The 72,089-nt window shown below is 43.8% G+C and overlaps 1 protein-coding gene and 1 long non-coding RNA gene across 6 annotated transcripts; one reads left to right on the top strand and one right to left on the bottom strand.

Annotated features, from left to right (window-relative positions):
- Positions 1-16,079: 16,079 nt before the first annotated feature.
- Positions 16,080-54,373, bottom strand: KATNAL1 (katanin catalytic subunit A1 like 1). 4 transcript variants are annotated; one of them, XR_014563605.1, is made up of 12 exons: positions 54,047-54,373; positions 49,386-49,561; positions 46,460-46,620; positions 45,482-45,647; positions 40,545-40,672; positions 38,823-38,928; positions 27,344-27,502; positions 25,333-25,459; positions 23,559-23,693; positions 20,031-20,157; positions 16,911-18,654; positions 16,080-16,843 (listed from the first exon to the last, which is right to left on the bottom strand). XR_014563605.1 is itself a non-coding variant. In XM_083736791.1 (12 exons), the coding sequence occupies exons 2-12, from the start codon at positions 52,980-52,982 to the stop codon at positions 18,456-18,458; spliced, it is 1,521 nt and encodes a 506-aa protein (XP_083592917.1). In that variant the 5' UTR covers positions 52,983-53,078; positions 54,047-54,154; the 3' UTR covers positions 16,080-18,455. The 4 variants fall into 4 exon arrangements, 3 of the variants coding, with proteins under 3 accessions (XP_083592917.1, XP_083592918.1, XP_083592916.1); XM_083736791.1 differs by adding an exon at positions 52,946-53,078 and having other exon boundaries at positions 16,080-18,654; positions 54,047-54,154; XM_083736792.1 differs by adding an exon at positions 52,974-53,078 and having other exon boundaries at positions 16,080-18,654; positions 54,047-54,154.
- LOC310843939 lies at positions 53,739-69,636 on the top strand. Of its 2 annotated transcripts, XR_014563801.1 has the most exons (5): positions 53,739-54,140; positions 55,536-56,986; positions 57,606-59,196; positions 59,374-60,494; positions 69,331-69,636. It is a non-coding gene; the product is annotated as an uncharacterized lncRNA (long non-coding RNA). The 2 variants fall into 2 exon arrangements; XR_014563802.1 differs by lacking the exons at positions 59,374-60,494; positions 69,331-69,636 and having other exon boundaries at positions 54,019-54,140; positions 55,536-56,165; positions 58,501-59,199.
- Positions 69,637-72,089: the final 2,453 nt, after the last annotated feature.

The following is a 72,089-nucleotide window of genomic DNA, read 5'->3' as shown; positions in this document are numbered from 1 at the left end:
TCTACTTGCACTGGCGTTCTTTCAAACTGCTTAGTTGGCAGGAGCTGGGACAGAGCAACGGGAGCTCACCCCATCGCAGGGATTCGAACCGCCAACCTGATCGGCAGGCCCTAGAGGCTTGGTGATTTAGACCACAGCACCACCCACATCCGTAATGGACTGGAATGAAGGCTTGTAACAAGGGTAACTGGAAACAAAATGATCCATGTATTTCCAGGTGCAAAGCCACTGGAACTTAGAGGATATTTTTGTAGAGCATAGCTCACCTGACGTCAGCACAAATGTCAAAACCACACAGACATATAAAAGCACTACAGGATGAAATATAATAGCACTCTGAAACAACCACAATGGTGAACGTTGCACCACAGTCATGGGGGGAAATACAACATGGATTTTACCCACTGAGAAAATGTATGGAAATTTAATGAGGTGTAATGGGAGGGTTACAGGGTGTGGGTTAGATCATCCAGACACTCAAAAGAGAGATATACTAATTCCAATTCACATGCCATGTCTGGAACTTCTGATCAGCAGTAGCTAAGTACCAGTAAAAACACTTCAGCTATGTAGCCTGATCTACTTTTCAATAAATCTTTAAAATTATCACTCAAGTACGTACAGTGGTACCTCTGGTTACGGACTTAATTCGTTCCAGAGATCCATTCTTAACCTGACACTGTTCTTAACCTGAGGTACGACTTTAGCTAATGGGGCCTCCCTCTGCTGCTGCTGCAACACTGCCATGTGATTTCTGTTCTCATCCTGAGGTAAAGTTCTTAATCCAAAGTACTACTTCTGGGTTAGTGGAGTCTGTAACCTGAAGTGTTTGTAGCCCAAGGAGTATGTAACCCAAGGTACCATTGTACATGAAAAGGAGTTTAACCTAATATTCTAACTACTTGTAATTTAACTATTTGTTACCATCACTCATTACCACATCATATGAAAATTTTCAAAACTAGCCTTATCTCTAACCAGGCATTCTTAATATTCTCATGTAAGAAGGCTATTTCTGAAAAAGAGATGGATCCAGGCATTGTCATGCTTAGTGAAGATCCACTTAAATGAATAGGACTTAAATTAGTTGTGACTTAAGTCCCATACTTCAGGTCTGGCTCCATCCCAAAAATCTCTTTGTCACACATACAAACACATAAGTGAAATGGCAAACTCACCAAGTTTAGGCTGACACATTTATTTTGAAGAGGTGGTGATCAGCCTTATAGACTTTTAAAAATCCAATCTTTCAGTGGGAATTTGATTTAGAGAATATCATCAAGCAGAATAGCTGGAACCTTATTAACAATACATTCAAATAACCAGTAACAGTTTCTCAAAGTAGCATGCTGGGAGAATTTTTAATTAAATATATGATAACTGTGATTAAATCTAGCTAGGTTTAGATAAAATGTTTCCCATTAAAATATTTTCATTTTATACTTTCCACAAAACAAAGCCAAACACTGCTGTCCTTGGGAACTGAAGTGGGAAACAGTCTCAGAGTGGTTTACATATCTATTTACGCTTTTCAATAACTGTGAGCAATTTGGCAGACGGGGGCAACAGAAAATTCCCACATTTCCCTGAAATTACAGCAAGCTATTTGCACAAATTGCTGTTGTCCTGTACAATTATCATCAATCAGAGGAAAATTAAAAGGGAAACAAATAAAGCAAAAAACCCCAATACCACCCTGACGGCGCTACATTATCCCTGCATCGAACAATTTCTGTTTCCAACAGAGCAATGAAAGAAGTGCCTTGGTTATTTCGCTCTGGCTCCCCCAGATTGATTGATGGCAGAGGCTTCAAAGTGCTGGGTCTTCCTCTGCCAAATTCAGGGCAGTGATGATGTCCTGCTACAGGGTATGCGATACATGCATTGAGCTTTTACTGAAACTGAACCTGATGTATTTTGCAAGCTCTAAACACATTTGTGCCATTCAATCTAAGCACAGTGACTTGCACAGTGGTATTCAGTGTAAAGATACAAAAAAGGGTGTCTGAATATAATCCATAATCAATCTGTACCAAGATAACGGGGCTGAAATATAAGGGAAATATGTTGACCTTCTCTAAATGCATAAGGTAAAGGGACCCCTGCCTATTAGGTCCAGTCGTGGCTGACTCTTGGGTTGCGACGCTCATCTCGCTTTATTGACCAAGGGAGCCGGCGTACAGCTTCTGGGTCATGTGGCCAGCATGACTAAGCCACTTCTGGTGAAACAGAGCAGTGCACAGAAACCTTCGTGCCAGCACGGTACCTATTTATCTACTTGCACTTTGACGAGCTTTCGAACTGCTAGGTTGGCAGGAGCAGGGACCAAGCAATGGGAGTTCAGCCCATTGTGGGGATTCGAACCACCAACCTTCTGATTGGCAAGTCCTAGGCTCTGTGGTTTAACCCACAGTGCCACCCGCATCCCTTCTCTAAGTGCATACCAAAGAGCTAAAACAGGCTTGGGGGTGGGGAAATGCTCTGCTGATTTCAATGAGAAAAAAATTGTCTCTAGGTGGCCACTGGCCAGACAGGGAAACTGAAGAAAATTGGGGAGGTGTTGATTCTCAATAACCTTTCAGCCACCAACATGACATAAATGACTAACATCTGTTGCTGCTTGCCCACCCACATCCAAATCAGCCGCATCAATAGCCTGAGAGAATATCCAGCACTCCAGAATCTTCCCTGCCTGGTCCGCTCAGGAGACATGTGAATAGGAGGGGTTTTAGAAGAAACCTGTCTACAGATGTTGCTGGAACACAGTTTCCATCATCCCTGACCAATGGCCACACTGACTGAGGTTGATGTGAGCTGGAGTTCAGAGTGGTGGTGTGGTTCAAATCCTCAGTTAGACAGTATGCTCGCTGGGTGACCTGGGGCCAGTCTCTGTCTCTTAGCCTAACCAACTTCACTGTAAGATGGAAGAAAAGACCCTTAAAGTTGCCCATCACTGGCTAGCATCCGGGCAGCAGTCAGAGCAGACACACAAGGCACCTGGTCCACAGCCTGTATTTCTATGGAAATTATAAGAATTGTTTTCACATTTGCAGCTAGACGGAAAAACTAGCATATGCACATTCAATTGGTGATGGGTTTGTTTGTTTGTGTGAATCATAAATGGCCAGCCTAGAAATGGAATTAATCAGCAAGATTTTAATGCTGATTGTAGGACAACGGAAGGAGAAACAAGGCATTTGCTTAAAAGAAACTTACATAAACAAAAGCAGATCTCAAATTGTGTTAAGCATTTAATATTTGGACTGCACAAGTACATTTCATGGAAGTGGAGCTTATTGTCCATAGTTAACCAACATTTGAAATGGTTGTTTCATTGCTTTTTCTCTGAATTGTTTTCTGTCCCAGTCAGTTTTTCCTTGCATGCTAAAACTTTCTTTTTAAGAATGATGGTGATCCATGTCTTCTGTCTTTCTTCAAATCCATTCAGCTAACCATGCCATTCCATTCAACACTCTGTGGTCTCAAAGCAGGAGATATCAGAGAAGATATAGGAAACTGTTTTTCTTGAATAAGTGATGGACAACCCATCATTTAACCTTGGTAAGACTATCTTAAATGCAGTGCTTGAATCATAAACACAGATTGTTGAAATGCATGCTGTTGGCACTGAACTCCCTGTGACCAGAGCAGCTCGAATTAAAATCTGTCTTTTATAATTCATGATTTGTGAATTAATTTTTATTGATTAGCTGACATGCGCTTTCACCTCCACTTGGTATGTTATTTCCCCCCACATCCTGGGATATAGCCTGAAGGCTAGTTAAGGAAGTGTTTTACATAAAAATAACTTTTTTATTTTGGCAACTCATTTCCTGACTTTCTTGTTCATGCAGTTCCTACATCTTCCCTTCCTCTTCTCTGAAGCTCTTACAAAAGGCAGATACATCTCACATTATGAAAAGAGACAAGTGACAGGCAGCTGCCCCAAAACATCTCAGTTCAGTTTCTCCTGTCCCCACCTTGGGTTTGGGATGGGGCAATCAGCATCAAACACACAGCTTTGTCTTAAGCCAGCCTCCCCCAATTTAGTCCTCCCCAGATGTTTTTGCTGGGGGGTGGTTGTAATTGTAGTCCAAAAACATCTGCAGAGGACTAGATAAGGAAAGGTTGTCTTAAATCACAAGCATTTGTTAATGTATGTATATAACACCCTCTGGCATAAAATCAGGGCTGCGCATAGCAATATGGTGGTATTTTATTAATGCACAATGTTTTACCAGCACTCCCTGGGAAGAGGGATTGATTGTTAAACCATGCTGGGAATTGTAGCTCCGTGAGGGGAACTCTCAGCACCCTTAACAAACTACAATTCCCAGGATTCTTAGAGGGAAGCCATAACTGTTTAAAGTGATATCATAGTGTTTTAAATGTATGGTGTGAATGTGGCCTCTGGCTACAACTGGTGAGGGGTGGGTAGAAATTCAAATCCGTTCATGTTTAAAGCCGAATCTACCAAATTTTCAGCTTATGAAAAGATGTGTGAACAGGAACACAGCCGTCGTTTGAAATTCGCACTGCTCCAGATTTTGCAAAGCACTTGTCCTGTCAACTAATATGTACAAAAAATAAATAAAAATCATACCCTGAAATAAATTGTCTAGCGTACAAGGCTAGATTGCCCACTAGGTAGCCTAAGCACGGTGCTTAGGGCAGTAGCAAAGCAGGGGAACCCAAAGGAGAGAGAGGGAGAGAAAGCGAGAAAGAGATGTGAAAACTTTTTTAAAAGAAAAAAATGGGATTTGATATTTCAAAAAAAGAAAAAATCACCAAAGTAGCCATCAGGGGGGAAATCAGAACCTTGTTACACTTCACACTCTTCCCCAGTTTTTTTGTTCTCTTTTTATTACTTAATCTCCACTCTTTATTACTTATCCCCACCTAAACTAGGGGGCATCCTACTGACATAGGTCAAAATAATGCAAGGAAATCAGATCCCGACATGTTGCACATGACACACATGCCCATATGTTTCATCATACATTTAAGTTTTGTGTCATTTTGGAATTTTTTAATTTTATAGTTTAACTTGGTTTTTATTTTGAACTACATGGGGGAAGGGCACCCTAATTTTTCCAGTGCTTAGGGCCCTTAAGGGCCTTAATCCAACCTTGCTGGCACGCATGTGGCTCCCAGGTCTGATTCCGGCATCTCTCTTACATCTCTTGCAGGTACCAGGGATGGGAGAGAGACCTATATATGACTTCGCTTCAAGGCAAGAATGAACATAACCGCAACTAGCTGGTCCATTGATCTGATTCAGTATTAGAGGATGGTGGCAGCTGTGAAAAATGATGCAGATAGTTTCTGAAACAATAAACAATTGCATAGTCTTACATAACCAGAACAGTAGAGGGCAGCTCCACCCAAAGAATAATTGTTTATGGAACAGCAGCTGCTTGCAGCAGATCCAGAGACCTGTTAACCGGGCAAGATTCAGTTTCAGGCTCTTTAATCCTACTGCAATCAATGGGACCAAACAGATCTAGTTTATCAGGACTCATCCAGAGATACTGTGATGGCCTGGGAATCTGATTCAGAGCCTGCACAGGAGTCCCCGCCTCCAGGGCCGGCTGATCCAGGGCAGGGGTTTGAATCTGAAGGGCCCTCACCTGTGCCGGATCCTCAGGAGCAGACACCAGCTGAATCCGCTCTGGCTCTGGAGGTGATCGAGGACCCATTGCCTGCAGGTGCTCCTCTCCCAGCCCTGTCAGGGGAAGGTGAGGTTGCCTCTGGGTCCAGTAACCCTCCAGCCTCTCCTGAGCTGCAGAGGCTCAGGGGCAGAGAGGCAGAGGGAACTTCTCTCAGGATGAGTGTTTGCCTCCAGGCCAGGGGAGGCGAGGCACTTGTTGACCGGGGCCACCCTATGCCTTGGAGGAGATAAAGGCCAGCCCGCCCAGTCCCAGGTTGCCAGAGCAACATCGTTGGTACCCTGTTCCTGCCGGCACCCTGACCTGCTCTCCCAAGTTCCTGACCACGCCCAACTCCTTGCTTTGGACCTCGCTTCGCCCCTGACAGACAGCCTCCTTACCCTCGACCTAGGACCAGACTTAGACCACGCCGCACGGTAAACCCCCCCCCCCCCTCTGGGACCAGCACAGCTACTAACAGCCAACAGTCAACATTTCACATTCATTTTTTTACATACATAAAGCGCAATAGGAAAAACTTCCAAACAACCACCGTGATTCTCATTGCCAGCCCCTTTCCCAGTGCTGTGGTTTACATAGACAGTAAAGAGTATTGTTGGCGCAATCGCATTGTGTTACAGTCTCTGCATTGCCCCAGAAGGAGACCTAGGACTCAGCTATACAGCTGCAATGAGAACGTTTCAAATGTGCAATATACAAATGTGACACTAGATGGCGACAGTGAGCTATGCCAAATTCAATGTATTTTTTTAAAACTTTTTTTTTTTAAAGCATTTTCACAGCATTTATAAATATGTGTGTAGATTATACCCTGTACTGCTGGAGGTGAAGCTTGTGAAGTTTCCTCAGCTACTATATATTTCAGAAAGTCTATTTCAGAGCCCTGTTGGAGAAGAGGTGGTGTGATCCAACTGAGTCTAGGAATCTAACTCTGTGGTCTTATCCCCTTCATGAACTAACTAGTACTCATGAATATTTATGATTGACTGCAGTTCCCCACAGATATATAGTCATTCTTATATAGTCAGATATAGAGTCATTCTTAAGACTGCCAGGTGGTCATGGAACCCACTAAATTTCTCTGTAAAGAGCATGGATGTAGTTTGGGGGTGCTCCTAGATCCATTGCTGTCACTAGAGGCCCAGGTGAGCTCAGTGGCTCAGAGCATCCATTATCAGCTTTGTTTGGCACACCAAATCTACTTTAATCGTGCATCCTAAATTTGCCAGCATATGATTGAATCATACCTGCAAGATTAGTCTGGAAGCAGCCTAAATCTTTATGCACAGGGGAATTCCGAGAATCTTTAAGGACAGATAACAAGGCCATGGGTGAATCAATAGTTTAAATAGAGAGCTCACTGACAAGCCTGCTGAGTAGATGCTTTGTGTGTGAGCCACTCAGGCACAACTCTCCTTTTCCTGATGCTGTCTCCTTTACACAGTAAAGGTAAAGGTAAAGGTACCCCTGCCCGTACGGGCCAGTCTTGACAGACTCTGGGGTTGTGCGCCCATCTCACTTAAGAGGCCAGGGGCCAGCGCTGTCCGGAGACACTTCCGGGTCACGTGGCCAGCGTGACATTGCTGCTCTGGCGAGCCAGAGCCGCACACGGAAACGCCGTTTACCTTCCCGCTGGTAAGCGGTCCCTATTTATCTACTTGCACCCGGAGGTGCTTTCGAACTGCTAGGTTGGCAGGCGCTGGGACCGAGCAGCGGGAGCGCACCCCGCCGCAGGGATTCGAACCGCCGACCTTTTGATCGGCAAGTCCTAGGCTCTGAGGCTTTAACCCACAGCGCCACCTGCGTCCCCTCCTTTACACAGTAAAATATCTTGAATTGTCATGACAACCCGGAGGGAGAGATTGAGAGAGAGAGAGAGAGAGAGAGAGAGAGAGAGAGAGAGAGAGAGAGAATGTGTGTGTGTGTGCCAAGAGAACCTAGAATATCAACAGGGAGAGGAAAAAAATTATCAGGGGAAAAAGACAAGGACTTTCTGTTTATTTGAGATTTCAAGGGAAGAGCTCTGCAGCCAGAGCTTAAAGGTGCTTCCAGGTGGGTGTTTATAGTGGGATTGATGCTCCTGGAGCATTGAGAGCCCCTTTGATGCTTTGTTCTCTTAATGGACCAACACTTGAGTCTTATCACCTCAAGAGGAAGCTAGCCTGGCTTAATTAGCTGTAAACAGTTGCTAGATCCAGCGATTACAGTAGTCTGGCACACATCTTAACACCCCCAAATTTGATTACATTCTAACACTAAATCCAGGAATTTACAAATGTCTAGCACCCACAAACTCATAACAAGACTCTTGGGCTGGGGTATTGTTGGGGGGAGGGTGTTGCGGTTGATGATGTTAATTTTTTTATCTTTATTTTGGCTCCTCTTATGATTTATGTGGGGACACAGGTGGCGCTGTGGGTTAAAGCCTCAGCGCCTAGGACTTGCCGATCGAAAGGTCGGCGGTTCGAATCCCTGCGGCGGGGTGCGCTCCCGCTGCTCGGTCCCAGCGCCTGCCAACCTAGCAGTTCGAAAGCACCTCCGGGTGCAAGTAGATAAATAGGGACCGCTTACCAGCGGGAAGGTAAACGGCGTTTCCGTGTGCGGCTCTGGCTCGCCAGAGCAGCGATGTCACGCTGGCCACGTGACCCGGAAGTGTCTCCGGACAGCGCTGGCCCCTGGCCTCTTAAGTGAGATGGGCGCACAACCCCAGAGTCTGTCAAGACTGGCCCGTACGGGCAGGGGTACCTTTACCTTTACCTATGATTTATGTGGAAATTGATCAATTCGGTTGCTTACTTTTGGATGCTTTATTAATTGTTTATGTCTGCTTTTGTTTGTAATTATGTGTTTTTTTAATATGTGGTAAGCCCGGTTCGAATCCCCACGACGGGATGAGCTCCCGTTGCTCAGTCCCTTCTCCTGCCAACCTAGCAGTTCAAAAGCACGTCAAAGTGCAAGTAGATAAATGGGTACCGCTCCAGCAGGAAGGTAAACAGCGTTTCCATGTGCTGCTCTGGTTCTCCAGAAGCGGCTTAGTCATGCTGGCCATATGACCCAGAAGCTGTATGCCGACTCCCTCGGCCAATAAAGCGAGATGAGCGCCGCAACCCCAGAGTCGGCCATGACTGGACCTAATGGTCAGGGGTCCCTTTACCTTTAAGCCCAGCTGAGCATGGTTTTAACGTTGGAAAGGTGGCATACACCACAGTCTTACTCTTAATCATTTAATGAGAGGCGCTCACAGCTACTGGCTAGAGAATTGCAGTTTGGTCAGGGGCACGGCCGGCCCTCCCATGTGGTAAGGTGAGGTGACCGCCTCAGGTGGCAGGACATACGGGGCAGAAGATCTGGCCTCCAAGGAACACATCCCATGTAGAGCTTTACTCCTCCCCTGTTCCTGATGTAGAGCTTCACTTCTCCTTTCTTCCCTGATGGCTTGAGACGGGCACCATTTTGTGGCTTGCTTCAGGTGCCAACATTTTTTGGTCTGGCCCCTGGTCAGGGGATTGCTCAAGAAACTTCTAGAATGTGCCGTAAAGTAAGCTGACTGAGGCCTGGTGCACACAGGCTGTGCAAAGAGGCACTGGAGGAGTCAGAGTGGAGCATTTCACTTCAGACTATAGGTGTGCTGCCAATTGTTGTGCTGGGTTAAAAACCAAAACATTGTGGAAGGCAAGAACCAGCACACCACAGAAAAGGTGCCAGCCCTCTCCCTTTTATGCTAGTTTTCCACTTGCAAGGAATTACTAGACACAACCAACCATGCAGAACTGTGACCTGCAGTCTGAGGTGCTACAATCCTCTCCCTCCCTTGCTCAAGCCCAAGTCGCACTGATGTGCTTGTTATGTACAGCAAAATGTGCCTGCAATTCCCAGCTCTACGAAAGCTGCGGTTGCTGCATTTTCCACAAAACTGTCTATTCTGTGTTTGCTGGCTGCCACCCCACAGCTCAGCACTTTTTCAGGAGCCGGCACTAGGAAATGAGGAACATAATATTGCAAGGCCTGAGCTTCAAGCATCATGGAAGAAAGAGCCAAGATAATTAGAGCAAACGGATATTTGCATGTAGCTCTTTAGCAGCAACACACACACACACACACACACAACATATCACATCAGAAGAAGCCAAGCGATGGTGCCATATGCTGATAATGTGTTAATCTTCATTGCCTTTAATCTTCGCATGCTGGAAATAGATTCTTCAAAGTCCCCTCCAGAGGGCTACATGTGCCAAGCTGAACCAAACAAGCTGGCAAAGAACACTTCCAGCCTGGTGCTATTTTTGGGTGGGATTCAATCACAGACCAGCAAATTCAGGTGGCACAATTGATGTTGATTTGGAGGTCTTGTGTAACAGTCATGATCCTCCTCCCCCATCAGACTTTTTGTAACAAGGAAAGTGATGGAGAAACACACAAGAAAGTATGGCATGACCCTTGCTCTGATGCAACGTCCCTGCAGGGGAGTGTTCCTCATTCAGATCACCTGGAAGCAACCAGAACTATAAATTAACAGGGCAGCCATTTTGGAGTTTTCAATGTTGAACATAGCACAAACTGAAGCATATTAAACTTCAATATGTCCTGTGGTTAAAGACCAATGGAAGGGTCTCCAGACAGTCTCTTTCTTGTGCATTCATAGCATTGGGGTGGTCTATGGGTTAATGGTCAGGCAGTCCCTGGTTCCCTATAGGGCTGTGCAGTTCTTTCTTTCTGTTGCCACAACCAGGGGGCATAGGATTCCCACTGCCTTAGGGTGGTCTCCTTGAGAGTTAGGGGAACAGGGACTTCCGGCTCGAGCCGTCATGGTGAACAGCAGCTCCCATGATAGCGGAGGCTGGGCATGCAGCCAATTAAGGATAATCTGAGAGTAATTATCCTTGCAAGCCCCCCACCCTGGTCAGGGGGGTGAGGTCTCACTCACAGATCATCCAATGCCTGCTTCTCGCTTCTACGATGTGGGGGCAGGAGTCGCTGAGTGCATAGCACTGCACCTATTGGTAACTCTCCAACGCAGTCACTATGAGCGGCGGTTCCTGTATTTTAAGATAGATATGAATTTGAACTTAAGAAACAGGCATGTTCTGGAGATAAGATAACCTGCTAAATGAATCAGCCACTGAGTGCCAAGGTCTCGATCTGGAGAGGACTATGTCATAACCGGATTGGAAGGTGGGTGGAGGGAACCCTTTGTTTCTTCTCTATATATGCACTACATTGTTTTATGATTTGGCAACCCTTCACGGAAGAAAGAAAGAAAAATTCTAATGGAATATAATTATCAATGGATTGCAGCTATTAATGGAATGAGAGAGGGACTCAACAAAAGCTTCATAATTTTTATGGACTAATTGAAAGAGTAGAACTGTGTGGAATATGGGATGTTTTGTATACCACCCTAATGAGGACCCTGACTTTAATTTATTACAGCTTGGGAGAGATACCAGCTTGTTAACGGACAGTAAGAGATCAAAGAGAAATGCTGGAAGTCTGTCCAGAGCAAAGGCTAGATGCCAAAGAAAAAGGGTGGAGAGGATTGTGCAGTAAGAATTAAGTTCTCAGAGTGGGGGGCGGGGAGTGCCAGAAATAACGGATTGCAACAGGAAAGGAAAGACAAACATTAGAATATAGAAAGTTATAAGATGTAAACCCCTCTGGCAAATTAACAGATATGGAACAGTTAAATACGAACGGAAGTCATTACGTCAGTGGCTGCTAAAATAAAGGATTAACATTGGAATTGTATTATTTGGATTAAATAAGAATGGAAGTAGGAAGAAGGAATAACAATAGCATCTCTCCAAAATCAGAACATGGGAAGTCACCCAAACCTGTTTAATTTGGAATGGAATAATTGGCTCATTTAATTGTATTATGATTTGGTATTTTATCAATGCAGCTCATATTGGATTATTATTAATAGAAAATTAATAAAAAATATTATATTAAAAAAGAGAGTTAGGGGAACAGGAAAATGAATCCAATTCTCCAGTTTGGCAGCTTCAGCATGACACACACACACACACACACACGTTTCACATCTAGGAGCACAGTCACAGCAGGATAACCAGCCCTACAATGCAACCAGTACAGCCTAGTAATCCAGTTAAGCAGTTCATTGATAGGAGTGAGGCAGCAGTAAATGACACCAAGCAAGTTTGAGTTTATTAGCAAAATAGGATCTACACAGGAGTGCCAGACCTGAGGAGCACAGCAACCCATCTCCAGTAGGTCTTTCGTCCCTGCAACTGTCTAGGTCTCTTCCTCTCCAGTCCCTCCCCCGCCCCCAGCAATCAGAGACTGTGCCTGCATGCCTGTCTCTACCCCTCCTGCTTCATGCCTCTCCTGGTTCTGGGAGGCCAGTGGGGTGGGAAGCCTGTCGCAAGGGCTGGTTCCTCCCACCATCCTCTGCATCCAACCAGCCCATGTCATCCATTCAAAGGAGCATGGGCAAAAAAGCAGGCAAGCGGTAGTAACTATGGATCATCTCTTTTTTTGCTCTCTAAATCAGCTTAGAGAACAGGCAAGGAAGAGGCAACATAATAGAAGTTTCTAAAATTATGCATGGCATAGAGAAAGTTTTTCTCCCTCTCTCATAACACTAGAACTCGTGGGCACCCAGCGAAGCTGAATGTTGCAAGACACAGGACAGAAAAAAGCAGGGGAGGGTGGCGCTGTGGTCTAAACCACTGAGGCTAGGGCTTGCTGATCGGAAGGTCAGCGGTTCAAATCCCTGCGATGGGGTGAGCTCCCGTTGCTCGGTCCCAGCTCCTGCCAACCTAGCAGTTCAAAAGCACAAAGTGCAAGCAGATAAATAGGTACTGCTCTGGCAGGAAGGTACACAGCATTTCCGTGCACTGCTCTGGTTTGCCAGAAGCGGCTTAGTCATGCTGGCCACATGATCCGGAAAAACTGTCTGCGGACAAACTCCCTCAGCCAGTAAAGCAAGATGAGCGCCGCAAGCCCATAGTCATCCGTGACTGGACTTAACTGTCAGGGGTCCTTTACATTTAACTTTATTTATTTTTTTTAATGAAGGGGAGAATGCTCTTGTGCTCAGATCCCGTTTGCAGGTTTTTCCCACGGGCATCTGGTTGGCCACTGTGAGAACAGAATGCTGGACCAGAGGGGCCACTGTTCTGATCCACCATTTGGTAACACCACATCTTCCCGGCTGGCACTCCTGTATGTTGCACTCATTTTCTCTGTCCGGGTCCTGAAGTGTTACCTGCAAATCCTTGGAGTAATTCACTTAGCCTGTGTGATATGGTATTTATAAACCTCTCTTGGAGTTGCTATGGTTTCCATTACATGCAGCCCATTTGGCATACAGCTCATTTCCTCTCACTTTCATCATCACAATGACTCCCGCCCACCCCCCTCACTCAGCTCTTGCATGCAATTGTCAGTTCAGGTATAATCGTTGCCACAGACTATACAAGCGCACCCGCAGTTAAGAAAATATTAGACACACCCCCAATAGGTAAGAGAAGGAACATTGGTGATGAGAAATAGAAAATTTCAGTAATTTCAGACAAACAAGTGACTCATGAAGGACAACACTTTGGCCTATTAAGTTACATAACCTAGAAGTGATTTTGACTTTCTCCTAGAGAGAAGTAGTGATACTTTTTCGTACTTGTATGCGGACAAGACGGAGACTTGGATGTAGTCCTGGCCCATGCTTGAGGCAAGGTGAGGCAACCATCTCAGGCGGCAGGGACAGCAGATCCTGATGTCAATCTTTCTCGCCCACCCCTGCTCCTGATGTAGATCTTCCCTGATCCCATTTTTTCTTGGTGGGGAGCATTTTAGGGTCTGCCTCAGGTGCCAAAATGTCTTGGGCAAACCCTCCCTTGGAAGGAGCCATACAGATCATCTCATCCAACTCCATCTGATGCAGAAACAGAGGACCCCCAACCAGCCTCTGTTTGAAGAACTCCAGCAAGGGAGAGTTCACCACCCCTCTAAGTAGTTAGTTCAATTAATAACAGTGCCTGCTGTCAGGTGTGCATGCAGGAGCCAGGCCCTGTGACCAATAGGACTTTGCAGGACTGGGGCCTTCCTAAGTTTGTTCTGAAGAGGCAAGGTGCGGCCTCACAGCTGAGGCCAATTGGTAACTCACAGCACCTGGTGGCAAGAGCTGGGAAGAGATATAAGGTCAGCATTTCGCTTTGGCTCTGCCACAGCAACACGTTCCCTGCCTTGCTGCGTTTGGCTTCTTGCTTCCTGATCCTTGAACCTCAGCTTCTTGACTCCCTCCTTCTTGATCCTCGGACCCCTGACTTCGTGCCTCCCAGTTCTCTGACCCTCGGACTCTTGGCTTCCTGACTCCTGGACCCCCGTTCCTGCTCCCACCCTGCCATCTTGCTCCTGGTCCTGATGTCCCCTGCCAGGACTTTGATCGCCCATGAACCAGACTGTGACACCTGCTGAATCAGGCCCAACTAGTCCTGTTCTCACTGGGAACCCAGCAAGCAGGATCTGAGCACAAGTGTGCTCTCCCCTCCTTTGGTGTCCAGCAACAAGAGTTCAGAAGGACTGCTTCCTCAAACAGAGGAGGGTTAACATATCCTTCCTGGCTAGTAGCCATCAACAACCCTCCCCTCCATGAATTTATCCAATCCTCCTTTAAAGCTATCCAAGTCGGTGGCTATCACTGCCTCATGTGGAAGCAAATAACTATGCACTGCATGAAGAAATTGTTTTAGCTGTTGTGAATCTTCCAAAATTCAGCTTCATTGCATGTCCACAAGTTTTAGTGCTTGGGGGGGGGGGGGAACAAAACTTTTCTCTATCCACTTTCTCTATGCCGTGAACAATTTGATCATGTCACCGCTTACACACCTTTTCTCTAAATTAAAACACCCCAGACACGGCAACATTTCATCACAGGGGAGTCGCGCCATGGTCAAACTGCTGTTCCTATTCATATCATATATTTAAAGCACGTCTTCCTCCCAAGAATCCTGAGAACTAGTGTGTTAAGGATGCCAGGAATTGTAGTTTGGTGATGGGTAAGCTGCAGTTCACAAGATTTGGGGGGTGGAGACTAATGTGTTTTATATGTATGGTGTGAATGCGACCAATCAACCAGTACCTCCCCCCCCAAAATCCTACATTGCAGGGGTGGTTGGACTAGATGACCCTTGGGGTCCCTTCCAAGCCTGGGCAGTGTGTATGGAGGTCCTGGGATGCCCAGATGACAAGACCCCCCCCCTTGGCCTTGCTGATGTGGTCCAAAGGAAAGCAGAGCAAGACATTTGACACCAGCTTAGCTGCAGGAACAGCCAGGAGGTATACAAGGCATCATCCGACCATCTTAGAGACTTTGCAGTGGCGTTGTGTGGGGGGTGCAGGGGGGGCCGGCCGCACCGGGCGCAACATCTGGGGGGGGGCGCGCTCGCACTCGCAGCTCTCTGCCCCTACTAAAATCCACGGGTTAGGGGGCGCAAATTACTTGCCTTGTCCCGGGTGCTGACAACCCACTGCTCCTTTGCCTTTTCTTCTTCCAAAGGTATTTTGCAAGGCAGCAGAAGTTTAGGATCAGAGTTTTCCTTCTCCTAGATGGGCTACCTTCCCAAGTTGATAAGACTCATCTGCCCCTCACTTCCCTCTACTGCCTTCTTGACCACTGAACCCACTGGTCTCATCCGCTCAATCCACCAGAGCCTGTCTTTGCATGCAGGGGGAAGTTCCTAACTCACCAAGGATTTGAGACCCATCAGATACCCTCACCTGGTTTAGCCGGCCAATCAAAGCTGTTTCTCAGGGTGTGACCACTGTCACATCTTGACAGCTTCCAGGAGCCACAGGTGAGAGCTGAGTGCAGGATGGAGACCAAAGGCAGACAAACTAGCCCAGGAGGAGCATGCCATGTCCCCCACCAGAGGTACTACCCCTCCCTTCACACCCCATACACACACCCATTTTAACTTATTCACAAATACATTCTATTAAACCTAGTCACAGGTAGCCATATCTTTGCAATGTCCAACGTATTACATCCTATTTGTGCACACAATCGACACCAGAATACAACAGGATCAAAACCATCCTGCATTTATATTCACCAAGTTCTGCCGTTTCCGAAGTACACAAATTGCTACTGGCATGAATCAGACAGCTCCTACTGCGAGAGGGAAAGTGGTGGGTCCCAAGAGAGTGTTGCCTTTTCCATGACAGCCCTTTCATTCCTTAAGTACTTTGATGATGTTGCCAGCTACCTTCCCAAAGGGAGACAGCGAGAAGAACTACTGGAGATAATGCTGGCAAAACAGGGGGAAAGCTCTATAAGGTATCATGCTCCTCTTACGCTCCCAAAGCAGGAAATCCAACTCAGACACACCAGGAACACAACAGAATATGTACACAAAACACACAGCACCACATAAAAAGAAAAAAAGCGAGTCACCATTAGGACATTTATTATTATTTTCCCCAAAGTAGAGCTGCCTTTTGTTGGAGATGAACACAGTGCATCATTCACAGTCTTGACCCAATACATCTTCTTCTATGTTAAAACAAAGTAAAGAAACCCAACACAACCTTTATAGCTGGCTGCATACGGTATGATGGGACTCTGCTACGTAAACACTCTTGCTTCTCTTATGGAACCAAGTCACATCTGTAGTTCTGGACGTGTCTAGCAAGTGCTATGCTGACGAGGTGGCTATTACAATGAATAAGTAACAATGCAGGGAGCCCTTATAAGGAAAAGCTCCCTGTTAGTAGTTTGGAGATCTAGGTGGAAACTAAACTAAGGCCGGGCCTAGGCGGAAGTTTTCCTGATAGCTGATTTAGCACTGCAGTACTGAACTGGGGGAAAGACACCTCCAGGAAAGGACACCAGGTAATGCAATGTCTTGACCACTCTTTCTTTTTTACTGTGCCACCCACAAAGCATAGAACATACTTGTCCTTGGTCTAACAAAGCTGGTGGTGGCAAGACCAGTAGAGATCTATACAGGGAGTAGCTCTACTCCCAGGTGACTCACTGGTGTCAGAGAGCAATATCCAACTGAACACTTCTGCCAGTGCAAGAACTCTTATCTACACCACAGAACTTCTCTGTGTGACCCCTAAATCTGTTCTGGGTTTTTTCCCTACCTTAATCTAGAGCAAATTTAGGAGATGTGTGGGGATAAGGGATGGAGGGAAATTTCCAAGCACAACTAAACATTCTTGCACCAGCATGCTTGACATCTGAAAACCCCTACATCTTGCAATGCCTTAAAGGGCAGAAATGCAAATTATTTTAGATGAGTTGCCAAATGAACAGGTGGCTTGGAAATGCCTATTGATCATTTCAAGATGTCTAAGACCGATTTACATGACATTCCTGTTTTGTTTTGTTTTCTAAACTGGGAACCTTGCCTTGGGTTTAGGTGATTCATGTAACTCTCCTACAGCCAGATTCAATTGCAGTTCTGATCATATACATTCATTTCCAAATACATAACTTTTGATAACGAGCTCCACACACATACACCCAAAACAAGTTCAAGAAGTGAGCTATACATTATTTTTGAAGGGCCCCAAAGAACAAGCCATTGTTATGTGCCTCTTTTCATGTCCGTGGACCCTTGGTAATATTATGCAGAGATGAGAACCAATTTGTCATATATGAAAAAACAGATGAAATATGCAAAAGTAAGTTTAAATGCTAGAAAGCACCAGAAATAAGGGTGGGATGAGGGAGGAGGAGAGATTATTCCTGGATGTCAAGGATGACGGCTCTATATCTTCAAGTTTAGTTTCCACAAATGTTCCACCTTGGTATCTTATACTGCAAAGGTGCAACTGGCACTAACAAAGCATGAAAAAGTGCAAGATGTACACTCATTTAACATGACCTACTCTGGAGAGTTAAGCCACTATAACCTCTGGAATTTATCTGCCCTTACCAAACTTTTGCTTACAGTGGTATACAATGAGAAATCAAAGACAGCAGTAGATCCAGCGAAATCCATAGATTGACACAACTGTAAAACTGCAATGAGAGCAGCCCTGAGATTTCAAACATCAAGGTTGTGATACATGATTTCTGTGACGGGCTGCTCCACGCTTTAAGCAGCGATTGCATTCACTGCACTTCTCCTGGTGCCAGCTGCAGCGAACACAAGAGGAGAGAAAAGTACATGTGCTTTTCTTCAGAGCTGGGAGCAAAAGATGGCAAAGAGCTGTAACTGGCCACACTGTATATTTTGGAGGTATGCACCTCCCTTTCACATTTTATATGATTATTAGTGTTCTAGCAAATACAACTGTAGCCATGACAACGTGACTGCAGTGTAAAGTGATCTTGGTATTTTCAACTTAGATCATACTGATGAGCTCTCTAAACAGAGGGGGAGAGGCAAAGAATAAAAATGCCAGTCCTACGCTCAAGGAATCAGGTTCTAACTAGACAAACAATATGACCCAACAAGAAGAGTACAGAACAATAGGTTTTGTCAACTTTTTCCTGCAGAGTCCTATATCTGATTGGCAGATAAAAGCCAGGAAAGACTAGAACGTGAAAATCAGGACACTGGGAACTAGTGTTAAAAAAAAGTGCAGACAACCAAAAACACATAGGATTCCCTTGCTACATTTACAGCTTTTAGTATTCATCCATGAAATACCATGATTTCATCGTGTAACATTTTATTTTGTTCCCTTTAAAGTGCAAAAAAAGTTTAAAAGGGTCCTTGTCCGTAGGAAAAACTCAAGCCTTAAAAGATTTCTAAGTCTTTGTAATATTTTATAACTGAAAAGCTAAAATCCTTTGTGAGATGATGTCTGTTAAGCAGATCCAAATTCTGACATCCACTTCTCATATTTCTCCAGGTCTGCTGCTGAAACAGACTTGGAGATTTTCTTCAGAGCCAGGTCAAAGTCTCCCTTGGTAACAGGCATCTGAAGCTCTTCTTTAGATAACGCACGGATCTCTTCTGGGGATAAGCCATTAATGCGCCGCCTCATTGCCATCAAAGAAGCATCCCTGCAAAGGAAAATTCGCAAGAACTAATTACTAACACCGTGTGCTAGGAACTATATGGATTTTGATTACCTCTCTTGTGTTGCAGGCCTCTAGCAGAAATGCAGAAGCATTTATTCTTAGCTATCTCAGCGTTCCCCTGTGGCGAAACAAGCTTGCACATCTCCAACATCCCCAACATTAATGTAACATAAAACAACACTTTGGAACGGAAATCCACTAAGGCATCTGGTAAATGTGCAGAGGATAATTAAAACGATAAAAAAGACCCACCCGCCCCTTTTTGCAAGGATTTATGGAGATGCTGAGGCAATTGTTCAGTTCATGAACTACTCTTTTGCATGTGCCAAATCTCCCAACATCCAGCTTTATTGAATGTCCATGAGTGCTAGTGTTATGCGAGGGAGAAAACCTTTTCTCTATCGGCTTCCTCCATGCCCTGTATAGTTTTATTAACTTCTATCATGTCACCTGTTACTTGTCTTTTCTCTAAACTAAAAAGCCCCCAATGCTGCAGCCCTTACAGGGTTGCACCGTACGTAGCGATGCTGCACATGCACTGTATAGCGGTTTGCCGCCAGCACCACTCCAGCGCTGTATGGATGGTGCCAGGATCTCTCTGGCACCGCTACAGTCGCGAACTGAGGATCCCAACACCATCCGTATGGCGCTGGCGGCAAACCGCTATACTGTGCATGTGCAACGTCACTACGTACAGCGCATATGCGTGCGACGCTGCACATGCGCTGTACATAGCGGTTTGCTGCCAGTGCCAGGATCCTCTGCTCGCGGCTCCAGCCATGAATGGAGGATCCTCCAAAAGCGGCTGTGGTGGTGCGATAGCTGCAGTGGTGTGATAGCTGCTCATGCTGCCACGAGCCCCCGCAGGGTGACTTCTTGTCACCCCCAAAGGCATGGAACCCGGGGTTTACCGCCCCCCCCCATTATGACGCCACTGGTTGCTCCATTCCCTTGATCATTGGAAATACCCTGAGTTCTAGTGCTAGGAGAAACTTACATTCCTCAGACACCTATTAAGGGTCCTTCAATGAGAAGATCCATAGTGGCAAACAAGCTTCCCCTTATCAGTTCACAAGGAACAACGGTAAGACCTAAGAAACCTAATCTGCCTTCTGTGTGAACTGAGTGTATGGCCCGCCAAACGGTTCCAAGATCTTATGCAACACTCTGGGCTTTGTGCTGGTTCCTCAGCAAACTATTTGATGCAGAAAGGGTTTCCAGGGAAGGAGAATTTAAAAGCACTGACGTAAAGGCAAAAGATTGAGTCGTCAGCAATGTACTCAAAAAAGCATTCAGTATGTGTAGTTTGCCTAGCAATTCCATTTTTCTTTAGCTTGCAAACCCAGGAAATAGGATACCTGCAAACATTAGTGATGTCAGCACCAGAGTAGCCTTCGATCTTCTCAGCAATTTCTTCCAGGCTGATGTCAGGATCCAGTTCTACTTCCCGAAGATTAATCTTAAGCAGCTCTGCTCGGCCTTTTGCTGCAAAAATAAAAGTTGTTTGATCAGAGCAGGGCTTGCAAACATGTAGATATTCAATAACACTTAACCCTGTAATTTGGTTTTATGGTGGGGGGGGATTACTAAGCAAAATCAGCCTGGAAGAACTCTTGAATGTTAAAGAGACTGGCACTGTATTAACTGCAAAAAGTGCATTTGAAAAGAGAATCAATTATATAATTTTAGTGAATTCTGTATGAAGCAGTGTGTGTGTGTGTACACACACACACACACACACACACACACACACACAGAGCGCGCAATTTCCAATAGCCATTTTGCCATTAGCTATGAAAACATCCATAGATATGCATACATCCATAAACATGCACTCTCTACCCTATCCTACCCAAGTTTTTTCAGCAAACCTTGTATCAAGTGTCAACAATTTCTCAAAACCACCTTTTCTGTGAAGCCTTTGCTAATGCCTAGCTGAAACCAAACTTTAGCGTAGTTTGGGGGGAGTTGCTGGAGACTGAAGTTTTGTTGGGCCCTCTCCCCCACACCCTGCTGACCCCCCTTCTTCCCCCAGGTATGAAAGGGCAAGGCCACCTAGGGCAGCACCTTGGCCCATGCCTTGCCAATATGAAAAGTGTAATGCTAAGTGCATACTTGGTGTTGCACTAAGCATCTCACAGGAGACCGTGGAAGCACATTGTTCTATTGGTCTACAAGACAACAGGACAATAAGAAGCTGTAGAAAGAGACAGCTCAGCTGTCAACACCCTAAATTTTAGTCCTATTTGTTAAAGCAATCGGCATTAAATGAATTATTTGGTTAAGGTATTAAGTTACTGTTAAACCACGTTGATCCTTTTTCATTTTCTTTCTAGACAAACAGAAAAATAGGAAGGGAAGGATCATTTTAATTATGAGAAAAAGGAAGTGGTTACACAATGGGGGAAGCCAAGTGGAAAGGATACACTCTAAATAAGGATGGGTGGATTCCTTCCCTCTCCCCTGTCAAACACACAGAGATCCCTCCTTTCCCTCTGTCCAATAGATTTTGCTGTATTCAGTTTCTGAATTTAACACCCTCCCTATTAAAGAGTGTTTGCCCCAGCTGCCGAGGAGGGACCCCTGAACATGTTTTAGATAATGAAAATGATTGCCCTGGTGATATAAGTGACCCAGGGGTTTCAGTTGAACAATGTTTCTTTTTAATTTAATTTAATTAAGTACATGCGCTGGCCTTTGCCCACATTCTTCTCTCCTTTCCCTTTCCCCTCATTGTTAGTTTTTGAGTGCAAGCTCTTTCTGAGCAGAGAGATGCCCAATTTGCCCGTATGGTGCTGTAAGGCACAATGAACACTGATGGCATAGTATAAACATCAAAAACATAAAATACACAAGCTTCCCATCCATCACAATGTGCCTTTGGCAAGCTATACTGTACTGGTATAAAAACATTCCATGTACACATTGTAGCTGGGAGATCTGTACTGTGTTGACTGTTAAAATAATGGTCTCAAAAAACACAGAATAAAACTGATCTTTTAGTAAGATTCTGCATACATGTCTCACCATGGGTAACTTTGCAGAGTACCTAAAACGGCTACAGAGGAAATTATTTTTCCATGTTTTTTTTCAACACTAGTCTCTTCCAGATGACCTATTTATTGAACACTCTTCATGATCTGTTTGCAAAAGGTGGGGATGCTATAAGATATCAGATCAAGCCATTGTTATCCTACACTTTTCAGTGCAATTTTTCATCAATTAGCTTCCTACAAAAAGTCTTATTTTTAAAAGTGTGTTCATTATGCAAGAGAGCCAAACCCACTTTAACTGCACAACCTACATTTGCTGGTGTGACTGAATCCCATTCACAAAATAGTGGCAATCTGGAAGGGGCACTGTAACCTCTGTGGAGAAGAGAAGTTGACACACCTTAGCAAGGTGCCCATTCTGCACTGCACAGATAGAAGCCAGAACCAATAACGTGGTAGAACTTCAGATGAGGTACTTCCCCCGCCCTGCCAACAGGGCTGAAAGCAATTATGGCTTCAAATGATTAAAACCATAAATGCAAACAAATGCCTGCCTTTCATCTTCTCTTTTGCATTAGCAATAAGTTTAGATCAATAACATGATAGAGATCTGCAAGGCAATTTAAATCATATGTAATACCCCAATCAGCCATAAAGTCAGGGCTCCCATTATAAGCTGGAACTATTAGTATTTATTGAATGTGTGTAGTCAGTCTTTTCTCCAACGAGCTCAAGGTAGCATGCATGGTTCTCCCCCAACCATTGTCAGCTATTTTATCCTAACAACAGCCTTGGAAAGTAAAGCCGAGAGAGTGACTGGTCCAAGCTCACCAGGTGAATTAATAATAATAATAATAATAATAATAATAATAATAATAATAATAATGAAGAATTCATGGCTATGTGAGGATGTGAACCAGAGACTCCCTGATGACAGTCCAACACTCTAGACACCACACCACACATTACATACAACATGAAGTTGACACAGCAAAATTAAATCTCTAGGTTAAGCATTTTCCCTCTCTGTAACCTTTTGGATCGCTTCTCATGTATCAAGACATCACACGGTGGTGATTCTGCCATCCTACCAGCAGGAACTGAAGGTGTGGAGTAGGGAAACTCACACCAATGTCATCATGATATATATTAAGTCAACCTCAACCTTACAAGGGGAGAGGGGAAGAATGTATGCTAGAGATGCTATTATTGCCAGGAGCCCCATGCTGTGCTCCAATAAGTTGTTTCAACCCTTAAAGAGTTTACAACCACACTGTACTTCTATTCTGTTATCTTGAGGGGTCGTGGAGGCAAGCAGGCACCCCAGTGTATCAAGAGAAGACGCCACTTTATAAAGCTAAAATGATAAAGGATCTTGAAATTAATAGCATATATGACTGACAGCCAAGGAGAAGCAATATATGATATGGCATCCTCAGGCAGGGGAACAATCAGCATGCTACGATCTGAACGGCTGGAAATCTAGTCGTAAAGGTCAGGCGAGAGTTGATTTACAGCAGCGCCAGCCTGAGAGTGAAAATTCATGGATCTGCTTCTCTGCATTAATCGGCAAGTGCATGGAAATGCACTGGCAATATTTCTTTAAAAGATGTCTGAAGGTGGCTTTTGATGCTCAATCAAGGACTGTTAAACATTCAAATTTAGTCCAAGCTCATTAGCATCTCTCTCACCGGGTCTGCAATGGAATACAGCAACCCTTTCATTCTCCAATCTCAACCCTTAAGGGGAAAGGGAGGGAGGGAGAGAGCACTGGCAAGTTATTAGCTGCTGAAAATGCAACCAAATGTTTGCAACCAAAGTGTCAAATGAATTCTTCAAATAACAAAATGTAAGAAAAGTGCATCTGGACAGAAAATATTACAGCCTTCCCACCTGTTGGCAATGGTATATAGATCCTTTTCTCCAGCCTCCTTCTCAAAGCTTCATCAATGTCCCAGGGAAAATTTGTAGCAGCCAGCACCAGCACCATTCTTGAAGGGTCGTCGTTTTCCAGAGCCCCGCCTACTCCTACATCAACAAAAGACATAGCAGACAACAGGGTACTATTTCTATTATTTATTAGATTTTTCAGACATCCAAGAGCTAAGCTTATTCCATACTTCAAAGAAACAAAACAACCAAACAATTAAAATCAGTTCCAATAAAGCTAGTTTATATAACACAGAGATCCTATAAAACTAGTGTAACAAAAGCTAAGCAGAGATTCCAGCTCAGAATACATTACACAGGGGAGCCACTAAATCCTCCTCAACTAAAGAACATCAGCCTAAAACCATGAAATGAAGAGGTTAAGGCCCCAAGCTTTTTGGAGCCCAGGGGTGCACAAAGAAATCTAAGAACCTATTGTGAGCAGCACCATAACACAGGTGACTGGGGGAGGGAGGACTTGCCTAGGCACAATATGATGAGTACAGAACAGAGGCAGTGTATGAGGCCCAATACCAAACCATGTTCAGTGGAACCTCAGTTTTTGAACGTAATCCGTTCTGGAAGACCATCTGACTTCCGAAACGGTCAAAAACCAAAAACTGAAAGCAGTAGCATCAATATAATAGGGAAACTCAAAACAGAAGTCATGTGGCACGTTCGGCTTCCGAACATTGTTCGAAAACTGAAGCAGTTTTTCGCGTTCAAAAGCCGAAACGCTGGTCAACAGAGACGTTTAACAACCAAGGTTCCACTGTATTTGTTTCCACAAAGCACAAGAAAGTAACCCAGTCCACAGAAGGAAACTGATGATGCTCAGAAAAGCACATTCAAACAGCATTGGAGGGTAAGTAGGCATTTAGATGGCCAGGAAATGAAGTGGGCAGAAGGGTTAATTTCCCCCAGCAACTCTTTACCAGTTTTCAAAGCAGCTACAGAGGGCTGCTAATTACTATAAAACAAAACCAAAAAATGGTGATTATTAATCTCCCATGTCTTGTGTATTGTAATGTATTTTTTTTTTATTCTTATATTTAATCATCTTTATTAAGTACTCTAGGAACAGCCTTAAGAACAGTATATAAAACTTTTTACATAATCAAACACACACATACACACATAATATTTGCCACTTAATTGGGGAAATGCATCTTAAGTGATCTTTGTAAAGAAAAATGAGCATAAAACTTGAGTAATTATGCCATGCTCTTCATTTGTACAGTCATAACTCAGGTTGTGTTTTTTCGGATTACAGACCACCAAAACCCGGAAGTACCAGAACGGGTTACTTCCGGGTTTTGGCAGTCGCGCATGCGCAGAAGCGCTGAATTGCACTTTGCACATGTGCAGACACGCCAAATCGCAACCCGTGTGTGCGCAGACGCGCCGCAAATGTGCATCCCGGACAGATCACGTTTGCAACCCAAGCGTCCACTGTATTACATTTACATTTCACATTTCTTCTATGACAGAACTCCAAACAGCTTTCGTGGTCCCCCATGCAGACGCAGAACAGCTTGGCTTCAGCAAGATGGCTGCATCATGTGACCATGCCCAAAATACTTATGTCAGCAAAAGGTGGACAGCTTAAAATGAGAACATTTCAGGACATGTTGGTAAATATGCTGCTTTTTAACTGGCTGCACGCCTTCTCCAAAACAAGCCTACAAGCAATTTATGAAAAGGGAAAGGAAGCGCCAGTGCAGATATCAAACATTACCATCCATCTGAACAAGCAACTCAGATTTGACCCGACGGCTTGCCTCATGTTCATCAGAGGTGCCTCTGCGGCTACAGATGGAGTCTATTTCATCAATGAAAATGGTTGTGGGTGCATAAAATCGGGCCTTGAAACAAAGAAAACATTTACTAAACACAACATTTCAGTTTTTGTGAGATTCCATCATATACAAGATGTACCTTAAGTGATGTTCATTCATTTCATTGAGTCTACTCTGAGCAAAGCTTGGTTGACTATGCCCCTTTGACAAAGATGTGCTGTCCAGCTTACCTTACAACATCTGCCTTAGGAACAGCATCTATGTATCTAATGCTAAATCAAAGCTGGTTTGGGATATTCTTTTAGAACCACTTGCATGATTGCAGAAAGGCAAATAATATATCTGATTAAATCACACAGATATAGAAAAATAAAGTTTTTGTCAATTTATCTCCAAAAACAAGAGTGGGAGGGAATCAACAAGAGGGGGAAATGTTAGGTTAGCAGTTTTCTTAACACTTTGTAGCTAGAGACAGCAGGTGGCCAACATGGTGTCCTCCAAATGTTATAGGGCCACTGGCCATGCTGAACAGGGCGAATGGGAGTTGGAGTCCCACAACATCTGGAGGACACCAAAGTTGATGCCCCTATTACAGATTATGAGGGCTTCAGTGGAGTAAATGAGCCCTCCCTAGCCACTGGCTCAGCTGGTAAGGTGCTATTGAATGTTTATTAATATTCTAGGTGCTTAGACACTTGCTTGTTTTTTAATTGTCAGCACAAAAGACACAGGGCTGCATTGTTGGTAGGAAAGTTTCAGCAGAGCAGATGCAGAGATCACTACTGTGGTGTTGGCCAACTGTTACGTCTGTGTGTGTGTCAGAGAGAAGGGGGGCATGGACATAAAAATGGCACATGTACAAAAAACCCCCCTCAATTTTTCATTAATATTATTTTTTGCAAATCTCTTGAAAAGATTACAGTATTGTGGCACCTTATAAAACTTGACAGATTCGGCCCTGTTTGTGTGCCTGCAAAGTCAGTTCTAGCTACTCTTAGAGTCATTTCTAAAACATTGCAAACTGTGAATCAGTCAGATGTGTGACATAGCTCTGACCAGTGGCGTAGCGTGGGTTGTCAGCACCCGGGGCAAGGCAAGTAATTTGCGCCCCCTAACCCGTGGATTTGCGCCCCCTAAACCGTGGATTTGCGCCCTCTAACCCTAACCTAACCCTAACCCCCAGATGTTGCGTCCTGTGAGGCCGGCCCCCCCTGCACCCCCCACGCTACGCCACCGGCTCTGACACAACCTTCTAAGGAGCAGAAGACAAAAACAATTTCCTTTTGTTATGGGGCTGTGGTGACTGAATCATTATATTTTACATATGCATGTTAATCAACGAGCCTCTTTTGTAAAGCAGGGATCAAAGCAGCCTACCTCGCAAGAATTGTGTAAAGATGAGTAACATGCTGTTTAGAAAGCATTCTGCACATTACAAGTGCTATGAAAATGAACGGGGGAAATGCAAAAGATGAAATAGAAAGAAGAAAACATTTTGAGTAAGAAACAAAAAGAAAATAAAAACCAACCTCAAAAGGTAGAAAGTTAAAGAAATATCAGGCCTTGACTCTGATAAATTCAAAACATTAAAGGAAGCTGTGAAAGGAAGCTGTGTTTACTACAGGTAAACAACACACACATAATGAGTCATTTTGAAAACAGATGTCATTAGTTCTAAAAGCTGGGGATATTACAGGCACTTTGTAGCACAATGTTGCTGGTTGGTATAACATGGTTGGCAAATGTGGCTGAAAAGCCTTACCCCAATTTGTAATGATAGTTCTAGGACTTCTAAATACACCCATTGGGCACAACAAACTTAGGTTCATTCATTTCAATGGGTCTGGCTCTGAATAAAACTGAGTTGGATACTATCCAATGTGTTGGAGTGACTTAGATGCCCACTATAACAACAAGAAACTGTGAGACTTGAGCATCAGTAATGCTTACCATTTCAAACAACAAGCGAACTAACTTTTCAGACTCGCCTCGATACTTCGACGTCAGAGTGGAGGAAGAAACGTTGAAGAAAGTCGTTCCACATTCTGTAGCGACAGCCTTCGCTAGCATAGTTTTACCAGTCCCGGGAGGGCCAACCATCAACACTCCCTAAAATTAAACAAGGGCAACTGAATAAGCACAAGCGGGTACAAGTGCACAACGGTGCAGAATAATAAAATTAAATGAACTTGTCTAAACACAGCCTAGCATTGTCAAAGCCAGTTGTGCTATTGCAATAATCTGCGGCTGCTGATTCATAAAAACCGTAATTGATTTCATTAACGCAAAGCTGACTGCTACTTGACACCTGAAAAGTAACGGAAGATTAGAGAGTATCTCCTATAGTTCAACCCTTTTGTAGTTACTATTGTAGAAATATTGAGCTAAATTGAGCCTAGAAGTCTTGCCGCAGGATAAACTGATAAGACATGGGTTGTTGTTTTTTAAAATTGGAGGTATATTAAGATGGTGCACATCAGTTTACAATGAGCAAGCAGTGTGCTAGTTGTGGTCCAAGGGTCAGAGTCCCAGCAGATAAGTGCCTCTCAGCAAAACACTCACCCTAGTGGGCTCTCCAGAGCAATACATTTTGAACCAGCACTGTTGGTTCTTGGCAGAGTGCCCAGGAAAGGAAGAGGAGTTTGTAGGCACTAATGAGACTGCGGAAGAGGGAATGAGAACAACCTGCTCTTCCAGCTTCCACAGGTTGAGTTTACCTGGAGGCTTTTCCCTTTCAGCAGCACAGATCAGAAAAGTGCCAAGATCCGGGCGCCAGCAGAATGTATTTGGCTCTCATCTGTGGGATGTAGTAACTTTCTAATCAGACTTTTGGCTGATTAAACTATCAACTTTGTAAATGTGTTTGTGAGAAAGGATTGTTGGTTTTTGTTGTTATGTATTTTGTGTTTTCCTTTTGTGTTTTTATTCTGTAAACTACCATGTGACCTTCGGATGAAGGGTGGTGTGATGGGATAGTGAGCTGCTTGTGCGTAAAAGCTTGATCCCTCTGGGGTTTGGCTGGTCATCCAACCGAGGCACTAACGGAGCCCCCAAAGCATGACTCCGTCAGTCGCTGGTAGAATCTGACAGTGGGCGTCTACGGAATTTACGCCAACATAAAAGCTGTTTGACGGACATGCGCCTTCGTGACTCTCTGCGTGACAGTTTCCGGCGAAGGGTGGGAGTTCCTAATGGGGGTTTTGTTACCTCTTCGCTATTCTCACTAGAAGTATCCCAGAGCCTCCCCTCCGCTGTGACTCCTGCACTCCCCCTGCTGGTTCCTTCCTCTGCTGCAGATTCTCTCCTATTCTCCTGGAGCCTGTCCACCACCTGTCCCTCCGATGGCAGTTCCCTGACATCCACCTCCCCCCCAGGGCCCCCTTCACCCCCTCCCGCCTCCTCTCCCACTGGCGGTGAGGGCGGAAAGCCCCTGAAGGAACTCTCCTCGTCATCCGAGGATTCAAACACTTCTAGCCACGGCGTACCGTCTCTCTCCCCGTCTTCCTCTTCTTCGTCGGAGTCGGCTTCCTCACCCACCCCTGACTCTGGGAACCCTTCAAACTCTCCTTCCTCATCGGTGGTCCCAAAGTGTTCCCTTCTAAATCGTGCTACGGGTTGCGGTTTTCTTGGGAAACGCTGATGAAATGTTTCTATTAAGACCTCGTCATTGACTACCTCTGCTGGTACCCAAGTGTTTTCCGACTCTACTTCCCCCTCCCATTCTACCAGATATTCCACCTGATTCCCCTTCCACCTGGAATCAATGATTCCTGCCACGTTCATGTCGCGCTCTCTCTCTTCTATCACGGGCGTTTGGGTGGCCTCTCTCTCACGCTCCCCCCACTCACGTCCCTCTCGGTACGGCGACAGTAATGACCTGTGAAATACTGGGTGTAATTTCATGTGACTGGGCAGCCTGAGTTTGAATGCTACTGGGTTGACCTGCTGTATGACCTCAAAGGGTCCCAATCTTTTGGGTCTCAATTTCTTACTCCCGCCCTTGAACGGTAGTCCTTGGGTGGATAACCACACCCGGTCTCCCACCCTTATAGTTTCACCTTCCCTCCTATTTCTGTCTGCTTGCTTCTTATATTCTTCCTTGGCTTTCTCTAAGTTAAGTTGAAGCTGACGGTGGATCGCTTCCATCTCTTCAAAAAAATATTCCGCCGCCGGCACGCTCCACCTCTCCCCTCCCTCTCCTGGGAATGCCCGGGGGTGACACCCATAATTTGCCAGAAAGGGACTCATCCCTGTGGACACGTTCTCCGCGTTGTTGTAGGCAAATTCTGCTAGAGGTAACTTATCCACCCAATCATTTTCTCTGTCTTTTACATAACACCTCAGGTATTGTTGTAAAATCCCGTTTGCCCTTTCCGCTTGCCCATTTGTTTCTGGGTGCCGGGCAGTTGAGAAATTGAGTTCTACGTGCAGTAAGCTCATAAGTTTCCTCCAGAACCTGGAAGTAAATTGTTTCCCTCTGTCGCTCAAAACCCTCAAGGGGGCGCCATGCAACCTAAAAATATGTTCTACAAACAACTTGGCGGTTTCCTCCGCTGTGACCGCATGTGAACAAGCTATAAAATGACACATCTTGGTTAATAGATCTACCACCACCATGACAGCTGTTTTGCCTTTGGATTTTGGCAGGTCCGTCATAAAATCTATGGATACTGCCTCCCATGGCCTTTCTGGCGTGGGTAAGGGTTGTAATAGCCCCGCTGGCGCCACCCTCTCTCCTTTCGCTCGCTGGCACCTGTCGCAACCCCTGACATATTCCCGTACGTCCTCCCTCACCTTGGGCCACCAAAACTCCCTGGTAACCAACCACATGGTTTTGTGCTGTCCAAAATGTCCCGCTGTGGGGCTGTCATGCAACTGCTTGAGTACTCTGCCCCTCAGTTCCCCATCGGGTATGTACAGTGCCCCTTTGTAATACAATGCCCCGTTCTTTTCTTCAAACCCCCCTGTGTTCTCCTCTGTCCTCCTGATCTCTCTGAGTTTCTCTTGGGCGTATTCATCGTTCTCAGTACCCTCTATCAGTTCCCTCTGCCCCACCAATGCCGCCCCACACACCCAGCGGTCTTCAGGGATTACATGCCTTGCCTCAGGCGCTCCCTCCCCCTCTAAGTACTCAGGTTTCCTGGAAAGAGCGTCCGCCCTCACGTTCTCGGAGCCGGGCACGTAACGAATCTCAAAGTGGAATTTGGAGAACTCCTGGGCCCATCGCACTTGTCTCTGGTTCAGCACTCGGGCTGTTCTCCAGTATTCCAGATTTTTGTGGTCAGTTCGGACTTGAACCTTGTGCTGCGCCCCAATCAGCAAGTGCCGCCATCTCCGGAATGCTTCATGAATGGCGAGCAGTTCTCGGTCGTATACTGTGTAGTTCCTCTCGGATTTGTTCAACTTCCGCGAGAAGAATGCACACGGTCTCCATTCAGACGTATCTTTTCCCGGCTGGAGAAGAACGGCCCCCACCGCTCGGTCTGACGCGTCAGTCTCCACTCTCATTGGTTGTTGTAGATCCACGTGCAAAAGTTGCTCTTCCGACGCAAACGCCTGCTTTAAACGTTCGAACGCCCGCTGCGCTTCTTCCGTCCAAACAAATTTCTTTTTGCTACTAAGACAATCCGTGATGGGCGCTGTTAAATGGGCAAAGTTTTTGATGAACTTCCTATAGAAGTTTCCGAAGCCCAGGAACCTTTGCACGTCCTTCTTGGTCTTTGGTGTTTTCCATTCCAGTACCGCTTGAACCTTGCTGGGATCCATGGCCAATCCCTTGTCAGACAACCGGTACCCCAGGAATTCCACCTCCCTGGTATGAAACTGACACTTCTCCAGTTTCACCCACAGCCGGTTTTCTCGCAGCTTGCTCAGTACCTCTCTTACATCTCGCACATGCTGCTCCTCATTCTCTGAGTACACCAGGACGTCATCTAAGAACGCTACGCAGTTCTTGTAGAGCAGTGGCCCCAGGACGTGATTCATGAATGATTGAAAGCAGGCGGAGCCCGCTTGTAATCCGAAAGGCATAACCCGGTACTCAAAAGCCCCCAAGGGGGTGAACATAGTGGTCTTCCACTCATCCCCCTTTCTCACACGTATCAAGTTATATGCCCCCCTAAGGTCCAGCTTGGTAAAAATTTTCCCTTTTCTCACCCGTGTTAGAATGTCATCAATTCTAGGCATAGGGAAAGTCACCGGTTCTGACACTGCATTTAGGGCCCTGAAATCACATACAAGCCTGGGCCTGCCCGTGTTTTTTTTGTCCACAAAGAACACTGGGCTGCCCCCCACCGCTCGTGACTCTCTGATGAAACCTCGCTTGAGGTTCTTGTCAACGAACTCCCTTAACTCCTGCATCTCACTGTCTGACATTGCATACAGCTTGCCCACTGGCAATTGTGCTCCTGGGAGTAAGTTAATTTGACAGTCAAAGGGTCTGTGCGGGGGCAGTTTATCTGCTTCTTTTTCGCTGAATACGTCAATCAAGTCAGCGTATTGTGGTGGCACCCTCCCCTTGTCTATCACTTCCATCCCTGCTAGAGTGGCCCTGGCCCCTGCCTGAGCCTCTCCCTCCTTGCAGTGTTCTAGGCAATGTGCTGATCCAAAGGAAACCACTCTCTGATGCCAGCCTACTAGCGGATCGTGTAGTGCCAGCCAGCTCATTCCCAAGATAATAGGAGCTCCTCCCAAGGTGGCTACGTTAAACGCTATCAGTTCTGTGTGTCTTGCCACCCTCATTATCATTGGTACAGTTTGTTGGTTCACTTCTCCTCCCAACAGCTCCCTCCCATCAATCGTGGTAACCTGCAAAGGCTTACTTAATGGGATAGTCTGTATCTGGTGTTCAGCTGCAAACTCCTTACTCATGAAATTACATGAGCTACCTGAATCCAATAGCGCTTTTATCTTCAGTGGGTGTCCGTTTGCCAGTTCCAGCAACACCTCTATCACAAGCGCTGGTCTTGGAGGTTCCGGCGTGGGCACATTCACTACTCCCTGGCCTGGCTGCTGTGCCCTGATGTTGGCAACCAGGCGTTGGCTTTTACTTGCTCCGTGATTTCTTCTTCCTCCTTTCCCCCAACAGTTCCCGCCATCCCTTGCCATTCCTTCCTTTGCGGACAGACTCTGGCAAAGTGACCTGGCTGTTGGCAGAGATAGCATCTCTTGCCGCTCTTTCCCTCCTTCTTCCGCCCTTCACTGGTGTTTGAAACTGCGCGCGTGCGCGCTGTTCCAAGTTCCATCGGCTCTGCTGGCGGGAAAGGCTGCTCCGGAATCTCTGGAATGCGGAAGTCCTTCCAACGTTCCCCCTTTCCTTCCCGCTTTTCCATAGCTCTAGCCTCCTGGCGTGCTCCTATGGACAGCGCTGATTTAGTCAGCTGATCCATAGACTCCGCCCTAGGCGCCCGGGAAAGTTCATCTTTCACTGCCGGAGAGAGACCTTCTTCAAACAGCATTTGAATAGGTTCACTAGCAAGGTCCCACCCTAGTCTATGAATCAGCATGGTGAACTCAGTCCAGTACTCACGTACAGATCGGCTCCCCTGTTTACACGCCATTAACTGTCTGCGCACCACCCCCTGCTCGATCTCGCTGGAAAACATCAAGTCCATGGCGCGAAAAAACTTCATAGTGTCCTTTAAGATTTCATTATTGGCTGCCATCAGGGGCCGAACCCAGTCCTTCGCCCCTCCCTCTAGATGGCCAATCACGTACGCCACTCTAGAGTTCTCATTGGGGAAGTCATCAAACAGTAGATTGAGAGCATATTGCATCTCTGTCCTAAAGGCTTGATAGTTCCTGGGATCCCCCCCAAATTTCTGCACCAATCCAGGCACCCGTCTGGCAAGTGGGGTGGTTTTCCCTTTATCCGCATCTTGAGCCCTCCTCTCCTCGAGCCTCGCCGTTTGCAGCGCCAGCTGGACCTCCAACGCCCTGTACCTTTCTTCCAGGCTTGGACCTGCTCCAGCTCCTCCGGTTCCGGCTGGTTCGCTCATGATGCCCTCTGCTTGCACAAGCTGCTTTCAAAGACTGTCAGATTGCTGTGATGGGATAGTGAGCTGCTTGTGCGTAAAAGCTTGATCCCTCTGGGGTTTGGCTGGTCATCCAACCGAGGCACTAACGGAGCCCCCAAAGCATGACTCCGTCAGTCGCTGGTAGAATCTGACAGTGGGCGTCTACGGAATTTACGCCAACATAAAAGCTGTTTGACGGACATGCGCCTTCGTGACTCTCTGCGTGACAGTTTCCGGCGAAGGGTGGGAGTTCCTAATGGGGGTTTTGTTACCTCTTCGCTATTCTCACTAGAAGTATCCCAGAGCCTCCCCTCCGCTGTGACTCCTGCACTCCCCCTGCTGGTTCCTTCCTCTGCTGCAGATTCTCTCCTATTCTCCTGGAGCCTGTCCACCACCTGTCCCTCCGATGGCAGTTCCCTGACAGGTGGTATATAAATTTAATAAATAATGATAATAAAACACCACTGTAGCAGGTTCCCCTCCCCACCACAAATTTAGTTTGCCACTTTATGGAGAAAACACCTTGCACTGAAATTAATAGATGACTGTGTACAATGAACAACCCGCCACAACTCAGATTCAATACTGCCTTGCTCCATACAAACCAACCTGAACCCTGCAACCAGCATCTGAGGCCCTTCTTCATGTGCCTCCTCCGCAAGAGGTCTGGAGGGCAACAAGAACAGGTCTTTTTTGCTGTGCTTCCTCATTTGTGGAATGCTCTCCCCAGAGAGCAGGGGTAGGCAACCTAAGGCCCGGGGGCCAGATGTGGCCCGATCGCCTTCTAAATCCGGCCCACAGATGGTCCAGGAATCAGCGTGTTTTTACATGAGTAGAATGTGTCCTTTTATTTAAAATGCATCTCTGGGCACAGGAATTCGTTCATTTATTTATTTTTCTTTTTGGTTTTAAAGTATCTCTGTGAAGTTTTTTCTCAATCTGTTTGGTTGGTTTTATGCTGCTTTGGGTTGTCCTGGTAAGATAAAGCAACTAACGGATTTAATAAATAAATAAATAAATCAGGTGACCTTTCTACAATACAAAGGTCCTCCCTGCTTTAAAAATTAGGGCTTCATCAAGCACGCATGCAATATGAATTGGCTTCCTGAATATCCTGCATGCTGTCGCTCACAAGCACCCATCAGCATGGACACAATTTAGCTTCTGCTAAGTGTTCAGGGCAAAACAATGTTTCTTCTATAAATCCTATGCACAGATGCAATTGCCTGCTTTGGACAATCATTCCACAATTTATGAAGCCAGAAATAAGCGTCAGGGCCAAGCGTTCCTCCCCTCAATCCCATCATGCACCAGCTTCTGGCTTGTATTAAGCCAGAGTTCCCTATTGCACTTGAACCAGGAAGTCTGGCTTAATGTTGGTTAATAAACCAGGAAAATAAGTCAGGATCACATTATGGTTTATGAAGCCTGGAACCATCGTTCAAACCATCCAATATTTTCAAGCACTTCTGCAGTAAGATACTGCACACCTAAAGAAAATACAAGTCACCTCTTAGTGTGCAATGAAAGTTGAAAGGAATACAGTGGTACCTCGCATTAAGAACTCAATTCATTCTGGAGGTCTGTTCTTAACCTGAAACTGTTCTTAACCTGAGATACCACTTTAGCCAATGAGGCCTCCCGCAGCTGCTGCACCGCCACCATGCAATTTCTGTTCTTTCTTTCATTTTCCTGAGGTAAAGTTCTTAACCCAAGATACTATTTATGAGTTAGCGAAGTCTGTAACCCGAGGTACCACTGCATATCAGCATAGTACAAAGTGAAAAGGAATATCCAAAGTGTTTCAACTGACAGACAGGAGCAGGGGGAATATAAGCCATTCTGATAAACTAGTAAGCGTCTGTGTTTCACAAACTCTGTCTTCAGGGACAGAGCTTATCTAATAGTAGAAATATCAACTTAAAAGTACTCTGAAAGAAGACAGATATTAAAGCTTGTTCACCTTTGGATGATGAGGACCCAGAGCTCTATTTTAAAAATATATATCTCGAAGAGGTACTGGATAATAGTCTCAACTGCCACCATGTCCTTTCTTTCTAAAACCCTAAACCCACTTCACTTCACCCTACCCAAGTTAGCCTGAAGCTAAAAATTTGCCCCTACCTAACCCTGCCCTTTGATTCTCAAGGTTTCACTATCCTGTCCTACCAAACTAATCCTTCATCTGCTGGGAGGATGGGGATTAGAAAGGTGGGAAGAATGTCAACCTTGTTCACATGCAGGTCCCCGCCCCCTTTTCACCCATTTACATTGTTGAACTGTTGACAACGTTCAGATCTTTTAAAGAGCCCCCGAAGAGCTCAGGAGCTAGAACTTGGCCACCACTGGGAAAGGCTGGGGTCTTACTGCAGAGGATTTTCACCATCAGAAATGCACAGCAATAATATAAGGAGAGCAGTTGCCACCATACTCTCTCATCAGACACTCTGCTGTTACTGCACATATTTCATTCCCCTGCAAACATAAGATCAGATTAAATTCTAACAATAATTTCTTTTTTTCAGGGTAATAAAATTAGCCGAAATTAGAGTTGCACATCACAATAGACTTTATGCAATTAATATCTTACATAAAACACCACCACAATAAAATAACCGGTTAAAAGCTATCCACTCTGCAAATTAAAAATTGCCTGCTCCTCAGAGTGGGGTGGAGATTACTTTGAAAGAATGGCATGGAGAAGACTTATAAAAACAAATCAACCGAAAATGCAATTATTCAAAATTGTTTTCCCCTCCCCGATTCTTTGGGCATAATAGACTCACTGTGTCTAGATTTTCCATTAACTCTCACTACCTCTATAGCCATTTAAGGACTCTCCTAATGTAGGCTCCAACGTACGTTTATGGGTAATTAAATCACAAGTGTTCATATTATTTCTATACAGCTGGTATTTAAATGGCATTTCTGTGGCTGCAGACATTCTCCTGAAATCAAAGGTAAAAGCTGCAGAAGATAAAATAGTATTTTGTAATATCGTTAAATACTTGGCCATAGCAATAAAATGGGCTCTGATCCACACACACAAAAATATATTTCGTTTTGGAAAAAAATTAAATACTCTCTTTAGCAACAAAGGCGAAAAAGAAAACAAACACAGATAGATTAAAAAACCCACCAGAAAGTACAGAAGAACAAAAATGGGGCAGTATCTGATGAAGTGCTTTCACGAGTGCAAGAATTTCTGCTTGCACAATGGAACACTTCCTCCCCCTTTTCTTATTTAATAAATAAATAAGAGACCATTTAGGGTATTTCCATGGTGGTTGTAGTAGTCATGAAGTCATAAACAACCCTAGATAAATTAAAGTGAAAGTGCTATGAGATCCAATCATGTTTTGACTCTTTAAACTCATACCTATATAGCAGGAGAAACTCTGCCCCACCCTGATGTCGCCGCGCTACAGCTCCAATCATTTCTGGCCATACCTGCTGTTGGCTGATGGGAATCTATCTGGGGAGCCATGGATTCCCAATCTCTGCTTTATAGGAACCCAGATACTAATCTGCACTGTATTCCATTCCACACAGTTGGCCTATTTTTCAAAGCTCAGCAGTTGCACAAAGTGAATTTATGAAACGCCTTGCTATGTTTCTTTATGAGAATTTGATTCCAGCAATGAATGGCTAGTTAAAAACCTTTACACAAAACTTATCTTTTCGTTCTGGCACAGTCAAATCTAGGAATTTTCCACATATGCTCAAGTGCGCTGCAAGGGGTGGGTGTTTTGATGGGAGCACAGCGGGGTTTGCCTTGCTGTTGTAACCATCGCTAGTTAAACAGTGGGAAGCACAACTGGCGCCTGGCCCTTCTTAGCTCAAAGTACAGTTCAAAGGAAGCAAAACCGGAACCTCTCTGATGTCCACACAAATATATCTACCCATGCCTGTGCTCAGCTAGGAGGGGAGCTGTCTGTTTCATACAGAGGGCCTACTCTGGAAATAAAAACAGCTGTCCTGAGAATTGTTCTTGATAGAGCCTGAGCACACAAAAGCTGGCTGGTTGCTATCTGAGTTATTACTCACAATGACTGACACCAAATGCTGCTTATTTTGGCCAATAACGGTGAAAAATCACCCTCTTCTCACTCCATAATGCAAACAAAGGTCAAGAGGGGATGGAGGAGAAAAAACACCATACTGGCTGTCGTGGAAGAACTGTTCCCTGTCTTGCAGGCCTTTCCCCACCTGGCCTGGGACAGCAGGGCCCTAACTGACTGAAGCTACAAAAGCTGAGGCTGCTGAACAGACAGCTGGGTTGCGGTGTTGTTCCAGGGGATGAGGAGGTTGTTGATGCTGTGGTTTTTTGTATCTTTGTTTTGTATCTTATGAGATACATGGAAATTGTTCCGTTTGGTTGTGTATTTTAAATGCTTCATTAATTGACTACTTTTGTTATGTTTCAGTTATGTATTTTTTTCATGTTGTAAGCCTTGAGCATGGTTTGAACTGTGGAAAGGTGGCATAGAAACAAAAGTATGCATGTATGTATGTATGTATGGAGAGAGAGAGAGAGAGCGCATCATTGCATATTTTTCCCAGCATCTGTATTTATTGCTTAGCAAACATTCTGCACTTTTCAGTTTCCCAAACACCTGTTAGGTCCTTTGATCATGATATACATGGCAGAAGAAAGGTCTATCAGGATCTACAGGCTGCAAATTGCACATTGGTTTCTAATGTGTGATTGTTGATGAAAACAATAAGCTATATCTTAATATCCAAATTGAAAATGAGATCAGCAGAAATCCAGGAATATTTATATATACCACCCTTGCCTTATGGTCACAGAGCAGCACACAGAAATTAAACAAGTACAACCCTAATTAAAATGACAACAACATAAAAAGCAACACATAAAATGGTACAATGGGGGAATATGTCTCAAAGTCTCTCCTTTTCCCTTTGTTACTATGTATTTGTATATATTTTTTCTTTATTGTAATTCTCTTTGAGACCTTCGGATAACAAGTGACCAAAAAGTTAAATAAATAAACAAATCCATCCAAAACATCCCACCCTTCTCCAAAAGCTTGGCAGGGACAGATGCATCTTGACCCATCATCTAAAAGAATGGAGTGACTGAACCTGATCCACTTAAAAAGAACTAAGCCTCAAATATCCCCAAAGTTTCAACTGCGTCCACAGTTGTGACTCCCAAATAAAATGAGGTCATCTGCCAGTGACAACAGCATCATCTCAAAACACACCCAATAACCAGATTAACTGTTTGTAAACCAATACAAATGATCAAACTTAACATGCAGCCCTGCAATTTTGGGCAGCCAATTATAGGAGGAAACGTCTAAATACACAATGTAGTATTACGCATATACACATCTTTTGTACTTACAACTGCACAGACATGAATACAATAGTTTGATGGTTCTCACCTTCCAAGGTCGCCTGATCCCCTTGAAAAAATCCGGCATCCACATTGGAAGAACAACTGCTTCCCTTAATAATTTTTTGGCTTCTTCCAAGTCTGCTATATCATCCCTGTGAAAGATCAACCGAGATTAGAAGATTCATGCACAATATATTCTGCTTCAAAAAAACTAACATCTTTCATTTATTTTAAAATAAGTAACAGCGTTTTCTTAAGCAGGATGCTAGTAAAAGCCAGCCTCCTGAAAATGGCTTTCTACATGAAAGACGTGGGTGGGGAAGAATGACTTTCAACTAACCCTGCCATAAGATGTTGAATAATAAGAATAGTAATAATAAAGGCTCCTTGAAAGCATGATCACCAAGGAAACATTTTTAAATGTGAGAAAATGCTCAAGGGCATTTTAATGAGTGCCTGTAATGAAGCTTTTGCTCATGGTTCTAAGAATGAAAATCTTGCTTTATGTCCTGAACAGTACACCATTAGCAAAAGAAGCTCTCTTAATAAAACAGAAACACAAATGAACCACTTCAACCAGGTGGGAGGTGAGGCTGTCAAGCCTGAAGAGGCTAGTTACATGTCTGCTTACAATAGTGGACCAGGTGGTCCCAATAAAGGAGAAATATCCACTGTCTAAATCATGACACATGACTCTATGAGTCTATGAAATATATGAGATCCACTGAGTGACTGAGACAACTGTACCAGATGCCCCAAATATTTTAGACTTCCAACACTCTCCTTTAGTTCAATCCCAGGCTGAAATGGTAGCCTGGACCCAGCAAAAAAGGGAGGCTGCCAATAGTCCTGCAGGTTGGAGAGGATTAGGCTAGTACTGCTCTTTTGGGAGGGGGGAAGGGATGGGGTGTGAAGTTGAACAAGTTCAGAGAGCCCTAACAGCAAGGAATATCACTGAACACCTTTCAGGAGGCAGGATCCTAAAAGAAATTGTAAGGCCCACACTATTTGGGCTGGGTAAGACAGCATCATGCAGGATCTCAGTTAAAGTTAGCTGAGAACTTTGGACCCTCTGTTTCTAGGTGGATTGCATGCCCTGTCCATTACTGGCTATATGGACATAGGTGGGAAAAGGGAGGCTTCAGAAATTGTCTTTGCAGTCCCTCATCTTCTTTACTCTTGCACCCACACACTATGCTGAGCTAAGCCGAGGTTCATGGGATAAGCTCTCTTCTCACTAACCGCAAGCCAAGTGGAAGCAAAAAAAGACCAAGGAGGTGAAAATCACCTGTGAGCTGCTTTCCAACAGCCAGACAAAGACAATTTCTGAAGCCTCCCTTTTCCCACCATGTCACGTGAACCAGGCTTGATGCCAATTTGAGCTTAGTTTGAGCCTTGGCTCATCGGAACTTAACTCTGAATATTGGGGATCATAACTATGAAACCAGTTTTTACCTTGCACTTTTGAGGCAGGAACATGCCTTTGAATATATCCAGAGCACCCAATGTGTAGAGAATGGCTGCAGTGTAGGAAGAAAATGCACTCACAATACAAGTTGCAGAAAGGTAACTGTGCATTCTGTTTTTGCAACTAAGCTCTAGTCCACCACAGCTTGTGCTGGTTTTTAAGGGGCCACAAGCCACTTTTCCTGTTTTTCCCTTGAGTTTTACTTACTATGCAGTAACCACCACCTCAGAATGAAGGTATCTGGTTTCTTGGGCAGATAAGAATTCTAGCATTTCTCACTTTACAAAGCAAGCACCGTACCAATGAATACTTAGATTCCTTGACACGATGTCTCTTTCGAGAGCTTCAACCAGATCTTTGTCATATCCTGCTCCATCAAACTTCTGAATTTCACCATCACCGGCACCATCCTGGGGGATCTTCTTTCCCTAGATCAAGATGTTGAAAGCTAATCAACTGAAAGTTAAAATAATTCTACAGCTACGTTTCTTTTTCTTCTTTTGAGCTGTTCTCTGTGCCATACTCCCTTCATCAACATACCTCAACAAGACATGAAAGCAAAAGACTTAAAAAAGCCCCCCCAACACACACACACAGAGAGAGAGAGAGAGAGAGAGGGGAGCACAAGCACATTTCAAGAAAATGCCAAGGGGGGGGGGGTTAAAAGCAGGTACATCAGATCAATATACCGTATTTTTCACTCTATAAGATGCACCAGACCACAAGGCGCACCTAGTTTTGGAGGAGGAAAACAAGAAAAAAAATATTCTGAATCTCAGAAGCCAGAACAGCAAGAGGGATTGCTGCGCAGTGAAAGCAGCAATCCCTCTTGCTGTTCTGGCTTCTGGGATAGCTGGGCAGCCTGCATTCACTCCATAAGACACACACACATTTCCCCTTACTTTTTAGGAGGGAAAAAGTGAGTCTTATAGAGCAAAAAATACAGTACATTGTGGGGGGAATTGGGATCACTAACTGAGAATTGCTAGCACTATGTCCCCTGCTTCCACTGTTTTGTTTCAAAGGGAATTATGAACACTGAATATAGGGAAAGGTTGCATTTAATTAAAAGCAAGGGGCAAATTAAAAGGTTATTGAAAACAACTTAGGATTTCCAGGGAAGTCCTAGAACTGGCAGCAGTGATGCAAGTTGGAAAGGATTTTGAGGGTGCTGTTTTCAGGGAGGAATGAGATTCTGAGCTCAGCTCCACCTAGGGTAGCTATGCTTCAGTTTTTGTATTTTGATTTTCAAATGTGCAAACCAGATAATCCACCTTTAAATATGAACTGAATCAAATTCCATCCCCATCCCTACATGCCAACGATCTCTTCATTTTGTTTTTAAACCAACACAGTTCAGTGTTCCTATAAATACTTTAGGTTTATGAAGTTTATGAGACAGCAGCAGCTCCATACTGCACTACAAATAGTTCAGAAAGAACCTTTTAGCTGCCTTGCAAGTTTACAGTACCCAGCGATGCAGAAAAACGCCTGCATGTTGGTTGTTTTTAGCCAAGCTAGATAGAATTAAGAAACAATTTGCTCTCTACATACTTCAAATCAAATCAGAAAGTGTCATTAGCTGCTTGGGATAAGTGGCTAATGAGAAAGAGAACAGATGCAGCTGGGGAATTGGGCGGCACAGGTAAGCAAGATGGCAGAGGAATAGGAGGGTACGGAAGTGGTAATTTATGGGGTTCCCTTTGTAGCGATTTCCAAGTCCCTTTGGAAGCAGAATACTCCTGTCTGGTTCCTTCCCAAGCCCACTTTTTAAAAAAGAGAGTAAGCAGAGCTATTCATAAATCTCTGACCAACCTTTCCTTTTGCACAGAAAAGAAACATTGAAAATCTCATTTAAATCAGAAGATTGTAGCCAAAGGGTGCAGAATCTCAGAAGGAAAGGAAAGAAGACCGTTAAACTTGTGCAAGGCTGCCCGCAGCTTTGTCCTCTGGGTGCTGGCTCCTTCGCACAAAGCCCACCGATCATCTGTGCCCTACAGCAGCTCAGCAGGAGGAAACAATATAGTACTGTAACCCACAACAGTACTTCTTCATGCAGCTGCCCAGGCTATGCATCTTCACATTCTGTGCTCCATTTTGCAATATAAAGTATAAACTATTTCATTTCTGCCACCTAGTGACCAGATTCTTTGCATTAAAAAGCCCCGGCTGAGAGGTAAGCAGAACTGCTTTGTACAATAAAGGGTCCTTTGCACAATGCCACTGCTTTAGGATTACTATTCCCAGCAATAGTTGCATATCAGTGGAGGTTTAACCCATGTACAAGTTCTGTAATGCATCTCACCAAAACCTCCAGAATTCATCATTTTGTGCTGGTTACAAGCAGTGCTCGGAGGGTGATATATAGTCCTGGTGCATTACACATTGCGGTAATATTAGGCCCCTAGATATTCTGCAAACAACTCCTACATGACATCAATGTGATGTCAGATAAATTGCTCTGACTAGGGAAGGCACACTCTAAAGTCTTCTGACAACTGGAACCAGCCAGATGCTTACTGGGAAGTGGAAGAAAAGTGCTGTTCATTCTGGCCCCACCCTCAGCTTGGGGACCACACTTCCCAGGGGAAAGAGGGAGGGAACAACATGACTTCGAACTGTCTGAAAACAACTAGACTGAGAAATAAACGGTTTGGCTGAGGATAAAAAACATATTGAGGGTGGGCTACTGGAAAACACATTCCTGTTGCTTTAAAAATCAAGACCTACACCCTGACCACAGCTAGGCCAGGCACCCCCCAACTTGGCCCTCCAGATGTTTTGGGACTACAACTCCCATTATCCCTAGCTAACAGGACCAGTGGTCAGGGATGATGGGAGTTGTAGTCCCAAAACATCTGGAGGGCCGAGTTGGGTGTGTGTGCCTGAGCTAGACCTACACCCAAAGGGAGAAGGCTTTTCTTATCTTATGCAAAGTGAACACTGATGGGTTAACTCTAAGAGCTCTCAGCTGCAGGATCCCTTTGCCCCAAGGCATCTACCAGTGTTTCCCAAACTTGGGTCCCCAGCTGCTGTTGGACTATAACTCCATCATCCCTAGCTAGCAGGACCGGTGGTGAGGGATGATAGTAGTTGTAGTCAAACAACAGCTGGGGACCCGAGTTTGAGAAACACGGCAGGCAAAGGGTCTCTCTGTCCTACCTAGTTATCCTGTCCAAGAGCACTCGGGATGTGGGAAGGAGCCTCCCTGGATGCAGCCACTGATAAGAAGTAGGAATAGGAGACCCTGCGGGGAGAGCAGAGGGAGGAAGAAGAAGAATGAGTGGGAAAGCGGCAGCAAGGAAGATGAATGGGGAAATAATGCATGGGGGGGGGTTGAGAAAGAACAAAGGCATGTGTGTAAACTTCCATGTATGTAAATTCAGAGAGAAAGAGGATATGTATCTGCATGCTTATAAGAGAATGTAGGTGTATGAAAGAGAAAATGGGCGTGCATGAACATGTGGAGAGGGTGGACAAAAAGAAAAAGGAAATCTTCCTCCCCTCTTTGCCCTAGCTCTCCCCTAGTAGAATATAAAGGTTTTATGACAAGTGCCATCTATGCAAATGACAGGTATGCATTTAACTTTCACGAAGCATTTTCATTTTACCATGCCTTTTTCCATTCTAACCATAACCTTTAATTTCACCTTGGCACTGTTGATCCATTCAGCATAAGAATCTGTCACACTGCTATTAATGGCTGCTTCATACAGCATCTTCCTATACAGAGGTCACTTCCATTTAAGCAAAAGCACGCACACATCATGTATGATTAACTACGCCATTTATTCTATTCCATTTGTATACTTCTCCACCTTCAATGAGCCCAGAATGACATTCCTGGGGCTAGCCAATTTTATCCTCACAGCAATCCTAAGGGGCAGATTGCTAGCCCAAAGTCCTGCAATTAACTCCATGGATGAGAATGAATTGAAACTCAGATTGCCCTACTGCAACTCTGATCCTCTACCTTCTACAACATCACACTGGAATCAGATCTGTGGAGAAACCATTTCCTACTATTTATATAAGTTTTGGAAAAACAGCTAATGACAACAACAATAAAGAACACTGCCATCATTGGCATAAAAGCAGAAATAGAGACAAGCACTTCCTACTTCTGCAAGCTGACCGCAAAGATATTATCTAAAATCTTAGTACAGAGAACATTGTGTGCATTCCTTTACCTACCCTGTAAGCTAAAATGCGAATCTAAATTCCAGATGCTAAATCAAATTGTCACAAAGAACAATACTTTACAAAGTAAAGCTATCTACCATAGAATTTTTACAAACCTGAGACTGTGGCAGAGATATAATCTCCTAATCATATTAACAAAAGGCATTTCCCTCAACCTATAAAGGATGTAGCAAAGTAAAACAGTTTGCCGATACAAAAATATTGTTCTGTATTTAGATAGCCTGAAAAAACCTGCCTCTTTATAATTACCTTACATTCATTACAATTCAAGAAAATCATTATTGCTTTTCCTTCCTTGAGCCAATTTCACTTTATCTTTAAAGTCTTTCCAAAATAAAAATCTGTCAGGTTTAATTTGCCACTGTTGGTGCAGAGCAAAACTTCCAATTTTATGAATAGTTGGTGTTAAAATCCTCTGCTTGTACCCAGTAGTTTTAAAAAGCTGTAGCTTTTATCAGTATCTACTGCTCAACCTAAAATTAGATTAATTTGGTTATTTATGTCAAGGTAATAATGAACTCAAGGACAAAACCATAAGACATGCAGAGAACTGCTATCTGAGAATACGCTCCCCCCATGGACTACATTTGTATTATACAACTTAATAGTTTCAGAGTAATTTTTAAAATGCAGTTATCTTGTGTTGACACAGCAAAACAGATTCATATCTTCCCCTCTTCTTTTTTGGGGGGCAGTTCAGTCTCTCAGACATATTTTGGCTTGGGAAGCAAAGAAAATAATACCAAACTTTTCAACATTCTAAATTTCATCGATTTAAAAATGGTATATTGTATCAGCTGTTCAAAGGAGATGGTAACTCTCACAATCTGTTCCTTTATCTCTCTTAATATCTGAACCAGCTGTAAATATTGGGAGGGAAATTATATTTTTGTAAGTATGCATTCATTACACATTCATGCTTTTTTGCCATCAGAAAATATACATTTTATTATTATTATTATTATTATTATTATTATTATTATTATTATTTGCACAAAAGAAAGGTACCTGCCAGCTGCCCCCTAAATTCTTACCTTTTCATCTTTTCCTTTTGCTCTAGATTCCCTTTCTCGGCTGCTGGCAGGTTTTTCATTTTTTGAGATTGGTTGAGCTCTGCCCACAGGTCCACGCTGCAATCCTGGCGATTCTCTCCTCAGAGGTTTCACTTCTCGATTGGGTCGTTTTATTTGAGGTGGGGCTCTGGCAAGCAAAGGAAACATGATGCGGCTAGCATTGGAGAGAAACAAAACGCTTTACTACTGTGATTTGCTACCCAATTTGGTGGGGGAAACGTGATGTTCAGATCATGCAAGTTGATCTATGAGAAGCCGGTGGGTGGGTGGCCATGCTTTGGGGCAGAGAGTGGAATTAAAATACACTGTAACCCCATACTACCTTGTCATCCCTTCTACGGCTATGAAAATCCTAATGGTTGTATTTCTGTAAAGCAGAGAGGGGGAACCTCTGCCCCAGAAGCCAAATTAGACTCAACACGGGTCCCAATTTTGTTGTCAGGCATGGGACAAATAGAGGTATGGCTGCAAAGGAGAAAATGTGAGGCTTAAAGTTCATTCCCAATTGTTACTTGGCAAGCAAGCCTTGCTGTCAGCCCCAATTAGATGATCAGCACTGACAACATGCCACAGTAGGACTGGCTACACTATGGAGTTCCCAAGTGGGAACTCTGAAGAACAGCCAATCCCTACCCAAAGCAAGACTCACTGTAAATCATAGTTTTTCTCTATCTTTATATGTTCAAACCATACTTAGGGTTATGAACAATGGTTCACACAGGCCACAGCTGTTTGCTGTTTTCTGAACCGATCCGGCAACAAGTAAAGTTGAAGCCCCTACCAGAAAACAGTCTAAAGAAGCCAGAACAGGGAAAGAAGTAATACAAGGTTTGAAATAAACCTAATTCCTTAGTCACTATATTACATACACTCTCAAATATTAAGTACAGGAAATTAATCCACCAATAAAAACTGCAAACTTATTTTAAATCCAATTACCTGTGCTCAGCTGGAACAGGAGGTGGCCAAACAGTTGGATCCCTAAAATTTTCATCTTGATAAGATATAGGAATATCTGTAGGTTTGTCTATTTTAAAACTCTCTAAAGTGTTGACAATGCTCTTTACTTGTTCATATTCTTCCAACAGTTCTTGCCGAACCTTGAAAATAAGCAGAGTTTATTACACTGACTAAAGCATTCCTAGTTAAGTTACAAAAGAATTAAGCTCATCATCAGGATAAGGCAGGAATGATATACTGCACAGCTGGCAGTAGGCGGAGTCTATCTCTCCAACACCTATTTGCCCCATTTTCTGTATGAGATCATATCATTTATTATTTAAAAAATGTATTTATGTTACCACCATTAAATTTATTACCTGCCCTTCATCAGCAAAACTCCTGATGGCACCTCCCAGTCGTTTCATATGGGTTTCAAATAGCATGGGGAACACCACAGGAAGGCTCCCATGGCTTCCCAGTATCCTCCCAAAACTACTTTCTGGAAATAGCCCTGAAGGTAGGAACAGAACCGTTGAACTATAGAGTGCCTCCAGCCCCACCTCCCTGAGCTACTCCAGAAAGATAGCATGCATGGTCAATGGTTTTGGAAAGCCACCAAGAGGTTAAAAAGAATGAAGAGAGTCATACTCCCCCCATCTCTTTCCTGACAAATGACAGGGCAACCAAGGCTCTTTCAGTGCCATGACTAGGCCTAAAGCCAGACTGAAATGGATCCAGATATTCAGTCTCAATTCAAGCATGCCTGAAGCTGGACCGCTGCCACCCTCTGGAGCACCTTGCCTGAAAAGAGGATATGAGTCGCTGGGTATTTCTCCAGTGAACCACTGATCATTTCCTGGAGCCACCCAATCAATAGCCTAACACTAACTTTAAGAAGCCAAGATGGAAAAGTATTAAGGCGACAGGTGGTCAGACACACTTCTTCAAGCTGCTTGTCTACAACCTCAGGACACAGTAATCAAAACTGATCCAGTACAGATGGAAGAGACAGTGCACCGGAAACCTCCAATGAAATTGCTCTTATATCTATCAACAGCAAACATATGGCCTATTTCCGCTCCTGTTGCGATCAAAGGATGTGTGGCCTTTGAAACACTCAATTCCACACACACCTCAAACAAAATCAAAGCACCACACACAGAAAGCCAACAGTATGATTCCATGAGTTTAACAAATAAGAAAGACTTCAACTGTGTCACACCACAAAAATCTTTAAATAGGTGTAATGGCATTGGGCAATATCCAAGGAAGTGACATTCAGTATAGACCCACTGAAATCACTGGACTTTCTAGTTTTGGCAGGGAGAATTAACCTGCTGAATCACAGAGATATTATTTTTCAAGCTCTGATTTTATCAAGGACACTTAACAACAGATACTTTCAGGACTGCACATTTGTAGGGCCAAAGTAACATGAAAAGTAGGCACTCATGGACCCAGCAGGCAGCAATGTCCATCATCAGTGCCCCTGGAAAGTGCTGATGAAGTCATGTGCACTGCTGCTGACTGTATCCATGATTGCATGACTTACAAGTTACATTTGTCCATATGTATGTATACGAATTATTAGGACTGCTTGCATGTACAGCAAGATGGCATTTGTGAATGCACCCCTAAATTAAACGGGCCAATTGTATTTTGCACAGTCACAGAGTCATGACAATATGTCAGGAGAAATTAATGCTCTTATTAATGACAAGGCAATGAGCAACTGCCATAATGGACCCAACAAATATGAAGGCTAAATGAGTCAAAACAAAAATCTATTTTGAAATAGTGAGATGAAATCCTGCTAAGGTTTTTTTATTATTATATGAAAATAGGATTCATGTACAATGCCAGTTTAAATAAAAAGACACAGTAACAATGAAATTATCCTTGTTCTAGTTTAGCACATCATACACAAGGGTGCAATTCTGCCCCCCTCCAAGAAAGCAATATTCTCTATCAGAATTGCGGTTGAAGATGTGACTTGTAGCCCAACTCTAAATATGTTTCCTTATATATAGTCTCACCAAGTTCAAAGACTCTTATTTGCTTTGTTCTGAATTATCTGGAACTGACACCAACCAAAAAGTAATTGTAGAAAATTTAACATCTCTGACATCAACGCAAAACATCTGCCACAAAATTTTTGATGGCACTGTATAAGTGTCCAGACTAAGTTAATGCTTTTAGCAAATCAGGCTTATCTGTCTAAGCTTCCTGCACATTACGTGATACAGGAAAGAAGAAGAACTTGCAAAATAGCACCTACACTATCTTTACTAAGGAGGGATCAAAGCAAAACACAGGAAAGAGGGTTAGGGGGAGAAGGATGGGAAAGGGAAAGCGGGGGCAGCAGAGGAAGTAGGAAGAGTTAACCATACTTGTGAACAGGGGTGTTTCTTTGGAATACAATGATGAATATGCGTTCAGAAAGAGAAGAGACTGAATAAAATATTATTAATAAAAAGAAAACAGATTCCATTAGATGTAAAAACCACTGTTTAAGAAAAAAACCTAAACTGCAAATGTCAAGTAAATGTTTATTAACTTCAATTTAGCAGAATTCATACATGACCATCAAGATGTTTAAAATTTGCTGAAAGATATTCCCATTTTCTTGTGGTGCACTTACTAGGTGTGCCTAACCTAGCCAGATCAACTAATGGATTTCAGGAAAAGAGTAAAATCATTTGTTAAGGTTGGGACTTTAATGTGACTGATAGCTGAGGGCATTCCATAGATGATGCAGCCTGTTCTGCTCCTAATTTCTTGATGTTATGAAGTTCTGTATTGTTTATTTTAATGTTTTCAATCTTTTTGTTCTATTTCCGGCCATCACATGAGCCACCACCAGCAGCATATATATTTCCCAATAAATAAAAAATCTAGTCATGCAAGTATTGTTTTTTCATACCTGCTGCCATTTGCCCTTCAGTGCTGGGTCTCTGATGGATTGACAGTGTCTTTGAATTTGCTGGATGACACCCTGGTAATAAACCATGGAGGAGTCATAGTTTCCGAGAAGTGCATATTCCCTTCCTTTTTTAGCATTATCACAGATCTCGGCCAAATTCATTTTCTTTGAGAAACCTATAACACAGCATGGAAACATAAAAAGAAAATAATTACATGTGGTCCAACAAATCCTTAAGCAGTAACTTGAGATTATTCTCATGGACTGGATGAGACCAAAAAACCTGAGGTGTTGTTAGACCAGATGAGTGGGGCCCAGTCTGCTCTGAATACTGCTAAACTCCTCCTGAAGGAACTGGTGCATAGCTTGGGGGTACTTGTGAATCCATTATGTACTGTTGATCAAGGCACAAACAACCTTTGTAGCATAGTGTGTCTTCCACCACCTATGACTCTATATAGACAGAGATAACCGAACTTCTCTTGTCTATGCTATGGTAGCTTCAATGTTGGATTACAGAAACACATTATACATGGATGGATCTGCCATTGAAGATGGCTCAGAAACTTCAGCTGGAACAAACTTCAGTAGAAAGGTTGCTGAGAATAGGCGTCCAATTCTTGCACAACTGCATTGGCCATTGATAAGTTCTTAAGCTCAGTTCAAAGTCCTGTTTGGACCTTTAACAGCTCTATGTGGCTCCTCATCTGAATCTATCTACCTTGTGGTAGCCATTAGAGGCTCTTCTCAACATGCTTTCTCAACATGCAGAGAGCCACAACATGTAAGCAAGGCTTCTCAGTGGTATCTCCCTGTTTGCAGCAAGGTTAAACATCTATTAGGTGCAAGATTAAACATCTATTTACCCACACCTAGTTAACTGGGAGGGTAGTGAGGTGTGGGTTTTTTGGCCTTTTCAGTGTTCATCCTTTAGTGAGGTGGGTAGAATTTGTCCTTCTAAGAATATTCTTGGATGAACACAATTAGGATCTGCATATTATTATTTTTTACAGTTTTAATGTATTTTATGCTGTAATGTCACTTTGGGACATTATTCTGTGTGTGAAAAACATCAAATCTAAAGAATTGCAATTTAGACCTATAATATCACCTTTTACTGTTCTGCACAATTTATTGCTGGTTTGCTAACTATGGAACCTCCAACCACCACCAGAAATGTTATCTTATTCAAGCTCTCTGATATATATATCTTGTGGTACACTTATTCACATATTACCTTTAAAAATAAATTCACTGAAAAGGTGTCATTTGTGAATAAGACCGAAATATACAGAGCAATGTTTTACACAGTGAAGACCCAACAGCAGTATTCATGAATGTGAGGCCCAATAATGGCAAGCATACAGGTTTCTGCTACAAAAGTACTGCATCTCATCAATAAAAATAGTCTCCAACCCTCTGCTCATCCATACGGGAGCAGGTTTTTCAGATCTTTAAAAAAAAAAAAAATCAACCCACACAGCAAGCTGGCTCTATGTTGTGTTTTATTCATTCTAGTCGTCACAAAAGATGCCTTGCTGAATGACAGTTGCAAAGCAGTCAAAACATAGGCTACACTGCAGGTTCTGGCCAAGCAATGCTCTTTTGCTTCAATGTACAGAACTGCTGATTACTTGAAGATGGCCTCTTTCCAGACAACAACCCAAACAAATTAATGCACTTGAGATACAGTAAAGCGCTCCAGGACGCTTCTGAAAACATGGTTGAAGAGAAGGTGATGTCACCTAGTTATTTTTGGCACAAGGAAGACACAATTTGTTTATTAAATTTGTATACCGGCCTTCATCCAAAGATCACAGGGAGGTTCACAATAGAAAACTGCAAAATGAGGACACAAAATACATAATACACACTAAAGCAGAAACAAACCAATAAAACAAAAACAAACCAATACATCCAGGGAGGGTTTCTAGAGAAGTGGTTTTACCATTGCCTCCTTCAAGCAGGCAGGGACCACAAGAAAACATTAATCACCTCCCAGGCCCAGCCAACTGTCCCCTCCTTTATCAGTCAAGATGGCAAGGGTCCAGAGCTCAAGTGGTCGCCCTGACTGATCCAAGCACCCTGTCCACATCCTTGAGCCTTCCAAACTGAAACTCATCCAACACAACAGGAATAGACAGTATTCTGGACACACCTTGAGATTATGTTCTGGGGATCGTGCCTAAAGCCAAAATCACATGCGGTCAAAACTCACTCGGTGCGCACTGACCCCTCTCGCTCTCCAGGCTTCAGCGAAAGCCTGCATTCGCCCCATAGGACGTACACACATTTCCCCTTCATTTTTGGAGGGGAAAAAGTGCGTCCTATAGGGCGAAAAATACAGTACATTTCAGAAAGAGAGAGTCCCAACATTTTTGCAGACTCTGTTTTCTGCCATTCCAGCAAATACTATGCTCTACTAGACCCGTTTCCTCAGTTTGTCTTTGCTTCACAATACAGATGCACATGCTAATAAGCATGGGTTTTGTTAGGGAGTGACTCAGGGGGGTCTAAGGCTGAATCCCAGATCTGCCCCTTTTCTCTTTTTAACTACCTATACAGCAGCTGGAAAGGGACGTGGGTGGCGCTGTGGGTAAAAGCCTCAGTGCCTAGGGCTTGCCGATCGAAAGGTCGGCGGTTCGAATCCCCGCGGCGGGGTGCGCTCCCGTTGCTCGGTCCCAGCGCCTGCCAACCTAGCAGTTCGAAAGCACCCCCGGGTGCAAGTAGATAAATAGGGACCGCTTACTAGCGGGAAGGTAAACGGCGTTTCCGTGTGCAGCTCTGGCTCGCCAGAGCAGCGATGTCACGCTGGCCACGTGACCCGGAAGTGTCTCCGGACAGCGCTGGCCCCTGGCCTCTTAAGTGAGATGGGCGCACAACTCCAGAGTCTGTCAAGACTGGCCCGTACAGGCAGGGATACCTTTACCTTTTACCTTTTACAGCAGCTGGAAGTGATATTCCAGGTTAAGTATTAAATTATCCCTACATGCTGCCTTGAACAATATTTTGGCAGTAGCATTCCCCACTGTGACTTCTGGGTTGTTCTTAAGGGCAGCCATACATACAGTGCATTACAGTAATCCAAACATGAGATTAACAGAGGATGTGTCATTCTGGCCTGGTTCTCTCTAACCAGGAATGGTCAGAGCTGATGAATCAGCCAGAGCTGGAAAAGGGCACTCTGTGCCACTGAGGCTACCTGTGCCTCAAGTAACAATGCTGGGTACAGAAACTGCCCCAGGCTGCACAATCATATGGGGGGGGGGTTGCAACCCTTTCCAGAACAGGCTACATATGCAGCTTCTCAAATCAATACCCATTTGCCCATAGGACCTCAGTCTTGCCAGGATTCTGCATGTTTATTTGGCCACATCAAGCCCATTGATGCGGTCTTGTCTTCTGGGTCCTCCATGGAAACAGAGATAACAATATTTTTAAAGAGAAGATGAAAGTATGCTGAGCACACCTTGCTAACTTGGATGCCACTCATAGCTGCTTCACGAGCATCACACGAGGACTTTAGGCTGATTGTGTGAAATGCCTCTATCGGAACATACTGTGTTTTAAAGACTCCAAGTGTTCTACCTGTGGCATTCAACTGATGGTGGCAGTTTCAAACATGCAAAGCATCACATCCAGGTGAGAACCCACATCACTGCAACTGCAGAAGAACTCTGAAAGGGCACAGCTCTAGAAACGGGTGAGACTGCAATTAGCTTTCACCCAAATTAATGCTTCATCCAATGCAGACCTGAACAGATTTTCTTTTAAAACGCCTAAAATGTTGCCATTAAAATCTTAAGTGTTTCAAGGAAAACAAACTGAAATACAAAATGAATCCATTGCTACATCATGTTTGACATCCTATGCCCTTTTAAAATGTGTTGTGGGGGTGGGTTGTTATTGGGTTCTTTTTGTTTCTATTTTGATTATGCATTTTGTGGTTTTATATTCCAATTTTATCCTGTGAACCGGCCTGAGACCTGCAGAGATAGGGCAGTATTATTAATAATAAAGCCTGAAATGTTAAATTCATCCTATCACGTTGTGAAGGGGGAGAGCAATCTCCACAATTAAAGCTGCAAGGAATTATCTGGTTTTATTGTCCTTTGCACTGAAATCTATACAGGAGACATGACTGCAGAGCCCTAAGTACAGCCTCTTCTCTCTTTTGGTTCTGCAGCCATGGCAATATATCTCATTAATTTCCCAGCTCCTTCTTGTCGCGTAAACCTATGGCATCATGATCTAGCTGCCTAACGTTGCCACCCCAACCTTGGCGGAGAGCCCGAAATCTTAAGGCCTCCTACAGGCAGAAGAGGAGGGGAGGGGCCTCTCGACACCGTTATATGGGCGACGCCCCACATTGCGGTCGCTTCCCCCCCACATAACTGCCTTTCTCTTCCCCCCCCCCCTCTTGCCGACCCTCAAAATGAAGCGGGGAGGGGGCGCTGAAAAAGACTCACAGGCAAAAAGAAGCGACACGAAGCCCGAGACAAGAACTTCGCTGGGATTTGTAGTCCTTTTGTCAGCTTCGCGTCTCCTTGGGCTACCAGGCAAAGGCGAGACTACAACTCCCATCATGCCTCGCGAAGGAGTGAGAGGGAGGGGGAGAAAGAAAAAAATAAATCCCCCCCCCCCCTTTGGACTTGGCTTACCTGCGGAGGGACGCCTAACTACGAAACACTGCGGCTGGCGGCTTGCGGCGAGGGGGTTGGTTTCGCATCCTCCTGACTCTGGGCTGACGATCCGGTGAGAACGCGCGGGGCGGGGGGGGGGGGAGGATGGAAAGGCCGGCCTGAGAGAGAGAGCGCTCGCGCGTGTCTCTTCGCGCACGCGGAGAGGAGGGGGCTCAGCCCTCCGGCTCGTTGGTGCGAGCGCACGGTAGCGGCGGCGATTGGTTACCATGGAGGCAGAGAGGGGAGGGGGATGGCGCGCGCGCACGCGTGTGTATGCAGAGCTCCTGCCGCTCCTCCCCCTGCTGGAGGGAGACTGAATCATCGAGGTCGGACCAACGGGCGGTTTCTGCTGCCCCCTCCCCGACCCAATAAACTTTTCCTCAGTTCAGAGTTTTCTGCTCACGTCAGCATTTTTTTAAAAAAAACATTTTAAAATCTATTCACCGATATATTTTTTTTTGGGGGGGGGGGAATGTTACTATGCTGCCCCCTTTCCCCCTTCATATGTCATTTTTCTTTTCAATTACATGCAAGCTTGGTTGATGTATAACGATCATGGCTACAAAGTGTAATAATATAATAGTATATATATTACACTATTATATTATTACTTTGTAGCCATGATACACACACACACACACACACACACACACAAATAAATAAATAAATAAAATAAAATAGGCATTCAGGCTTGTAGCCAGACAGTCATGCCGCTGAAATCAATGGGAATTAAGGTAGTCATGACTACCTTGTTCCATTAGTGTCAATGGGTCAGCTATGGGTCTGGATGCAGCCCTACCTCTTCTAAATAACCCACCCTTTATCCCACCAAGGTCCTTAATGTAGTCATGGGAAAACGGTAACCGCTTTGAGGTTTTTTCCTACAATCAAGTTGTATATAAATTTTATGAAGTAAAGAAATACAAATAAAATCATATTGAGCTTTTACCAAGTCTCTGACTATATAGTAAGATGTGTTCTATTAAACTTTACAAATCATGGTAAAATTAAATTGTGGACACGGTACCTATCTTTATTTCCTCATCATAAAACTGAAGTGTTATGTACATTATTAAAGCTGTATAGAGTCATCATTACCGTACAATGCTTTTTTATACAAAAAATGCATTTACCTTGCAGCCTCTGAGGATAAATCCCATTGAACTCACTGGGATTTTACTTCAGAGTAGACGGGCCTAGGATTGTGCTGTTAATTATTATAAATAAAATTAGCAGTAATGAAAGAAAACAGTACAATACTAAACATATTTAAGCAGAAGCAGGGTGTTTAAAATACCTTCCTCCTCTTGCAGCCCTTTGAAATGGAGTCAATAAATAAAAAATACAACTAAATTTAACAAAATTGGCTCAGATCCAATTAAATCTAGTCATGTTTAAGTCTCTAGGTGGGTGGGTGACAAAACAGTTTTGTCACTAGTAACATAAATCCTATCAGTTTCCACTTAAGTGCTGCTCACTGCTGTGTTTGAAGAAACACTGATTTTCATTTTGAAGAGGAAAGAAAGCTGGTGTTTCTGTCTTCATTCATCATATCAGTTGCCTGCAAATCACTGCCTTGCATTGTGTGTGAAGGGAGCAACTGTACAAGGTGCTTTGGGGTTACTTAGAGAACTGCAGCTCCAATTTCAATAATAAGGCTTAACGGCAGCCTGAGAAGAATTTATTGTCCACAATGATAGTCTAAAGCCAAATCCACTCACTCCCAAGACTCTGCAAAGGCAGCAATTAGGCAGCATTTTATTGGGCTGCATGGAACACACGGAAGATGCTGTCAAACTAATCTCGAGAGTTTAGACACAAAATTGGTTTCCTGGATAGAGAACATAAGAAATCTGGCAACCTGAAGATATTTAAAGAACTTAAAGCTCTCTGGAGAGAAGCTCAAGTTATTGAGCTGGAGACGGCTGAACATCTGCAAAGAGGAGAAAAAAAGGAGTTTTCAATGAACAGCACCAGTGTGCCATAATTTTGGTGCAGCATCTAAAATAGCAATGAAAACCTTAGCATTAATTTGCAGTCGTAACTTGCAGCTAAGGACTCAATTCAAGGCTCCAGGCCTAAAATGGCAATTTCCCTGGTAGGTATCAGATCAGCATTATTAGGCACTGGAAATGTCTAAAAAATGTAATAGCCATTATTCATTGCTGCACAGCACTCCTAAGGGTGTCATCTTCCAATGAAAGGCTGCCCCTTAAGGCCAAGTAAGATGTAATGCAGGCAATGCATTATTGGCTCTCTTGATAATTTCTTAAAATCTTAAAAGCCACTGTGGGTGGATATGGGAAAGAATGACTTGGCTCCATACCTCCCCGTCCCTCGCCTCAGCTAAAAAATGCTGTTGACTACACTCAGGGCGGAAGATACCGTTCTTTTGCATCTCTGAAGCACACACAGCATATTCTTATATAGCAAGGTGGCTGGGTTTTTTGGGGGGGGGGAGTGAGGAGGGTGTTGAGCAGATGGTCCTTCCTGCTTGGGAGCGCTGATGAGCAAAATGTTACACAATAAACAGACATGGGTTGATAGATGAGCTGGCAAAAATCCTGTGGATTCCCATTTAGAAGTAAGCTCCGCCGAGTTTAGTGTCTGTCTTTTTCTCCTTAGTAAGTCTATTAGCAACTTCTGGGTATTTAACCCAGTCCTTAGAGAGGTTCTATCCCAAGACAAGTCACAAATACATAGAGACTGCATATATACCCTACACTTGAAGAACATTCCCCTCCCCCAAAGAAAAGAAACGTGGGAACGTGGGATGGTAGTTTACCACCATCCCAGAGTTTCAATTCCCAGCATGCTTAGCAAACTACAGCTTACAGGATTCCTTGGGGAGGTGTGATTTAAATGTATGGTGTGTATGTAGCCAAAAGGTCACCAGGAGATCTGGTCACAGCACATGTAGTTGGATTCTTTTTTTTATATATATATAAATATTTATTAAGATTTTTATAAGAAAAAAAGCATAAATAACAAACAACATTGCTTATATCATACACAAAATTTCATAACTTGTTTGGACTTCCTCACGTCTCCTGCTCCCACTTACATTGTTAAAAAGTTTTTTCAAGCAAATTATCATCTTGTTTACAATCTTATATCCACTCGTTTAAATATAATCTAATAGTTCTCCCAAAGGGTTTGTCTTTTCCTTAATCTCACTTATCATCTAATTCCAATCTAGTTTAGTGGTGGCCAATTATTTATGATCAAGCATCCTTCTTAACATTCAATCAAATTACAATATTTTTGTAAATAAGTTTTAAATTTCTTCCAATCTTCTTCCATCCTTTCTTCTCCCAGGTCTCGGATTCTGCCGGTCATCTCTGCCAGTTGCATATAGTCTATCAGCTGCATCTGCCATTCTTCCAGTGTGGGTAGATCTTGAGTCTTCCAGTTCTTGGCAATGAGTATCCTTGCTGCTGTTGTTGCATACATAAAAAATGTTCGGTCCTTCTTTAACACCCTCTGGCCAACAATGCCCAGGAGGAAGGCCTCTGGTTTCTTAGTGAAACACATGTAGTTGGATTCTTAGGTGTTATTTCCTAAAGAAAATGGGGCTTCTCAAATCTCTACTTCCATTCAGTACACAGGCCCCTTTGTAAGACAGAATAAAGCAAAATAAAGCCATGTGCATCAGGTACCTTGTGTGGTGCATACCACCATCAGCTGGTGAAAAACAATGTTCAGTTTGGCCCACTCCCATGCAGCTGTTGACCCTGTTGGTGGAAAAATACGAACACACTACAAGTACCTGTGTCTGTGTTTTTCCCCCCATTGATGGATGTCATAGCAGCTTCATAATGGCACATAAGCAGGGTTAACATTCCCTTCTCCCAGTCTGCTTTGACATAAATTAAAATCCCTCTGAGGCTGGTTTTAAATGGGGGGTTTTTTTTTTGAGTCACATCTGTTTCAGTCCTAAGCAACTTATCCGGACGTATGTGCCAAATGCCACTCTGTTTGTTTATATTTATAAACAGTATCTCCAAATGTAGCTGCAATGATGTACTGTACAATAAATCACATAAAAGCAATGCAATAAAACATCCTCAACAACAGAATATCTTAAGGTAAGAACACTATAAAATTCATGTCAACAGCATTGGCAACTATCTCTGTAGGAGTGGCAGAAGAAATCATATTTTACCAAAAACCTCATGAGTCTGTTGCTTGGCAAGCCTCTCTGCGGTGGGCATGCCAGACAGCACATTTTTCCGTTTCCCCAATGTTTCCTTTAATTTCTGCTTTTTGAGTTTTCTTTCATACAACATAAAAGCCACTTCTGTTTTGACTAATGTACACATTTTTGCAAAAGAAAATTCCCAGTATAATGCATTTTTGTCTGTTCTTTTCACTAATATATTCCTTTTTATGCACTTTTACCTAAAACATTGATTTTTGTACACATTGGTCAGCTGCTGAACTCCATCACAACATTCAGATAGGTGTGAATCTGGAAGGCTGGCTATGTTTCAGTTCTCCTACGGTTTCAGAAAGTGCTAATTTGATAAATTCAGCTATAAATGTGAACTGAATCAAATTCCTCCCCAATCCTTCGTCTCAGATGATAAGACTGAGAGGGAGAAGCTGAGCAAGTGACTCTCACCACCTGCCTGAGTCTCTGCCACCACACTGCTTGAATTCCCACTCTTGCCTTGCTGGATCATTACAGCCATGAGGCATCACTACTGCACCACTGGAACCTCTGCCTGCCAGCTAGGCCATGGGGAGCTGCTGCTGGGCCCCTTTCTCATTTGACCGAAGGGCAGCAACTGCCCCACTTCCAGCAGAGGACTGGTCTGGTCAGCAGCCCTCCTACAGGTTCCTTCAAGTCTCGCCTGGCCAAGCCTCAAAAGGCTTGGCAAGTCTTTTACCACCGACTTGATGAAGCTATATTAGACTTGTGGATGCTGGCAGTGTGGAAGAACAGAGGAAGGGATTGAGTCCCATCTCAGGCAGCAAAAACTGCTTTGCACTTTTGTACAAAAAGATACAAGAATTTCAGGCTGCTCATCCACTTTACAAGACCTGGGTTTTAATGTTATTCGGTTTTTATTCGTTTATTGTTATCTATACTGATGAAAGCACTATGCTGTTATGCAACTAAGTTTGTATACAGTCAGGTTACAGACTCCGCTAACCCAGAAATAGTACCTCAGGTTAAGAAGTTTGCTTCAGGATGAGAACAGAAATTGTGCAGCAGCGGGAGGCTCCATTAGCTAAAGTGGTACTTCAGGTTAAGAATAATTTCAGGTTAACTCAGGAACGAGTTAAGTACTTAACCCAAGGTACCACTGTATTCTGAAAACTGGAAGCCCATTAAAAAAATAATTAAAAATAAGAATTTAGGTATGCTCCACACGGCGCTAACTTGCACGCTAGGATTTCTTATCAGAGTCAGGAAACTCGAACAAATGGCAGAGTGGGAGAATGAGCTGATGGACAGGATTTGCTTTTTCCTGCTGTAATGCTGCTGCTATGTTTGTGAAAACCCTCCTGCTCACAGAGTGTGGGGGCTGCCTTGTCCTTGCTTCTCTCTCCTCTCCCCCTCAGTTTGTCAGTGTGGATTGTCAGCTGGTTCCCTCTGGGAGTGGAAAAAGGCAGAGTGTTTGCAAGAGAACAGATGGGCAGGAGACGAGGGGGATGGGCCTGCAAGCCTCTATGTATGAGAGGCAGCAGCTAATACGTCTGGGTCATTGAAAGAAAGAGGATGGCAATATGAGGCAACAGTCTGAATAAACTAAACAAAAATGAAACATGAGGATTTGAGACAGCATGTTCTAAATGGGTAATCTGGCAACGCTGCCTAACATTCATCACCTCCTGGGCTCCGGCACATGCCTTGAAAGCAAGCGGCGTCCTTCTGAAGTATGTTTTTTTTTTTTTTTTTTGCCTGATTTAGGACCTGATGGATTATTTTGGAACATTGAGGTATCAATAATAAAATGAGGACAACAAGCGAGTGGCTGATTTATACAAGTGCAGATGAGAGCAGAGTTGGGTTTTTAATAGCCTACATTTTCCAGTATTGATTATGAATAACTTGGATTATGAATAACCGCAATTAAAGTTCTCTTTCCCCACTGAAAATCATACATGCTTTATGGTGGACAGACACACACAGAGACACAGAGTTACCCAAAGATAGGCTCTCACGGCACCTGTTTTCCCATGCAGTGGAAAGAACAGTGGTATTTCTTATCACATTCTCCTGATGAGTCCATATGGCCATATGAGTCCATTGAATGTACTCTCTAGGCCAAGAAAAGATATCAGCTGTTCTTGATGATCAGTGGGTGGTCTCTGCTTTTCCCAGTGACAAAAGTGGATTGCATGCTTTGCTGTAACTCACATCATGTCATTTCAGAGCACTGAGCTCAGAAATCTATGTGGATGTAGTGTTTCAGAGGTATGATACTCTGTTACTCTCTCTTCAAACTCAGTTTCCCTGCTGGTTTTTCGTAGCCACCCAAAATGATGTTATTTCTTTTAATGTCAGTAAACAGCTGTTTGTGCCAGTAGGTATTAATTAATTAACTAATTAAGAAAGAATGTGTTATGTTGAGCCACATATCCTTACCAGCAGGGGGGGTCACCAAACTTTTGGGACCTGTGGGCATATCTGGAATTTTGAGATGGTGCCATAGGTAACAAATACAAAATGGCTGCCGGGGGGCGGTGCGTGTCTGTGGCATAACACAAAATGGCTGCCACATCTAAAAGAGCAGGAAAAGAGGCAGGACCACAGAATGGTGTTGACATGTTCCCCAAGCCCATCAATGTGGGGAAAGGAACCTGCATCGGCCACTGCCACACACACTCATGGAGAAATGCTCTTTGCCATTCTCCAAAAGTCCTGGCATCCAAGAAATATGGACATATTTAAGGATGCATGTTCCATGTCAGAGAGGCCAAGCCAATGCAAACCTCTCATGTAGTGTGGATTTTTGAGAGGATATTTACGGAGACCTTTTGTGGGTGCCATAAGAATTACTGGCAGATATATTGGTGCCTGTTGATGCCAAGCTGGTGATCTGTGCTTAACATGTCAAAGTGGACATTGTTCAGCAACAACAGAAGTTGAGGTTCATTCAGGACATGGAAAGAGCCATTCTCTCATCAGCCAATCTCAGAAACCAGTGGGAAACTGGTTGCAATCACAAAAATGACTTGTGATAATACAATAAATGCATCCTTACCCTAAATCTAATCACTTGGAAGTCACTTTGAAATAAATGGGACCAAGGGCCAAGTTAGATGTGAACTTACTGAATAATTCCTTAAAAAAAAATAAAATATACCTACTGTGGAAATGTGAGCAACAGATTTCACGGGCATTTGAAGATACGCTTGTTGCTATTCACTTGATTTCCTGACATTAGTTTTTTTATTTCTGTATTATTTTAATGATGCTGTTTTATTGTGTATTTGAATTAAGGATATTTATATTTCAATGGTTTGTGTAACTTGCTTTTTATACTTCATAAATTGCTTAGAAGCTTATTTTGACATTTAAGTGGCATATAAAATAAGTAAATAATCTGGCTGGCCACTGTGAGAACAGGATACTGTATTGGACCAGATGGGCCTTTGGTCTAATGCAGTAGAGCTCTTCTTATGTCTCTTTATCCATTTGAGTTGCATTTATGCATTTCTCACATCTAGTTACTTTAGCCCTGGCTCCCATCTAAAAAGGTAGGATAGGGTGTTAGTTGAATTTTTCAACCAAGTGTCATAGTCAAACGCCACCTAGTGACTTCAAGAAGACATACAATCTGTGAAGAATAAATTACACATAGCAAGTTGTGTAGAGATTCAAGTTGCAGCATGAGAAGATCTACTTTCCTTTCATATATAAGGGGTTACTCTGCTTCAGAGGTTCTTCATTCCAGTGGATTTCTCTTTGACTGGCCTCTTGGAATCTCTTTTTCTCCCTCCCTTGTTCCACAGCTTATAACGTATTTGCAGCCCATACCACACATAGAAAAGAGCTGTGAGGTAAATGAGGCAAATGTGCTATGGATGTGCCACATGAAGCAACAAGCTGGGGCACCTTCTCATGGGAAAATCTATTTTTGAATAGGTGTGGAGCCTGCATCTTTGAATGATTGGCTGGCGTGCCTATTTGGAAATACTGCTGAGCAAATCTAAGACATGATTTTAAACTGTCAGATGCCTGGGTAATAAATAGAGGTTGTAAAAGAAGAGGCTACATAAAGGTTTAAAAGGGGCCATTTATGGGAAGCACATAGCTCAGTGGGAAAGCATCTACAGGGTTGGTTCCTCAGGACGGGCTTGGAATGTGCCGTTTGAAAACCTGACAATCAGCAAAGATAATATTAAGCTATGAGGTCCAATAATCTGACTTGGTATAATTCAGCTTTCTATGTTCCTAGTTTGATATGGTTGCCCAAACAATCTTTTTGCATTTCTTTTCCACTTGTGTTAAATAGAAATCAACCAAGATATTTCAAGACGGAGAATCCTTAATGGTTCATTAAAAACATCTTTTTTATTTGACATGCTATTAAGTTTTTCTCCTATTTTAACTCAGCTGAACAGCCCACTAAACCTCCTGTTCTACAGATAAGCTTGTAAAGAGGCTTTATTGAGAAATTAATTGACTCACCCCACTTTTAAAATATCTGATAGTTGAATGCTGTATTGTATTCTCAGTTGTTTTTAGGTTTTCCTCCCCATTGTATCTTCATTTTATTTTTTCTACCTCTGCATGCATTTGTTTTGGTTACGCTTATTACTTTTACTGTTTTCTGTATGTATTTATATATACAGAAACGTCGCCTAGACACCCCAACTTTTACACGGGAAGACACCCGAGGACACCAAAACCTGCATTCCTGTACCCGTGAAAATCTACGAAAGCAAATATATATATATATATATATATATATATATGCAGGTTTTGGTGTCCTCGGGTGTCTTCCCGTGTAAGACACACGGGAAGACACCCGAGGACACCAAAACCTGCATTCCTGTACCCGTGAAAATCTACGAAAGCATATATATATATATATATATATACACACATAGCAACAATTTTTATCATATTGCGTGTTCAGCTGTTTTGCTATTACTTTCTGCAAAATGCTTTTAATGGAGTCCTACATTACAGGCGCAACATCTCCAACATCTGACATCGTCTTTGGTAATCCAAAGTAATCCTTCTAGCCCCTTAAGGCAAACTGTAATTATTAAGCCAATTTTACTGCACTATACCAAACTGTACCTGTATCCTAAAAAATAAAGAAAAAAGATAACAGCCTTCACAAAGACCACATTCACACCATACATGTAAAACATTGTGATACCTCTTTAAATAGTCACGGCTTCCCCCAATGCACAGGGAACTCTGGGAATTGTAGCTCTGGGGCCTCCTAACCACTCCCAGCACCTTTAACAAACTATAGCTCCCAGAATTTTTTAGGGAAAGCCATGACTGTTTAAAGTTGTATCATAAAGCTTTAAAGTATGGTGTGAATGTGATCAAAGTTTTCCCAGCTTATGGGTTTTTTATACACCAGTTTTGTGCAGTAACTAAAGTCTGGCTGTTCTGTAGAACAATAACAGCTGCATTAAACAGTTATTGGTCTAAAAGGAAGTCGTCCTCACCCTTGGTAACCCCCCTTTACAAGTATGACAGTGCAAAGTCTCAATGTGCAAGCTTGAGTGAAATTGCAGCATGAGTGCATCTCCTCTACAGGAACCTCGATGTCTGTAAAAACAGTAAGAAAAGGGGAAGGGAAGGGAGCAGAGGCAGGCTTTCTGCTTTCATGCACTGGTTCTGAGCTACCACTAAAACAGATGTTTGCCTGAAAAGGGTTGCACCTGCCAAGCCACCAACCTCAAGTTTCCTTCCTTTTTTTCTTTTTAAGGCTACTGAAGCAATGGGGGTGGCGCATTTGAGCAATGTGTAAAGCACTGGTTGTCGTTTTTTGTATTTCCCCCAAGACACTAATCTCCTCAGAGCAAGAAATCAGACAGGGGATCTTCTGAGGCACAAGAGAGTTGAAAAGAGAGGGAAATGTCTGTCAGTGGGTACACAAGCCTTGCAGGAGAGAAGCTCATAGTACACTCCAAACGGGGCTGTTCCTCAGCATTTCCTGAAGGGTCATGTTGATGCCTGTTACTGGGCCAAAATATTTGCTTACGCGAGATTTTGATCCTTTATTTATAAAATTTATATCCCCACCACCACCATTCTTCCCAAAGGAACCCCTGGAGGCAAACAACTAGTGATAGAACGGTAAAAACACTTTTAACGACATCTTTAAAACAATTCCAGTACAGCTGCAGACTTGGAAATATCTCAACTTAAACAACTTGTTGAAAAGAGGAAGATATTGCCCAAAGGACGGCAGCTGTCTAATATTCAAGCGAGGGCATTCAAGGGGAGAGAATTATATAGAGCACTTCCTCAGGCAGGCAGGATGGAAAACAACTAACCATCAGGACAGCAAGCACATGTACAAAAGCAGGTGGAACTGGGTTGCGCTGGTCGTTGTGCTGCAGGGGGTGCCCCAACAATGCTGTGGACAGAATGCAGCATGAGATGCAGGGGGTGCCAAATTTTAGCGTCTCACAGGGCGCCACTGAAATTTAAGAGCCCAAAGTCTGCCACTGCTCCAAATTTTGTGAGACAGCATCTCCCAACATTCCTGACCATTGGCTGTGCTAGGTGGCAGAGACTGATGATGGGAGCTAGAGTCCCACATTGGGAGCGAGGGTACCACTAAAGTGAATATTTGGGTATCATTAGGCAGGAGGCTTTAATTATGAATACAGTGGTACCTCGGATTAAGAACTTAATTCGTTCTGGAGGTCCGTTTTTAACCTGAATCGTCTTAACCTGAGGTACCACTTTACCTAATGGGGCCTCCCGCTGCCGCACAATTTCTGTTCTCATCCTGAAGCAAAGTTCTTAACCCGAGGTACTATTTCTGGGTTAGCGGAGTCTGTAACCTGAAGCATCTGTAACCTGAAGCGTCTGTAACCTGAGGTATCACTGTACACACAATGCATTAACCAGCAGGTGGATAGAAACAGCTGTAACATCACAAACCAAAGGGCCCTGGTTAAACAGCATCATATCGCTGTAACCAGTCATGGTCCAGAACTACAATTCCCAGAGCTCCCTGGGAAGAGAGATTGTTAAACCACTCTGAGCTGTTGTTCTATGAGAGGAATACGGGTCTCCTAACAACTCTCAGCACCCTTACCAAACTACAGTTCCCAGGTTTCTTGGAGCGTGGTGTGGCGTGATACTGCAAGAAATGAAGTTACAGGGAACCAGGCAGAGGATAGCGGTGCCAACTCTGTAGAATGCCCTCCCATCAGATGTCCAAGAGATGAACAACTTTAAGAAGACATCTAAGGGCAGCCTTGTATCAGGAAGTTTTAAATGTTTGATGTTTCATTGTGTTTTTTATATTCTGTTGGAAGTGGCTAGACCAACCCATTCAGATGGGCGGGGTGTAAGTAATAAATTATTAAGATTATTATTAAATGTATATCATAAAAGGGTTTCCACCCCATCAGGACAAGAGATGAGTAAGGAGCGATGATGTTGGCAAAAATTCTCACCCATAACACAAGGAGCTGTTATTGTCTGTAGCCATTGTTCCTTTGCAAGTTCATTCAAGACCTGCAGTCTTTTTGCCCAACATTTAACTGCTCATGAACTAGCAAGGTTTTATTTGGTTCTGGTTTTCATCAGCAAGGTGATTTTCAGCCAATGGCTGCTTTTCTTTTCTTTCTGTGTCTTTGCTAAGCCTTGGAAACATGATACTCTGGAGCATTAAGTAATGTGTAACCTATGCATAAGTGTGTAGAGTCTGTTACACAAAGAAACCTCGTGAGCACAGCCTTCCTTTAACAAGAATAAGAAGCAGTTATGGATATAAAACCTGTTGAAGAAACATAATTAGAAAACTAATTCATGGCAGGGAGGGGATTTTAATGAAACAAAGAAAATAAACAAGGTTACATGGCTTAATGAGTACAATTAAATCAATCGTTAATAGCAAATTAAATACAGTGTATGGATCTTTAATCTGAGCAATTTTCAATAAAGATCATTTAGTGAATGATGGCACTGATAGAAATAAATTATACAGTAACGAAAGAAAACCAGTTCATGCGTAATGAATGAATATCATTGATGGATGTGCTGTTTGTATTCGGGGGGGGGGGGAGTGGCTCTGATAACAGCTTTGAAATACTGTGTATAACAGCAATAAACAGTTTGTATATCTACATACAATTATTTACTATGCTTTGTTGATTAGGGAGTTTTGTTCTATGAGCCCTGAAATTAGAAGCAATTTGAAAAGATATTACATGCAATTTTCAACTGGAATCATTGTTAAGATATTTTTGTAGAATTTTGCGCACACACGCTCCTCCAAAAAAGGTAATAGTGGAAACAGCTCCAATATATGACCTCTGGAACTAATTATTTATTTATTTATTTATTTGTTTATTTCCCACCCTTCACCCTAAGGTCTCAGAGCAGGTTACAACATTAAAACACATTATTAAAAGCAGCTTAAAGCCGCTTGCAATCACAAAAATGAGGTGGGTCCTAAAAAATGCACACCACACCAAAAGCCAGGGCAAAGAGGTGTGTTCCTTCAGCATTCACTAGAAGCTGTGTAATGAAAATGGCAGATACACAGGGCCGGCCTGCCCATGAGGCAACTTGAGACAACTGCCTCAGGTGGCAAGATCTACAGGGACAGCAGATCCAGCCTCCAGCCCCCCCACCTGCAGGGTGGCATGATGAGGAGTTGGACATTTTCACTTTTCTTTTGATTAACCGCAGCTTGCCATTTCATCCAAACCTGACAAACCGTGCTTGGCTGTAACGGTGGTTTGCTTGAAACATGCCAACTTCAAACCATGAATTATGAAGCCAGCTTCTTTCAATAAGCCACGGTTATAGTTAACTGCAAGTTAGGATTCCGACGTAACACTAAACTGTAGCTAACTAAAAACAGAAGAGGAAGCTTCCAATTTCCTCACAGCCTCACAGGAGAAGGGAGCATGTATACCGGAGGCTCGGCACAGCTTGTTCCTTTCACCATAAAACGACTAGTTCCAGTTCATGTGTTTAAATTAAACAACAGTGTGTCCTGCTCTGCAGTGTGGCATGGAAAGGCAGAACCCGGCCTGGGTGAAGGGAGAGGTTCAGGCTGGATGTAGGGCACACTGTGGCAAGAAAAGGCAGAGAGGCTGGATGCAGGATTTTAGGAACGCAGAGCTCCAAACATGGCTTTGGCAAGAAATAAACTAGGTCTCAGCCCCATACAGCCGCAGCTGGATCCTAATTGTTGGACCCACCCATGCTGGAAAGCGCTGCTTGCTTTAAGCAGGGGCGGAGAACCTTTTTGGCGCTACAGAGCAGATCCTTATCAGGATCAGCCTCACGGGTCCAAGTCAGTTGCATTTGGAGACATCTGGTGCACCAACCTGGCTCCCACTCGCAGACTCGGGTCTCCTCAGACTCTCAGCTCGGTTGTTGGGATTAAAAGCTTTATTCCAAAATTCACTGCGGCACCCAGACATAAGGTGCAAAGTCGGCAAGCATGACAGAGCTAGGCGGAAGCTAAGGTGTTAGTCCAACCAGACACACCACCTAAGGTCTCCCTTTGAAGAAAGGGCCGAGCGCTTTAATTCACACAGTTTGATGTCTGGATGATCAGGATTGTCCTTAGTGCTGAAAGTGATGGAGTGGAGGCAGTGAGGCCAGCTCACGTCAGAAGGGGAGCCTCAGGGCATAATCTGTAACTGAAGCCTTGCAAAGAGTTTGGGAATTGGTGTTAGCTTGTGAAGCTCTGGGAAACTGCAGTCCGGACACACATCACGGACGTCTGATGTTCACAACATGGGGAAGGGTCATAGCTCAGTCTTACAGCACTTGCTTCTCATTCAGCGGATCTCAGGTTCAATCCCTGGCAGAACTGAGAATGTCCTCTATTTTAAATCCTGGAGAGTCGCTAACAGTCAATGTAGACAACTAGATAGACCAATGGTTTGACTCAGTATAAGGCAACTTTCCTTTAAAGAACCAGTGTGGTGTAGTGTAGTGTAGTGTAGTGGTTAAGAGCGGTGGACTCGTAATCTGGTGAACTGGGTTTGATTCCCCGCTCCTCCACATGCAGCTGCTGGGTGACCTTGGGCTAGTCACACTTCTCTGAAGTCTCTCAGCCCCACTCACCTCACAGAGTGTTTGTTGTGGGGGAGGAAGGGAAAGGAGATTGTTAGACTCTTTGAGACTCCTTAAAGGGTTGTGAAAGGCAGGATATCAAATCCAAACTCTTCTTCTTCTTCCCTAACAGAATATAAGAAACTGGGTGGAGAGTGCAGTTACCTAGAATTAGAAAATACAATATATGCCACCCCATGTTCACTCAGTTGTCATAGCTCCTGCCTGATATTTTATTTTAAACAATTCAGGTTTTCTCATTGCTTCTGGTGCCACGTGGCTTAGGTTAGGCTGACACTGAGCTGTTACTACTTGTTTTCGGGCAGAATGATTAAAACCTTGCCTGCTGGAAGAAGACTATGCAACATGTAAGTGCAGCACACTGCCCTGGCACATTACACAGTGAGCTGTGGTGCTTGATGTTGCCCACGGGGTGTCTTGCTTTCTGGTGTCTTTAAAAAAAAAATTTAAAGGCTTGTCAGTGGGAGTTGTTTTATTCAACTTCCGAAAGCTAACAAACCTTTGCAGCGTTTGCTGCATTAACCATCTGGCAAAAGGTAAAAGTAGAGCATAAGACAAATGGCAGGCAAAGGGAATTGATGGGTTTATTTCCTATGTTCATAGGCTTCCTGGTCTCAAATGTCAGTGCCTAAAGCAAGGGTGTCAAGGCTGGGAGGAGCTGTGGAAACAACAGGATTGCCCCACAGCCTCTGATAATCCTCATTGTCCCCTCACACAAGGAGTATATGAAGAGGAGAGTGGAGAATGTATCTCAAGGTAGTGAGGGGGCAGGGATGTCTTCACTCGATGCACATTTTTGGTTGGCATCCATCTCTCTCAGGAGACATTGGAGGGGTGTGCCTTTCGGGGTGAAGTCAAACCGTTGCAGAGTTACAACTCCTGCTGTGGCTGTAGATACCAATGTGGGAGGCATGTTTTGTTGCAGCTGGGGCAGAAGAAGGCGTCTGGTTGTGCTGCTGCAGCTGCACCATGGCGTTTCTTCTCTTTGTGCTCCTCCCAGCGGCCATTCCTCCTCTGGTCACTGCTGTGGATGCAAGATCTGACTGACGGTCTCCAGGCACTGCGGTCATCTGCAAGGGATTTCCGCACGGCAGGGTGGATGTTGCCAGCCTTCATGTCATATTTGTAGACATCTTTGTAACACAGAACTGGACTGCCAACGGACCTGGTGCCTGAAGTCAGCTCCACATAGAGCACCTCCTTGGGGATCCTGCCATCTTCCATTCTGTGGACATGACCAAACCAGCGTAGACGTCGCTGAGACAGGAGTGCGAATGTGCTGGGAATGTGAGCTTGGAGGAGCACAACTTTGAGATTACCCGTTGGTTTTCCCTGCATACAACTCTGCCCCCAAACTCCCATTTAAGAAAGCTGCCATCTGTGCATGCACAGTGGTTGTCTCACACCGCAGCTTAACTGCCAAGTGAATGTGGGTTACGTTTTCAAATCGAATGGAAGCTGGTTTGAGGGAAAACACATCAAGCAGTAGTATTCATCAAAAAACTACAGGAGAGATATGCCTTGTGGTTAATGCCATGTGTACGTTGCTTCAGACACCAGTGGTGGGAGCCCACTGGAGCCAGAATAAATGTTGATGTGTACGCAGCCAAAACCAGGGGTCTTAATCTCATGGGAAGCCTTCACAGATACAGAAGCCGTGCTTCAGAGGTCCATGTTACCACATGAGGGGCCTGCTGGCTTTGTGGGCAGAGTTGAATGAGTGGTCTCACAGCTCTGGTATATCTGTGATAGTTCTTATAGTGAGCAATGCCTGAATGCTTGCCTCATTGGTAAATGAACAGCTTAACCTTTTTCCTTCTCCTCCAGCGCATTTCTTTTTTAACACCATAATGCAAACCCAACTTCATCTGTAAAGACTTCTTATTAATTTTGTAATTTTGCCTTTTGTATTTCTTTCAGTAGTTCAAGGAAGGGTGAAGCAGCACGGTCTCTGTTTTCTCTTCTTTCAATTTAATTAAATTCCGGATTTTATTTTTATAGGACTCATTACTCTCCCTCTGATGTATGTTTTAAAGGAGTCCAATAATACTCTTTGTGGGTGAACACTTTGAGGCTTAAGAGACTCTCCTGCAGAAGGAAGACATTTAATTTCCAAGTTGGTTTAGATGCAGAAATCAGCAGCAGTTGTAGTGGTGTTTATAGCTATAGAGACAGTTGTTTCATTCTTCAGTTGCCAGCACTAACGTGTTGAAAAGAAGCATTTTCAAAGCAGCTATGTGCAGAGTAGGGAAATAAATATTTCCTTTCTGTGGAATACAATAGCCTCAATATGCCAAAGATACATTCCATAATATTTCACTTGGTGTTTCTGCCCAATCTTCCAATTGTTAGCTTAACTGGTGTTAGCTGTGCAATGGCGGGTGGGTGGGTATTTTATTCTATGTATTCCAATATAAAAAATATTTATATACTGCCTACCATGTAATCATATCCAGGCAATAAACAAGAAGAAAAACAACACAACAGTTACAAATATGCAGCGTAAGTAAAAACAATGCAATATAACATAATCAGCAGCCAAAATATCTAAAGTAAAAACAGCAGGCATTCAACGCCATAGCAGCTGGTATCACGAGCCATCATTTGTGAAGGCGAACAAAAAGGTTTTCAGCATCTGCCAAAACTTTAACGAATTCGGCACAGGGAGAAGGCTATTTCAGAGTGTGAGCACCACGCAGGAAAAGGCCCCAGTTGTGGCCAGTGGGCTTGGGGCATTTAGCCAACCCCCTGTCACCACTGACAGCTGCACTGTTGCAGCTTACTGGGAGGGAGAGGGGGTGGGGGAAAGTGGCAGAGGTCAGCGCAGTGCAAACACACTGGCAAGAGGAGGAGGAGGGGAAGAAGAAGAAGAAGGGGAGGAGGAATTTGGATTTAATATCCCGCTTTATCACTACCCAAAGAAGTCTCAAAGTGGCTAACATTCTCCTTTCCCTTCCTCCCCCACAACAAACACTCTGTGAGGTGAGTGGGGCTGAGAGACTTCAGAGAAGTGTGACTAGCCCAAGGTCACCCAGCAGCTGCATGTGGAGGAGCGGAGACGCGAACCCGGTTCACCAGATTACGAGTCCACCGCTCTTAACCACTACACCACACTGGCACTGAGCACCAGATTGGCTCAGCCAGAATGGCAACACTGGTGATAATGGGTCAAGCAAATACCCCCACTCCTCCAACCACATCCTGGTTGTTGCCATCTGGACATCTGCAGGTTGCGGCACTCCAACGATGACCAAAGTGGCCGAACAGGTCTAGAGTCTTGAGGTCTCCCAGCACTGAATTGTTTAGGGCCTTGTGGGTTAATACCCAAACCTTAAACCAGGCCTCAAATTGGCAGGCAGTGCAGGTCTTTCAGCAAAGGTGTTACATGGCAACAGATGGGCGCAACAGCCTAGTGACTGCAGTTTGCACTAGCTGCAGCTCTTGGGCCATTCACTCATGAGGGCAGATTACTTCTATCACTGAGTTTGTTGTAAAAATTCGTATACGGTCCTTCATCTGAAGATCCCAGGGCAGTTCATGACAGAAAAATACAAAATGAGAATACAGAATGCATAATAAAAACAAACCAACAACCCCCTTCCCACAAACACATTTTAAAAGCCATAGAATATTTATCAGCCAAACACTCGGTTGAAGATAAATGTTTTCACCTGGCACCTAAAGATATGTAATGAAAGCATTAGCCGAACCTCCCTGGGGAGAGCATTTCACAAGCAGGGAGCCGCTGCAGAAAAGGCC

Source organism: Podarcis gaigeae (genome assembly GCF_964106915.1).
Source record: "Podarcis gaigeae genome assembly, chromosome: 4".
Lineage (NCBI taxonomy): Eukaryota > Metazoa > Chordata > Lepidosauria > Squamata > Lacertidae > Podarcis > Podarcis gaigeae.
This window is presented reverse-complemented; position numbering and strand designations above follow the sequence as displayed.

Bases quoted from the DNA above. Each gene is read 5' to 3' on its own strand.
- KATNAL1 (XM_083736791.1), bottom strand. From the start codon at position 52,982: ATGCCACAGGTAGAACACTTGGAGTCTTTAAAACACA. The intron at 45,648-46,459 runs GTAATTGGATTT...TTTGCTTGCCAG, and splicing joins CCTGTTCCAGCTGAGCACAG to AGCCCCACCTCAAATAAAAC. The intron at 23,694-25,332 runs GTAATGTTTGAT...TTGTTGATGTAG, and splicing joins GTTGCTTGTTCAGATGGATG to GAGTAGGCGGGGCTCTGGAA.